Raw genomic sequence first — 60,948 nt, forward strand, 5'->3', positions numbered from 1 at the left:
AAGACCAAGTGCCAGTTCTTGAAATTGAGTTGGGTCAAAAAGAGTGAAACTCCCAAATGCAATATAAATAACTGAACATGGTTGTTGTTGATCAAGCCATGTTAAGCAAGTGGGGTCCTCTTGCCAGAAGTGGCCTGCTTGGTCACCAAGTCGGTTGCTTGCCAGAAAGGGGCCAATCGGAAACACTTGTGGGTACAAGTTGAATGCGGCAGGCTCGAGCTCTATAGCTGAGTTGCAAATAAACCAATCTGTCATAGTATAAGCTTCTTCGGCTTCTTTTGACACTTGGAACATCGCTTCCACAGTATCCACGTCCATGAAGCACGCCCATACAAGGTTCTTGGGTTTTATAGGTGGCATGTTTTCCGATAGTTGAATTATCACATCACTTAGAGGCAAGCCTGCAATAAAACATTTAGAAAAGAATAGATAAATTTCTCTATACTTTTACTTGATGAAATTGGATTGGTACAACATGGGTAGTCTAATTAAGGTAGAAGGAAGTTTTTCCTGATCAGGTTATCCGGTAAGGACGAATAAATTAACTCAGATGTACGTGGCCAAATCAGGTTATCCTGTGACCAGTTCCGTCCATTTCTGACGATTTCCCTAGCCACACAATGATTTGCTACTAGTGAAGGTATGAACATGAGACCTTTGTAAGGATATCAGGTTGCCAACTACTAGGTAATTTTGTGATGGTTTAGGTTAGAACCAGTGATTTCTAGTAAGGCTCCCCAAGTAAGATTGGGTTGTCAAGCAAACGATGTGTTATCCATTTCTTTTAAATTTTGTATAAACGTTTACTCTAATAACTCTGTTTACCTTGAGAATAATATTATTATAATGTGTAAATGTTTAAATAAGATTGTTTATGAATCCATACGCATTTTAGTAGAATTTTGGCAACTTTCAATCCCTTGTCACTAAACTTCTAACTTGACTGTTGTGAGCTAAACATGCACAAATCATACTATTCACAAGAAATCGGGAAAAAAAACTCACCTTTATATGAAATAATATACAGACAACCTAAGAAGAAACGGAGTATCACCCAGTTTTTCATAAGCATAAGAAGCAAAAATTAGAAGAATAAACAAGAGATAACGCGCATCCCAAAAAAGATGTAGTAGTAAATAAGGATTGGTGTGGAAAATAAAAGAGGCCGGCCCCTCTTCATCATATTAAAGGAGCGTGGATTTGTATGAGGCTCGTACTATATATATATATATATATATATGGAGATGATCTAGTGAGAATTTTTTTAGTGTGAGAACTCTAGGAACTCAAAAATACACTGAAATTCGAGCAAAAAACACTGAAATTCGAGCAAAAAACACTGAAATTCGAGCAAAAAAAGTGGCGGGCGAGCAAAAACAAGGGGAGTCAAGCTAAAATACACGCGGACGAACAAAAAAACACGGGTAGTCGAGCAAAAAATTGGCGGCCGAACAAAAAAAAGCGTTCGAATTTGGAATTTTTGTTCGGTTCTACAAAAAATGGTTCGGTTCTACAAAATTGTAGAACCAAATTTGTCCGAATTACTGAAAATTGTTCGGCCATGTTATTTTTTTGTTCGAAATTCCCCTTTTTTGCTCGACTATCCCCTTTTTTGCTCATCCGTGTCCCTTTTTGCTCCAATTTCAGTGTATTTTGGGGTATTTTGGAGTTCTCGGGGTTCTCACATAAAAAAAGTTCTCATTTGATCCCTCTCCAGTTTTGGAATATGTATGTATAACAATATGGCTCATTTCAGTATATATGTATGTATAACTCACCTTTGTGGTTTATTATTCCATCATCAATCAGTTTTGGAATGCTTAGCATGGAGGCCAATGTAGCAACTGATGCAGGCCAGAAGGTTGCTGTTCTGATTCCCATCTTTTTTCCGACTTTAATGGCCCATCCCATCACACCGTCAACAATAACACATGTGATTTTATCATTTCCATCTTCATTGTTAATCGTCTTCATAAGTGTCTCCAGCTTGCTTGGCATGGTTTTTAATATTGACCAGGTCAACTTACAAATGTCAGCCCTGTCCTCCCATGTTTCAAGTCCATCCGGAAGACAGACCATCTGCATTAGCTTCCCAAAACCATCTTTTTCTAACCATGTACTCGTAATTTGCTTGTGGGTGTCCTCCGTGTTTACGAAAGTAACTTTGACTCCTTGTTTGACTAAGCATTGAGCAAGCTCCATCATAGGAATTACATGGCCTTGTGCAGGACATGGTATGACTACCACATGAGGTTTTGTCATGATTCTTTTAATTATTGTTTTCTGTGAGTTATATACGTTCTATAATCGATCGTGGGTTACTTTTATAGACAACAATTACGTCGTACTTTTTTTTTCGCCATTATTTGATTTCCTCCTATATGTTGTTGCCTTGTTGGAGTTTTTTTTTTTTTTTTGAAAGGCAAGCTTGCATCAGTCCGGACCGAAGCCTAGTCATCATTTGCACACACACACGCGCTTTCGGGCAGGAAACCCGAACCACACTCTGAGGATCCGACCCTTAAACCATCCCGAGGGGCAACCGACCCTTAAACCATCCCGAGGGGCAGGCGGGCCGGACCTTAGTCCCGGAGCGGGTCGGTAAAACCTTCCCTTTGGGCCACCTTCAAGGAATATATTTCAATTCCTAGAGCGGGTGACGAGGTTCGAAACCGAGACCTCTAGCCCTGCGAGTACACAGGTGTAACCGCGGTACCGCTGGACCGAAGATCCGTTGGTCTTGTTGGAGTTAACTTGACCTCAAACTAGGTAATCATTTTATTTAATCTGTTTTAAGTTTCTTGATTCCATGTTTTCTATAGAGATAAGCAACTTATGGACATCAAGCACCTAGAAAATATAGTCACGTTTCTACTTTAATGACTCGAAGGCTCCAAGATTGGCAGCATTAGAAAGTGGTCCATGAAGGGCTACAAAGGTCCATCAAGACCATCACACACTGACATTAAGTAGGGTTATGCTAACAACTGTTGTTTTTTTTTTCTGAGTAAATTCATTTGATGCTAAATCAAATTTCAAAAAAATATAGCATGGTTTACAATTTATATCGAGTGCTAGATCCCATTTCACAATCTTAACAGGTTCATCTCTTTGTAGTTCCTATCAGGTTTTGTATTGAACCTCTCTAAATCAAACTTGGATAAAACATATGACGCAACTGTCTTCGGATTCAAAAATGTATGTATAGTCTTCAGTTTTACTCGTGTACATTCAATATTTATCTGTCTTCGGTTTTACTCATGTATATCTATTTGTCTTTCTTTAAGATGAAACAATTAAAGTTTTCTCACCCGGTAAGGGTGAGCATCTGTACTCATATGCAGTAGCGGAATCAGGAATTCTTTTCACCGTGGGCGAATTTTTTTTAAAAACGTTCACATTCACTTCAACTTTTTTGGGCAAAATATGGAGGCTTTTGAGCAAAATATGAAGGCTTTTGAGCAAATTATGGAGGCTTTGAGGGCAAAATATGGAGACTTTGGTGGCAAAATTTAAGGCCTGAAAATTTCAAATTCACTGAGGCGCGGGCGCCCCACTTTACCCCACTTTTTTTCCGCCCCTGCTAATATGTACACTGCCTAATAGATATCCCGTGCTGCTAGTGAGATATGAACTTGAGGCCTCTTATGAGTACATCATAATGACAATCACTGGGACATCTTTTAATACTGAAAAATAAATCCATATTTATGAAAGAAAACAATGAAATTAATGTCGATCCTAAAATGTAGAAACAAGGTGAGAACAATAGAACACACTATCTTACATCAATGCGATTTGGGAAGGTTTCTGGGGGATTTTTCCTGACCTTTAATGGTACTGCCAACATCGTCGCGAATTGGGTTTCCTCCTAACATGTGTGTGAGTGACAAATGAGAGCATCCAATGTTAATATCGTCGTTCAAAAAAAAACATAAATGTAATACGAATAGGGGTGGCAAAATGAGCGGGTCACTTGTTTGGCTAACGAGTCATAATATGTTGAGGAGTCATAATATGTTGAGGTGTCAAACTGAGTGAATTCTAGAGAAGGTCAGAATGGGTTGGGTAAGTTTGGGTTAATCTTTTTTGTACTTTGGAAATGTACATCTTCTTTAGAGATCACATATATATTATATTGCAGATAGTTTTTGCAGGAACAGAAGAAAAAAATAACGTTTAAAATAGTGAAATTGTCTACAATAAAAAGTTTTTGGTTACCAATTTGAGGTTGAACAATTGAACAAGATATTCAAGCTATGTGGCACTCCACCCAATGAGTACTGAAAAAAGTTGTGGACTTGCGGCTTCCTCTTGCAGTAACGTTTAGACCACAATATGCTTATCAAAGTACTCCACAAGAAAGATGTTAGGAATAATGTAAAAGAATAGTGGCCATACAGAAAATGACAATCGAATTGTAATAGAACGATATAAATGAAACAAAAGCCAATATGGCTACTTGCAACAAAATGTAACTCACGTATAATTTTTTATTCAATATCAAAAAACTGAAACTCAATTAAAAGCATACATCACTTCACTTCACTATATACATTAAAAGAGAGTCTCGATTAGCTAATAAATATTTTTAAAACCCTCTTAATCACCGTTAAATTAAAAAATGACGATACACTACCTCTTGATGCAACGATTCTTAATTATCCACTAAAAAATTAGCTAATAAATCAGTTTCACATAAACCATATCTCTAAAATACCCTTCAAACTTCTAATTCATTAAAAAAAAAAAAAAATAACGGGACAGATATGAGATCCCTAATCCCTTAATAAACAACCAGAATTAACAACGTAATCTGTAAATACCCTTTTTTATCCTTTTCATTGTTCGCTAGATTCACAAACATTAGGGTTTCGATCGCGATCTGATTTCGTTGGTTATGTTAGTGTGAAAAATTAGGGTATCGTGTGATTAATTAGGGTTTGAAGCAATACAATTTTATCTGTCGATTTGATTAATTAATGATTGATTTGTTAGTTAGTTATGATTAAAAAAACACTTATCTAAAAAGTAAAGTGTGGTAATATGAAAGTTGTGTGTGTTTAGACTCTCAATTGCGTTCTTTATTGCTTACAGTCAAGAAAGAGTGTTTGTTGTTCAAGTGTTCGAGCTCCACAGATTGATAAAGGTAACTTTAGTTAACTAACTATTTGGTATTTATAGTCTTTAACTATTAAATATGTTTTAACAATTAATTATGTTGAATGTTAGGTGTAATGGAAATTAGGTTTTCTTTAGCATTGTGATTCTGTGATTCTTTTTGTAAATTTTTAGTTGGCCTAGAGACTTGGATTCAGAACTGCACTAATCCTTTCGACTGTTCTAACACTTATAGCTCTATTGGTATCATAAATCATTCTTATGGAAGCGTATGTTATATTAGACTAATGAATACAACTTTATCTATGTAGGAAGCACATGTTGATCCATTTAGCCGATAAGGCAAACCAACCATTGGAACCCATGAGTTCCCACTTGGTGGGCTGCTTGGGCCGGGGTAAGTTATAAAAAACATCAGCTTCTAAGTGTTCATAATCCTACTTAATATGTGTTATTTACTCTAGCATGAACATTTTATGCGAGTATTTAAGTCGTTAAATAATCACTATACCTTCTAAGATAGATGTTCAAATATTGTTGTGCATAATTCGATTGGAGGAACACCCAAATTTGCAATGAGATCACATCAATGAGCCAAGCATGTAAGTTTAGTTTATATCGCGGGTATACTTTTAGTACAAATCTAAAAAGTACGTATATTTGGAGGAATTGAGGTCTGATATGCAATGTTAATGTGCAGCCATGCACGGGACAATTATAGGTTCTGTTCTACGTTTTTGCATGCCTTGTCCTGATTATATCTATAACTAATTCAGAACTTTATGCTGCCACTGCTGATGTTGTATCCTTAACTGATCAAATTGGGTTAAGCAACATGCATGATTAACTTATTAACATTTGATGGTTTTCTTATGGATTTTGTCATCCGTTTGCAGTTGTGATGGGAAATGTTTTAGGTCATTTCATGCAAATAGAGATATTAAGGAGGCATGGTCGTCCAAGTGTGAAACTCTTTGCATGACCTCTCAAGCATTAAAGGTTTGTTTGTTTGCGTTTTTGACGGTGCCCATGTACAAATGTTTTTTATGCTTCATGATTCCATTTTTGCATTGGTTATATACAGGCGCAAGAACAATTTAAATGTGTGAATTGTCAGTATAATCTACATTAATGCTTTGTTTGTGGTGAACTCGGGTCTTCTGATAAATATTCGACTACAGAGGTATGTAGCACTTTGAGGCAACTGATCACTAGCAAAATAGTGTGCTCAGGTTGAGAGTTTTTATTTGTTTTTATATTTAGTTGTTAACACCTTTCTTTCAGTAGTTGACTAATTTGGTCTCCGTGTTAAATAGGTTATTTTATGTTTCTCATTTTTATATTAATATCTTTTTCTGTATGAAAATTAATTAAAAGTGGAGTTGTGGTTTTCAAAAAAATGAGAGATCACTGTTGGTAGCAACTTGGGCGGGTCAGTCAATTGGTTAAATTGTCAGACAGGGGTTGAATTAAATCATTATTATTTGTACATGTTATAATGGCTTTGCTGTATATTTTTTAATTTTTCTATAAAATAACTAATGCACGTGTTTAAGACTAAAATAGCATTTTTTTTTTAAATATATAATCATACTTTGAAACCTATAAATAAGAACGATTTTGGAGGTTATTGCACAAAAAATACACATTGGCTATTTTTCAACCCATTTAAACCATTTTTTTCCTTTTCGCTAAATCTTTTCCATGTAGTTTGACCATGACAGATAATATCTTATTTCATAAGTAAATGGGTCAATATATTGAGTTCAGATAAATCTGTGTGCATGTTTTTCGTTGTACATCTGCAACTTGTGGCCACTTTTATCATCCGTAATGTGTCTCAGCTCTACTTCAGAAGAATGATAACATTGAGCAACAGGCTTTAAAAGAAATGATCGTTGCAGGTGATCCGTTCATATGCCATGCACACAAAGATCGCTACCATATGTACTTCAGAAAAATAAGATTAATATCGAGTGAGCCGATGGCTCACATATCAAATAACTGATAAGAACAAATACTACACTTGATCTTAGCCAAAAGGCCGAGAAAGGTATGCTTTTCTTCATAGCAGGCAGCAGGCCTTGGTTTTTATAGGCAGTCTCCTCTTACTTTTTTTCTTTTGTTAAGTGATGTGGGATAAATTTGAGTTAACTATTTCTGCTGACTTCATATTTCTGCATGTGGAGTAGTTTCGAGACTTTGAATAGAGTTGTTTCAAGAATTTGACGTTCATTCAGATCCTCAAAACAGCCAAAATCATTTTTTTTTTTTTTATCATTCTGAAAATTTGTCAATAGTTAAAATCTTGAATTTTCTTTCAAATATTAATCGTAAGTAGAATAAGTTTGCCTTTTTTGTTTCAGATGAAAGTCAGGCTGCAACCAAGATGTTTGATTGCAAGCTTGTACGGAGTGTAAATTATGATCAGTTCTAATCCATACGTTAAGACACATAGGAGGCCCGGTTCATTATCTGCACATTTTAATAGTTTGGGTCAGAGCGCACAAACGCCCCATTCCGGGCGTTTGTAGTGTAGGCGGCAATGAGGGAAGAAACGCTGCGTTAACCATGGTCTAAAGGTGACCCCAAAGGATTGGCTCCGGAAAACAATCCATCAACAAAATTCTAGCAATAATTATGTATATCCCTGTCAGTAGTCTAATTCAATGAATATCCATATTCCTGTAGGTGTTTGGATCTCTTTCAACAAGTCAAGATATCGATTTCTATCTACCAAAGTATGATTTTCGTTAATGTTTATGAAATTCATACGTGTCTTTGATAATTTCAATTATTGGAGTATCTCTTACTCTGTTGATTATGGCAACCTGATGATTCTAAAAATGGATGTTTTTCTAACAAGGTGGCAATCTTGACCCATTTATGTTAATTACATATTATTCAAGTCCTGTGCAATGTTAATATAGAATTTGTTAGCTTTTGTGCATTTTGTGAAACAAGTCAATCTAGACTAAAAAACAACTACATCTGTTTAATGGTTGCAGGTCCCTAGAAGAAAATCTGATGGAGCTAGACATTCAATTTCAATTACAGTAAGTAGTTATACATATAGATAACTTTTATCATTTTTATGTTAAATAACTATGTTCTGTTAGAGATAGTTTATTCCTTTCAAATAAAAATCACACAATACCAGACTGTTGATATACTTTGCACCCAATTTTTCCAAAAAATATCAGTCAAATTATATTTAATGGTGTATGCTAATTATACGGGATTTTTGAACTAAAAATGGATGATTTTTTGTCAAACTGGTATGCAAGAAGCTCATACTACCAGCCTCAAACAAACCTGCATAAGAAGCTGATTGATTGATGAGGAAGTTTAGGGTTTGGGGTTTAGGTTTAGGGTTTAGATTTTAGAGTTTAGGTGTAGGGTTTTGGGTTTAGATTTAGGGTTTAGGGTTTAGATTTAGGGTTTAGGTTTAGGTTTAGATTCTAGGGTTTAGGGTTTATATTTTAGGGCTTAAGGTTTAGGGTTAGGGTTTAGAGTTTTTAGGGTTTAGATTAGGGTTTAGTGTTTAGATTAAGGGTGTAGGGTTTAGAGTTTTGGGTTTAGATTTAGGGTTTAGGGTTTATATTTAGGGTTTAGATTTTAGGGTTTAGAGTTTATATTTATGGTTTAGGGTAGGGTTTAGATTCTAGGGTGTAGTGTTTTGAGTTTAGATTTAGGGTTATTCTAGGGTAGGGTTTTGGGTTTAGATTTAGGGTTAGGTTTAGGATTTAGATTCTAGGGTTTAAGGTTTATATTTTAGGGTTTAGGTTTAGGTTTAGGGTTAGGGTTTAGGTTTAGGTTAGGGTATAGGGTTTAGAGTTTAGGTTTAGATTTAAAGTTTAGGGTTTAGGTTAGAGTGTAGGATTTAGATTCTATGGTGTAGGATTTTGGGTTTAGATTTAGGGTTTATAGTTTAGGTTTAGGGTTTAGGGTTTAGAGTTTAGGTTTAGATTAGGGTTTGGGGTTTATGTTAGGGTTTAACATTTGGATTTTAGGGTTTAGAGTTTAGGTTTAGGGTTTAATGTTTAGATTCTAGGGCTTAGATTTTAGGGCTTAGGGTTTAAGGTTAGGGTTTAGATTTAGTTTTTAAGTCAAAGGATTTAGAAGAGTTTAGGGTTTAAGGTGTAGGGTTTAGATTTTAGGGTGTAAGGTTTAGATTTTATGTTTTAAATTATATTGTTTAGGGTTTAGGTTAGGGTTACCTAATATTATCATATGTGATTTGTGATCTGTACATTGGTTTTACTAATTCAATCTGTAATTTGTATATTATGATGTACTTTTATTATAATTATTTATGAGTTTAGTTGGTTTGACTTGGTTACATTCTTTGCCGTGATTCGCTGATGTACGCTCATCATCGTGTATGTGTATCTGCAGGATCAAGGACATCATCTCAAGAAGCCAACAAGTCTCCATTACAGTTTAAGGTGAAAAAGAGTCTGAAAATTAAATCAAAGAAAGCAATCAAGCGAATTACCCCTTGGACATGTATATATTCGTCTAAGAGAGTGGAGAAACATGTCAACGTATCACAAGTTGCACAAAGTGTATTTCGTAATGCTTTATTATGAAATTCGTAAATTACCATCGGAATAATAATAAAAAATTATTAGTCTTATTCGTCATATGAATTAGTTATAAACATGTTAAAGATATAGTGTTTTAAATCATCCTAATATAACATATTTACTCGACTCGCCTATTTTGTCATCTCTGTTATCATTCTTCTAATATTTATTGTCTTGTGAAATAGCCAGTAATTTTAGTTTGGAGATCTCAATTACAGATTATACATGGAAATAGATTTATCTAGGGAACTGATCAATGGGCAATATTGGACTACCTTCAAGAGTTTGATCGGCTACGAATAGAATTAGAATACGATGTAGTGCTTCAAGGGTGGAGATAAGGGAACATCGAATTCTCACCACTTATAAGTACTCCATATTTAATTGCAACTGCTACTCGGGTGTAGTGACCTGAACTTTTCCATGTTTATATATATTAATTGAGATTGATATTTACATGATTAAATGTTTCCAACATGTTAAGCAATCAAACTTGTTAAGACTTGATTAATTGAAATATGTTTCATATAGACAATTGACCACCCAAGTTGACCGGTGATTCACGAACGTTAAAACTTGTAAAAACTATATGATGACATATATATGGATATATATATAGTTAACATGATACTATGATAAGTAAACATATCATTAAGTATATTAACAATGAACTACATATGTAAAAACAAGACTACTAACTTAATGATTTTTAAACGAGACATATATGTAACGATTATCGTTGTAAAGACATTTAATGTATATATATCATATTAAGAGATATTCATACATGATAATATAATGATAATATAATAATTTAAAATCTCATTTGATATTATAAACATTGGGTTAACAACATTTAACAAGATCGTTAACCTAAAGGTTTCAAAACAACACTTACATGTAACGACTAACGATGACTTAACGACTCAGTTAAAATGTATATACATGTAGTGTTTTAATATGTATTTATACACTTTTGAAAGACTTCAATACACTTATCAAAATACTTCTACTTAACAAAAATGCTTACAATTACATCCTCGTTCAGTTTCATCAACAATTCTACTCGTATGCACCCGTATTCGTACTCGTACAATACACAGCTTTTAGATGTATGGTCATCTAGACGTCGTTCTTTCGACTGAAATGACTACCTTTACAAAAACGACTTGTAACTTATTTTTCCGACTATAAACCTATACTTTTTCTATTTAGATTCATAAAATAGAGTTCAATATGAAACCATAGCAATTTGATTCACTCAAAACGGATTTAAAATGAAGAAGTTATGGGTAAAACAAGATTGGATAATTTTTCTCATTTTAGCTACGTGAAAATTGGTAACAAATCTATTCCAACCATAACTTAATCAACTTGTATTGTATATTATGTAATCTTGAGATACCATAGACACGTATACAATGTTTCGACCTATCATGTCGACACATCTATATATATTTCGGAACAACCATAGACACTCTATATGTGAATGTTGGAGTTAGCTATACAGGGTTGAGGTTGATTCCAAAATATATATAGTTTGAGTTGTGATCAATACTGAGATACGTATACACTGGGTCGTGGATCGATTCAAGATAATATTTATCGATTTATTTCTGTACATCTAACTGTGGACAACTAGTTGTAGGTTACTAACGAGGACAGCTGACTTAATAAACTTAAAACATCAAAATATATTAAAAGTGTTGTAAATATATTTTGAACATACTTTGATATATATGTATATATTGTTATAGGTTCGTGAATCAACCAGTGGCCAAGTCTTACTTCCCGACGAAGTAAAAATCTGTGAAAGTGAGTTATAGTCCCACTTTTAAAATCTAATATTTTTGGGATGAGAATACATGCAGGTTTTATAAATGATTTACAAAATAGATACAAGTACGTGAAACTACATTCTATGGTTGAATTATTGAAATCGAATATGCCCCTTTTTATTAAGTCTGGTAATCTAAGAATTAGGGAACAGACACCCTAATTGACGCGAATCCTAAAGATAGATCTATTGGGCCTAACAAACCCCATCCAAAGTACCGGATGCTTTAGTACTTCGAAATTTATATCATATCCGAAGGGTGTCCCGGAATGATGGGGATATTCTTATATATGCATCTTGTTAATGTCGGTTACCAGGTGTTCACCATATGAATGATTTTTATCTCTATGTATGGGATGTGTATTGAAATATGAAATCTTGTGGTCTATTGTTACATTTTGATATATATAGGTTAAACCTATAACTCACCAACATTTTTGTTGACGTTTTAAGCATGTTTATTCTCAGGTGATTATTAAGAGCTTCTGCTGTCGCATACTTAAATAAGGACGAGATTTGGAGTCCATGCTTGTATGATATTGTGTAAAAACTGCATTCAAGAAACTTATTTTGTTGTAACATATTTGTATTGTAAACCATTATGTAATGGTCGTGTGTAAACAGGATATTTTAGATTATCATTATTTGATAATCTACGTAAAGCTTTTTTTAACCTTTATTGATGAAATAAAGGTTATGGTTTGTTTTAAAATGAATGCAGTCTTTGAAAAACGTCTCATATAGAGGTCAAAACCTCGCAACGAAATCAATTAATATGGAACGTTTTTAATCAATAAGAACGGGACATTTCAGTTGGTATCCGAGCGTTGGTCTTAGAGAACCAAAATTTTGCATTAGTGTGTCTTATCGAGTTTGTTAGGATGCATTAGTGAGTCTGGACTTCAACCGCGTTTACTTGAAAAATGATTGCTTAACAAATTTTGTTGAAAACTATATATTTTTAACATGTGAATATTATGTGATATATTAATCTCTTAACGCGTTTGATATTATGTGATAGATGTCTACCTCTAGAACAAGTCTCATTGACTCACCTAATAATAATGAAGAGTCAAATATAAATTGGAATGATTCGTGGACTGATTCACAAGTTCCCGAAGAGGAACCGGAAGAAGAGTCGGAACCGGAAGAAGAATCGGAACCGGAAGAAGAATCGGAACCGGATGAAGAAATAGAACCGGTGGGGGAAATAATAAAACGGTTAAGTAAAATAAAATCCTCAACCAACCGACCAAGGTTAATTATGGTCAATGGTGTTTCCGCCAAGGAAGCAAAATATTGGGAGGATTACCAATTCTCCGATGAATCGGATTCCGACGAGAATTCCGATGATGTTATAGAAATTACCCCAACTGAATTTAAAAAGGCAAAAGAAAATAATAAGGGAAAGGGCATAAAAATAGAGAAATCTAATTCCAACCCCGATGAACTTTATATGTATCGTCAACCCCCGAAGTCCTTAAGTTGTAACAATGACCCGGGAACCTCTAAACCACCAGGTTTTTCTAAACCAATGTGGAAAACGACTGCTCGTATTAGGGGAACATCATATATCCCTAGAAACTTGGAAAAACGAACCAAAACCGAAGAAGAAGAAACAAGCGAGTCGGAATAAGATAGTTGTATTCGTGTGGTGTAATATATGTAATATAGTGTGCTTATGCTTTATGATATATGTAAAAATTGCTTGTATTAATAAGTATTTTTTTTATGAATCTAACTCTTGTTCTATTTTACAGTATAAAAACACAAAATGGATAGACAACCCAATATTTTAAGAGACCTACCCGGAGACATGATTGATGAAATCTTGTCTAGAGTCGGTCAGAATTCTTCGGCACAACTATTTAAGGCGAGATCAGTTTGTAAGACATTCGAAGAACGTTCCAAGAATGCCTTGATTTATAAAAGGCTTTCGTTCGAAAGATGGGGGATATCACATTGGGAAATCCATAAGTTACGATGTGTTTACTTTGACGCATATATTGCGGGGAACCCAAATGCTATTTTACGCAATGGGTTAAGAAATTATTTTGACTCAATATATCCGAATATTGGACTTCGTGATTTAGAAAAAGCGGCTAACATGCAACATAAAGAAGCATGTTATGCTTACGGATTAGTAATGTTCGCTTCTCACCAAAGTGAGAACAAGAACATCGGGCTACAACTATTAAACAAAACGTTCCCACAAGTGACGGAGTCGGTAATTGGGGTAAGAAATGAGGTTTTTAGATTGTTACGGGACTGTTGGACATTACGTAACCCTCGTCCCTTTGACGACGTTACAACACGCTGTCTTATCAACGGCCATAACGGTTATGTTCCACAAGACCAAGGATGGGAAGTAATCCTAGTAAAACCAGAATGCATGACTTGTTTCTGGACGTATGAATTACGTGTCTTTATTGCCTTTGCTGAACGACTTGTGTACTAGCTAGAATTATCTTCACAACCATCTTGTATCAAATTTATTGTGTGCTATATTTCATGCTATATGTAAAATAAGCGGTATTGTAAGTTTGTAAAATATTGTGTAAAAGTTTGAACGCGAAATATTATTATAATCAGTTTTTCATATAGAATTGTAGTAGTTGAATTGTATATTAGCTACTAAGTATGAACTTAACGGGTAGGTACTACCCGAATTTAAACTTATAAAATGCTAATATGAAGAAAAAGCTTTTATAAATGAGTTCATATTATGCTACGAAATACTATTAACTACTCTTAATATTCTGTATGATTAACTTGTTCCATTTGACTATTTTGAAGGAAATGGCACCGACTACTCGACACACCGTGAATATGAATGAAGAGGAATTCCGTACTTTTCTAGCTTCAAACATAGCCGCAGTACAGGCTGCGCTACATACCAACAATAACCTTGGATCTAGCAGTACAGGAAATCGTGTAGGATGCACCTACAAAGAATTCACTGCCTGCAAACCTTTGGAATTTGATGGAACCGAAGGACCGATCGGATTGAAACGGTGGACCGAGAAGGTCGAATCGGTGTTTGCCATAAGTAAGTGTACTGAAGAGGACAAAGTGAAGTACGCTACGCATACCTTCACAGGTTCTGCGTTAACATGGTGGAATACCTATCTAGAGCAAGTGGGACAAGACGATGCGTACGCACTACCATGGTCAGCATTCAAGCACTTGATGAACGAGAAGTACCGTCCCAGAACCGAGGTCAATAAGCTCAAGACAGAACTTAGAGGGTTACGAACCCAAGGATTTTATATTACCAAGTACGAAAGACGATTCACAGAATTGTGCCTATTGTGTCCGGGAGCATTCGAAGATGAGGAAGAGAAGATCGACGCGTTTGTGAAAGGATTACCGGAAAGAATCCAAGAAGATATAAGTTCACACGAGCCCGCTTCCATACAACAGGCATGTAGAATGGCTCACAAACTAGTGAACCAAATTGAAGAAAGAATTAAAGAACAGACTGCTGAAGAGGCCAATGTGAAGCAAGTCAAAAGAAAGTGAACAACAACAGCAATTACAACAATAATCGCAACAATTATCCCAACAATCGCAACATCAATCGCAACTACAACAAACGGCCCAACAACAACAACAACAACAACAACAACAACAACAGCAATTACAACAATCATCCCAACAACAATAATAACCGCAACAACAACAACAATCAGAAGCAACTATGCCAAAGGTGTGAAAAGTATCACTCGGGGTTCTGCACCAAATTTTGCAACAAGTGTAAAAGAAATGGTCATAGCGCGGCGAAGTGTGAGGTCTACGGACCAGGGGCTAATAGAACGAAAGGAACAAATGGTGTCGGAACGAGTAATGGCGGAGCAAGTAGTGTCGGAGCAAGTTATGCCAATGTAGTTTGTTATAAATGTGGAAAACCGGGCCACATTATTAGAAATTGCCCGAACCAGGAGAACACGAATGGACAAGGCCGCGGAAGAGTTTTCAATTTTAATGCGGCAGAGGCACAGGAAGACTCGGAGCTTGTTACGGGTACGTTTCTTATTGACAATAAATCTGCTTACGTTTTATTTGATTCGGTGCGGATAGAAGCTATATGAGTAGAGATTTTTGTGCTAAATTAAGTTGTCCATTGACGCCTTTGGATAGTAAATTTTTACTCGAATTAGCAAATGGTAAATTAATTTCAGCAGATAATATATGTCGGAATCGAGAAATTAAACTGGTTAGCGAAACATTTAAGATTGATTTGATACCAGTAGAGTTAGGGAGTTTTGATGTGATAATTGGTATGGACTGGTTGAAAGAAGTGAAAGCAGAGATCGTTTGTTACAAAAATGCAATTCGCATTATACGAGAAAAAGGAAAACCCTTAATGGTGTACGGAGAAAAGGGCAACACGAAGCTACATCTTATTAGTAATTTGAAGGCACAAAAACTAATAAGAAAAGGTTGCTATGCTGTTCTAGCACACGTCGAGAAAGTACAAACTGAAGAAAAGAGCATCAATGATGTTCCCATTGCAAAAGAATTTCCCGATGTATTTCCGAAAGAATTACCGGGATTACCCCCACATCGATCCGTTGAATTTCAAATAGATCTTGTACCAGGAGCTGCACCAATAGCTCGTGCTCCTTACAGACTCGCACCCAACGAGATGAAAGAACTGCAAAGCCAATTACAAGAACTTTTAGAGCGTGGTTTCATTCGACCAAGCACATCACCGTGGGGAGCTCCTGTTTTGTTTGTCAAGAAGAAAGATGGTACATTCAGGTTGTGTATCGACTACCGAGAGTTGAACAAACTTACCATCAAGAACCGCTACCCACTACCGAGAATCGACGACTTATTTGATCAACTACAAGGCTCGTCTGTTTATTCAAAGATTGACTTACGTTCCGGGTATCATCAAATGCGGGTGAAAGAAGATGATATTCCAAAGACTGCTTTCAGAACACGTTACGGTCATTACGAGTTTATGGTCATGCCGTTTGGTTTAACTAATGCACCAGCTGTGTTCATGGACCTTATGAATCGAGTGTGTGGACCATACCTTGACAAGTTTGTCATTGTTTTCATTGATGACATACTTATTTACTCAAAGAATGACCAACAACACGGTGAACATTTGAGAAAGGTGTTAGAAGTATTGAGGAAGGAAGAATTGTACGCTAAGTTTTCAAAGTATGCATTTTGGTTGGAAGAAGTTCAATTCCTCGGTCACATAGTGAACAAAGAAGGTATTAAGGTGGATCCGGCAAAGATAGAAACTGTTGAAAAGTGGGAAACCCCGAAAACTCCGAAACACATACGCCAGTTTTTAGGACTAGCTGGTTACTACAGAAGGTTCATCCAAGACTTTTCCAGAATAGCAAAACCCTTGACTGCATTAACGCATAAAGGGAAGAAATTTGAATGGAATGATGAACAAGAGAAAGCGTTTCAGTTATTGAAGAAAAAGCTAACTACGGCACCTATATTGTCATTGCCTGAAGGGAATGATGATTTTGTGATTTATTGTGACGCATCAAAGCAAGGTCTCGGTTGTGTATTAATGCAACGAACGAAGGTGATTGCTTATGCGTCTAGACAATTGAAGATTCACGAACAAAATTATACGACGCATGATTTGGAATTAGGCGCGGTTGTTTTTGCATTAAAGACTTGGAGGCACTACTTATATGGGGTCAAAAGTATTATATATACCGACCACAAAAGTCTTCAACACATATTTAATCAGAAACAACTGAATATGAGGCAGCGTAGGTGGATTGAATTGTTGAATGATTACGACTTTGAGATTCGTTACCACCCAGGGAAAGCAAATGTGGTAGCCGACGCCTTGAGCAGAAAGGACAGAGAACCCATTCGAGTAAAATCTATGAATATAATGATTCACACTAACCTTACTACTCAAATAAAGGAGGCGCAACAAGGAGTTTTAAAAGAGGGAAATTTAAAGGATGAAATACCCAAAGGATCGGAGAAGCATCTTAATATTCGTGAAGACGGAACCCGGTATAGGGCTGAAAGGATTTGGGTACCAAAATTTGGAGATATGAGAGAAATGATACTTAGAGAAGCTCATAAAACCAGATACTCAATACATCCTGGAACGGGGAAGATGTACAAGGATCTCAAGAAACATTTTTGGTGGCTGGGTATGAAAGCCGATGTTACTAAATACGTAGGAGAATGTTTGACGTGTTCTAAGGTCAAAGCTGAGCATCAGAAACCATCAGGTCTACTTCAACAACCCAAAATCCCGGAATGGAAATGTGAAAAACATTACCATGGATTTCATTACTAAATTGCCAAGGACTGCAAGTGGTTTTGATACTATTTGGGTAATAGTTGATCGTCTCACCAAATCAGCACACTTCCTGCCAATAAGAGAAGATGACAAGATGGAGAAGTTAGCACGACTATATTTGAAGGAAGTCGTCTCTAGACATGGAATACCAATCTCTATTATCTCTGATAGGGATGGCAGATTTATTTCAAGATTCTGGCAGACATTACAGCAAGCATTAGGAACTCGTCTAGACATGAGTACTGCCTATCATCCACAAACTGATGGGCAGAGCGAAAGGACGATACAAACGCTTGAAGACATGCTACGAGCATGTGTTATTGATTTCGGAAACAGTTGGGATCGACATCTACCGTTAGCAGAATTTTCCTACAACAACAGCTACCATTCAAGCATTGAGATGGCGCCGTTTGAAGCACTTTATGGTAGAAAGTGCAGGTCTCCGATTTGTTGGAGTGAAGTGGGGGATAGACAGATTACGGGTCCGGAGATTATACAAGAAACTACCGAGAAGATCATCCAAATTCAACAACGGTTGAAAACCGCCCAAAGTCGACAAAAGAGCTACGCTGACATTAAAAGAAAAGATATAGAATTTGAAATTGGAGAGATGGTCATGCTTAAAGTTGCACCTTGGAAAGGCGTTGTTCGATTTGGTAAACGAGGGAAATTAAATCCAAGGTATATTGGACCATTCAAGATTATTGATCGTGTCGGACCAGTAGCTTACCGACTTGAGTTACCTCAACAACTCGCGGTTGTACATAACACTTTCCACGTCTCGAATTTGAAGAAATGTTTTGCTAAAGAAGATCTCACTATTCCGTTAGATGAAATCCAAATCAACGAAAAACTTCAATTCATCGAAGAACCTGTCGAAATAATGGATCGTGAGGTTAAAAGACTTAAGCAAAACAAGATACCAATTGTTAAGGTTCGATGGAATGCTCGTAGAGGACCCGAGTTCACCTGGGAGCGTGAAGATCAGATGAAGAAGAAATACCCGCATCTATTTCCAGAAGATTCGTCAACACCTTCAACAGCTTAAAATTTCGGGACGAAATTTATTTAACGGGTAGGTACTGTAGTGACCTGAACTTTTCCATGTATATATATATTAATTGAGATTGATATTTACATGATTAAATGTTTCCAACATGTTAAGCAATCAAACTTGTTAAGACTTGATTAATTGAAATATGTTTCATATAGACAATTGACCACCCAAGTTGACCGGTGATTCACGAACGTTAAAACTTGTAAAAACTATATGATGACATATATATGGATATATATATAGTTAACATGATACTATGATAAGTAAACATATCATTAAGTATATTAACAATGAACTACATATGTAAAAACAAGACTACTAACTTAATGATTTTTAAACGAGACATATATGTAACGATTATCGTTGTAAAGACATTTAATGTATATATATATCATATTAAGAGATATTCATACATGATAATATAATGATAATATAATAATTTAAAATCTCATTTGATATTATAAACATTGGGTTAACAACATTTAACAAGATCGTTAACCTAAAGGTTTCAAAACAACACTTACATGTAACGACTAACGATGACTTAACGACTCAGTTAAAATGTATATACATGTAGTGTTTTAATATGTATTTATACACTTTTGAAAGACTTCAATACACTTATCAAAATACTTCTACATAACAAAAATGCTTACAATTACATCCTCGTTCAGTTTCATCAACAATTCTACTCGTATGCACCCGTATTCGTACTCGTACAATACACAGCTTTTAGATGTATGTACTATTGGTATATACACTCCAATGATCAGCTCTTAGCAGCCCATGTGAGTCACCTAACACATGTGGGAACCATCATTTGGCAACTAGCATGAAATATCTCATAAAATTACAAAAATATGAGTAATCATTCATGACTTATTTACATGAAAACAAAATTACATATCCTTTATATCTAATCCATACACCAACGACCAAAAACACCTACAAACACTTTCATTCTTCAATTTTCTTCATCTAATTGATCTCTCTCAAGTTCTATCTTCAAGTTCTAAGTGTTCTTCATATATTCTACAAGTTCTAATTACATAAAATCAAGAATACTTTCAAGTTTGCTAGCTCACTTCCAATCTTGTAAGGTGATCATTCAACCTCAAGAAATCTTTGTTTCTTACAGTAGGTTATCATTCTAATACAAGGTAATAATCATATTCAAACTTTGGTTCAATTTCTATAACTATAACAATCTTATTTCAAGTGATGATCTTACTTGAACTTGTTTTCGTGTCATGATTCTGCTTCAAGAACTTCGAGCCATCCAAGGATCCGTTGAAGCTAGATCCATTTTTCTCTTTTCCAGTAGGTTTATCCAAGGAACTTAAGGTAGTAATGATGTTCATAACATCATTCGATTCATACATATAAAGCTATCTTATTCGAAGGTTTAAACTTGTAATCACTAGAACATAGTTTAGTTAATTCTAAACTTGTTCGCAAACAAAAGTTAATCCTTCTAACTTGACTTTTAAAATCAACTAAACACATGTTCTATATCTGTATGATATGCTAACTTAATGATTTAAAACCTGGAAACACGAAAAATACCGTAAAACCGGATTTACGCCGTCGTAGTAACACCGCGGGCTGTTTTGGGTTAGTTAATTAAAAACTATGATAAACTTTGATTTAAAAGTTGTTATTCTGAGAAAATGATTTTTATTATGAACATGAAACTATATCCAAAAATTATGGTTAAACTCAAAGTGGAAGTATGTTTTCTAAAATGGTCATCTAGACGTCGTTCTTTCGACTGAAATGACTACCTTTACAAAAACGACTTGTAACTTATTTTTCCGACTATAAACCTATACTTTTTCTATTTAGATTCATAAAATAGAGTTCAATATGAAACCATAGCAATTAGATTCACTCAAAACGGATTTAAAATGAAGAAGTTATGGGTAAAACAAGATTGGATAATTTTTCTCATTTTAGCTACGTGAAAATTGGTAACAAATCTATTCCAACCATAACTTAATCAACTTGTATTGTATATTATGTAATCTTGAGATACCATAGACACGTATACAATGTTTCGACCTATCATGTCGACACATCTATATATATTTCGGAACAACCATAGACACTCTATATGTGAATGTTGGAGTTAGCTATACAGGGTTGAGGTTGATTCCAAAATATATATAGTTTGAGTTGTGATCAATACTGAGATACGTATACACTGGGTCGTGGATCGATTCAAGATAATATTTATCGATTTATTTCTGTACATCTAACTGTGGACAACTAGTTGTAGGTTACTAACGAGGACAGCTGACTTAATAAACTTAAAACATCAAAATATATTAAAAGTGTTGTAAATATATTTTGAACATACTTTGATATATATGTATATATTGTTATAGGTTCGTGAATCAACCAGTGGCCAAGTCTTACTTCCCGACGAAGTAAAAATCTGTGAAAGTGAGTTATAGTCCCACTTTTAAAATCTAATATTTTTGGGATGAGAATACATGCAGGTTTATAAATGATTTACAAAATAGACACAAGTACGTGAAACTACATTCTATGGTTGAATTATTGAAATCGAATATGCCCCTTTTTATTAAGTCTGGTAATCTAAGAATTAGGGAACAGACACCCTAATTGACGCGAATCCTAAAGATAGATCTATTGGGCCTAACAAACCCCATCCAAAGTACCGGATGCTTTAGTACTTCGAAATTTATATCATATCCGAAGGGTGTCCCGGAATGATGGGGATATTCTTATATATGCATCTTGTTAATGTCGGTTACCAGGTGTTCACCATATGAATGATTTTTATCTCTATGTATGGGATGTGTATTGAAATATGAAATCTTGTGGTCTATTGTTACAATTTGATATATATAGGTTAAACCTATAACTCACCAACATTTTTGTTGACGTTTTAAGCATGTTTATTCTCAGGTGATTATTAAGAGCTTCCGCTGTCGCATACTTAAATAAGGACGAGATTTGGAGTCCATGCTTGTATGATATTGTGTAAAAACTGCATTCAAGAAACTTATTTTGTTGTAACATATTTGTATTGTAAATCATTATGTAATGGTCGTGTGTAAACAGGATATTTTAGATTATCATTATTTGATAATCTACGTAAAGCTTTTTTTAACCTTTATTGATGAAATAAAGGTTATGGTTTGTTTTAAAATGAATGCAGTCTTTGAAAAACGTCTCATATAGAGGTCAAAACCTCGCAACGAAATCAATTAATATGGAACGTTTTTAATCAATAAGAACGGGACATTTCATCGGGTACCCTTTTTAGCATAACAGGAGAAAAGCAAATGACACCAGCATATATATATATATATATATATATATATATATATATATATATATATATATATATATATATATATATATTAGATTCAAACAAATCATGTTTGATCATCAGATCAACAAGTATGTGAGGAAACTCTTTCAAGAAAAGAAAATAAGTGTGGGTAACACTAATATTATAACTGAATCAATTTATTATAAACGTAACAAATACTATACAAGATACAGTGATTCATACAAGTCAATGGTGAATCATCCCTCAAAAATCTCCTTGAATTTGTGGGTCTATATAATAGGTCAATTCTTGTGACGCTCATGCTAATGAAATAGTTATATATGTATCTATTTAGTATTTCCATCCATGATAAAAAAAATCGTTTAATTTCAGCTTCGTATGTACTTTTACTCATAAACATTTCTTATTACAACCCTTTGATGGTTAGATATGTGCAACGTATTATGAGGTCTATTTATCTTATTGAATATATCACAATCCTTTGTGGTTTTTCTAATATTGTTTGCTTTCTAATCAACATAACAAATACTCTATAAAATTCTATCATTTCATAAAACCCGCGAAATCGCGGGTCTTTAACTAGTAATTTATATATACTATAGTTAAAGAGATAAGTTGGTAACTAACTAAAGAGATAAGTACCACTACAAACACATCGACAGTGGCGGAACTAGGATTTTTTTCACCGGGGGAAAAAAAATTAAAAATCGTAACAATTTTTTTATTGAGGTAAAAAAAAAATGAAATCTTTAGGTAAATTTTGAAGGTTTTTGGGCAAAAGTTGAAGGTTTTTTTTTTTGGAAAACCCGTGGTGATCACCCTCCCAACAAAGAGATTGATGCAAAGTTGCTTGAAGCACAGCACCACAAAGAACAGTTACTTTATATAATTCGTAATAATACCCAAGGTTGCAAAATTCGCTATTCGGGGATTAATCGGTTAGGACTTTGGAAGGATTAATCGACAATTCGGGGATTAATCGGAGATTAATCGGATTGTACTGTACACATACAAATATCAAATTTTAAAAATTATATGCGTAACTATCGAAAAAAATCATAAATATAAAGATAATTATTAACATAATATAAAATTATTCATTTTACTTCAAAACTATAGAATTCTTGTTAAAAATCATGTTAAAATGTTAACCATTTTTTACTTTGACTGACTTTGATTACCAAATTTGATTTTGATCCATCAATTGACGTTGACCGTTTAATTAAACGAAAATCGGAACGGATTGCTCTTAAAAGTGATTAATCGATGATTAATCGGCGAGTAATCGGGTTTTTACAACACTGATAATACCCATACCCCACAAAAAATTAAAATAAAAACTTTTTGTATTTTACTTGTTTCAGAAAAAGGGTGGTAGAGTTTGAACATCAGGAGGTTTATGAAACCCAAGAAAAGTGTACAGACTCGTTACCGAAAGCCGGACCAATATATCCATATACACCATTAATTTTAATTCAAATTGGGAGGTGATACGTACACCAACATTTGACCGATAAATATGTTTTGAAATGTTGTACAACACAATACTTTTAAATCGCGTTTGGTGTATGACTAAATATTGGTGAGGTACGAATCATCACTCATTCAAATGCATCATATGACACAGTATCAGATCGTTTACAAACTGATAACGTGTGGACAATGCCCACACAAGCTATGTCATCAATTAGAAGCTTTGACCAAAGGCCTGAAAGTATGTGAGGAGCCCTTCAACCAAGAGGTTGGGGTTCAAGCCTCGTATAAATGTAACTTTGACTTGATGTTTGACTAAGCATTGAGCAAACTCCAACATAGGAATTACATGACCTTGTGCAAGGATATGGTATGACTATCACATGAGGTTTCGCTATGATATATTAATGATCCTTGTTGTAAGTTTTGATACTTTATATAATTGATTGTGGGTTACTTTTATAAACACAAATGGCCTTTTACTACTTATTCATCACATGGTTTATGCATGTTCCGTACACTCCTAGACTAGGACAAACTAGTAATAATTCAGACTGATATGAGTGGAAGAACTTCATAAAAGACATACTACACATTGTCGTACAATAATATTGTGATATCTTTAGCGATAAGAAACTTATGGACATCAAGCAACTAGCACGTACAAATAGTCACCTTTCATACTTTAAAGCTGATCTGTTACGTAGTATGTGCAACCCCATGGGTTGCCAAGGAGGCAAAAACCCACGCCCAATTTTCATATTATGGGGCGTGGGTGGGAAAGCCACGAAAGGAGCAACAGCCCGTGAACGGTTTTTGGTTGGTGATATGCTTTGAACACACCTAAATTTATTGTAATATGAATACGAATTCGTCCATACGGAACAGCGTTTAAGATTCAAACAACTAATAATTATTCTAAGAATTGGGGGTTTTTGTTTTGAATTTAAGTGAGCTAAAAACAGTAACAAAAGTAAAACAACGAATCAACCAGATAAGGGAAGTAGTGTCCACTTTAATGCTCAACAAATGACTAGGATTTGTCTTTTATTAAAAACCGCTTACAATAGAAACTCGATAAATTAATACTCGATTATTTAATAAACTCTCTAAGATAATATTTTTTTGCCGGTTTCGACTCGGGGATAGGATGCTAAATTAATAATTCGCTAAAATTATAAGATAATACAATTTTGATAATTTCTTTAAACCTCATATAAAATATAAATTAATAATTCCTTATACAGTATATAGCATATTACAGTACATGAATGATTTATGAAGGTTTCTTGAAAAATGACTCAATTGCCTTTTGTTTTTTGTTGAAATCAATTTCCCCTTGAATCTCGTCTCTAATTTTTCTTAGCATGGTAAGAACTTCTGGTGTGTTGTTTTCTCATAACTCAACAAGAAATTATTCAATGTGATTGCCGCTTTAATAGCTTTGTTTTTTGCCGATTTATGTCGCTTAACATCACCTCTTTCGAGGGCAAGTGAGAGATACTCTAAAGACCGCTTAACTGTATTCGATATTGACACTTGACTCACCTGCAAACCATAGTTACTATGAACCCATTCTTGCAATTGCTTTTGAGTGAGACTTGGATTATCCTTGTTGTGCTTGCATAATGCTCTTCGAATCTCGTCTGTCATTATTATTTTTTTCACACCTTTAAGATGGGAAGCCATGCTGTGTGTATGATTTGTTTGTATTAACCTATTTTGATCTTGTATTTATATAAAAAATATTTTTAATGTCCATAAAGTGATACATTGAACACAAGAAGCATAATAAGGTGGGAGATTGAATGCTTCTTTCAAATTGGGTCGTTCATTTGATATACATGCATTGTATACAATAATTAAGTGGAAGGTTGAAAGGTGTTTGTAAACTAAGTATTCTACTATAAATTAATAAAATATTAATTGATATATAAATTATTAATTATTAATTTATCGATTAAATAATAACTCTTTTATAATAAATTTTGGTGATCCCAAGTGTATTATTTTATAGATTTTTTACTGTATTAAAGGTCTAGGTAATTAGTTCATATCGGTCTCACGAAATTAATGAACCAAAAGCATAATGGATTCAATTTACTCACATAAATTATCATTCAGAGGTCTAAATTACCATGTAAAATTAATATAAACTTTCTCTTGGTTAAACTCACGTATAACCTAGGCTAATGGAATCACTCGGAAAAGCCTACACGATTGTGTTGTCACAATATCAATTTAATCACCAATTGCACTCACATACAATTGTCTAGACCTAAAAGATGAAGTACAAGCATATGAATATTGATAAACTCACATAAATCAAATTCAATAACTTGTATAATTAAATAGACGATATATAGACAAGCACAACAATGGATCTTTCAAGGAAGCACAATTAATTAAACATAAAAACCTTAATAAATCAAGAGCTAGAACAATCCATAATTATAAGTCTTACATCAAGTGGATACAATTAAGGTTTAGCCTAGCATAGCAAAAGAAAGAACAAAATAACAATTGGAACAAGTAGTTTTCATCATAAAATTACTAAAACAATGAAAAACTAGAGTACAATGTTTATTTAATGATCCAATCTTCAACCTTGATGTTATGATCTTCAAAATTGGTGAAGAACGGCTCTAAAACCTCCAAAAACGACCCTTCTAGCCTCTAGATTTGTCCCTCAAAACTGCATAATCTAATTTGGGGTAAAAACTCGTCTATTTATTGTAGACAGCAAAAATCAGCAAACTGACCCCGAATCGCGGCCGCAATGGGGGAATCGCGACCGCGATTCAGACACACCATCGCGACAGCAACCAGCATATCGCGACCGCGATTGAACCATTCTCGAAAACTCCATGTTTTGTTGATACATCGCCACCGGTATACCCTTTGTATCGACCGCGATCCAAACTTCTTCAAAAATACTCATGTTCTGCCCATATATCGCGGCCACAATCACTATTATTGCGACCACGATTCACCCAGATTCAGCAATTCCTTGTTTTTTCGTGTTTTATCTTGTCTCGAGTCTATTTGGAGCTAATACTTTGCTGTAATCATCTAAAACTTTAAACCAAAGACTTCTCGAGATAAAATCATCATTTTCTCTATAATACCCGCGAAAATCTTCAAAGCTTCGTGAATTTATAACAATAAGGAAACGATATCGCGACATAAAATGTGTATAATTGGATCGATATCAGTTGGTCCATGATTTTATATATATATATTAATTGTTTCTAACAAAATTATTTTTATCTCCTATTTATTCGACTCTCAATCATATTTTATCACATCAACACCACACTTTCTACCAAACTCCAACCCATACCACTATTACTTAACATTTACAACCCACACCGTCATATCGTCAAAGAAAATCCAACCCACGCCCATATCACATATTAGTTGCCAATTTATTCGACTGCAAACTACATATTTGTTGTTTCCAAAGGGTTTGGTGTAAGCTAGATCACATTTCATAATCTTAACAGGTCCATCTCTTAGTAGTTCCAATCAGGTTTCATTTTGATTTTTAAACTTCTCTAAGACTAAAACTATAAAACTAACAAGATTCAATTATTATTGTATAAATTATGTAGGCAATTATGTGTTAATGGGTAAAGAATCTGTAACCGGATTAATAATAGAATCGTGTGAACACTTTCTTAATAGAGTATTTCGACCCACTTGGCCACGGGTTACACGAAATCACTATTAGGATAAGACTAGTATGAACAATCTTTCTTGACCAAAAGAATATTTGTTCCTTGCAATTGTAGATTGTAAAATCTGGAAGTTTGAATATTGAAAGTGTGCTTAGAATAATCAAATTATGTATCAATATCTATAACCCTTCATATGGAAATGACTCCATATATTTATAATAGGTCAAAAGGTGCAATAAAGTGTTAGCAACCTTTCAAAATGGGTCATATTGATATGACACAACCCTTGTTAATTAATCCCTTGAAATGGTGTTAAAATGGGCTTGAAAATATGTTAAAATCGTGCCTTAACTTCCAGGAATGAAGTACAACTTTTGGTGAACCGAAGCAACTTTTCAGTCAAAAGTTACCACCCTTTTAGTGCAGCCCGTATGTGGCACGGTGTGCCACTTCACTTCTGCCATTTTCAGTCACAATGTGGCACGACGTGCCACATTCTGGCACGGCGTGCCACATTCTGGCACGACGTGCCACCCCTATTTTTGGTCAGGTTCGCACAGTTTAAGCCTTTCAAACACTACCAAGCTCATTTCCGATTTCCGCAATCTATCTCACCCTTTACGAACGTGTACTCCACACTTCACCGAATCCGTTTTGAGTATCGATAGATCACTTCCACTTTCAACCTAGAAAATCCAATTAACTAAAATGATATGTTGGATTTTACTAAAATCACCAACAATTTTTTCACTGTAGCAATTCACTGGATTTTACTGTAGCAATTCACTGTAGCAAAGTCAATTTTTTTACTGTAGTAATTCACTGTAGCAATTCACTGTAGCAAATAGTGATTTTCAAAAACACTGTAGCATTTTGGGTACTGTAGCAATTTGAAAATGTTACTATCGTTTACTAAATAACTTGAAATTATATATATGTATATATCTTTTTAATATACATAAATCAGTTTTTAAATACACATTGGAAGTTATTTATAAATAAATTTTAATAATAAATATTTCAACTTATCATATATATTCAAATAAATATTTAAACCAATAAGTTTAATGTACGGTATCAAATAATTAATACATTTTTACCTTTTCAAGTTATAGTATATATGTATCTATTTACATATAATTGTTCGCGAATCGTCGAAAACAACCGAAGGGTATTTAAATATATAAAAGTAGTTCAAAAATTTTGAGATTCAGTTTTACAGACTTTGCTTATCGTGTCGGAAATGTTAATCATACAAAGATTAAGTTTAAATTTGGTCAGAAATTTTCGGGTCATCACATGTAATCACATACATCATACCACCAATGTCCAAAGCTACCCGATAATTAGAAACAATTAAGCAACATCTAATCCTTGTTTCATAACAAAATATATTCGTTTCACTAACTAGTACCATCTTGATAAATCATCAAATGGTTAATGGACATCCCTCACCAATAAATAAAGATTTCATAGTTAAGAAAACCAGATACTTTACAATCATGAAAGATTGTCTTGCGACTTTTCCAACAAGTTATCACCACCCGTTAATTGACATAACAGTTGTTACCAATTAACATATTGCATCATCAACAATCACAATTATTCACAACCATAGGGGGTTCTTCATGCCAATATTCAAAGAATATATAAAGAACCGTGAGAGTTTTCATGTCAATTTCCAAAGAATATATTAATAACATTTTTTTTATTGACATCACACATCCATTCATGATCACACAAAGTTCAATGCCCTTTGTATAGATGCAAATACACTTTTAGTTTAATCCTTGGACAGTTATTTATTCATTCAACCAAATGTTCGTTATGTTCCATGGCATATCAGTTACATGCCATCAATTATCCTTGAACTAACAAAACAATACTAACCATTTTATGAAACACCGATGAAAACCAGAAGGCATCCTTCTTCTCAAATAAGAATGAGAAACAAAATACATCCTTCTTCACAAATTTTTCATTCATTCTACGAAAGTGGATTAAATCCACTACATTATACAAAATGGATTAATATTGTATTTACATTCACAAATCATTTGTGAATTAATAATTAATTCTTAGTCAACGATAGTGACAGACACAATAAATGATACACATACAATTCAATCCATGCGCAATGTTTTGATTAGCAATAGGATTGAATTCGTGTTCTAGATTATATGTGAAAGATCAGAGTGTATATGTATCGATATATATGTATATATGCACTGTATATAAATATAAATATAGAAAGATGATGAACACAAGATGAATCTGAATCTGTTTTAATCAATACATTGTGCCAAGATTACAAGGTTAGGGTTACATGAGGTTTGAGAGCATTTGTGAGGTATGTGTGACAATAGGTGAAGGACTAGGTGTAAAGTGAGGGGAAAAGCTTTTTGTTTCAGCTAGCTAAGAGGTATTTATATGACCTCATTACAACAACAAATAACATGTATAAAAATAAACCTAACACGCATTCATGGAAATGATAGTTTTTGTAACGTAATGCACACCGTTACAAACGGCAGAGTTGAATACATTTTATATTCAAATCATAACCACAGTCAATAACTCACATACAGAAATATGATCACAGCTATTCATCCATTCCCAATATGTATACATTTATTAAGTCGATGGCAACGATTCATAAGCGTCATGACTTTAATTCATGGCAATTTAACGATTCATAGCTTGAATCATGACTTTAATTATGATCATCGATGACTTTACTTATTATGATTATAATTGAAGACAACATTTATGATCATAAACAATTTATAATATGAATTCATGATCATAACATGAATTTATGTGCCATCAACATCAATCCAGGTTATTCAAGAATTACCCAACCAACAGAATGAATATCCGCATACATCTTGGTATATGATACCACATGCGAATCTGTCCACACAAGCAATCTACCAATTCATATTCTTATGTCTTAATGTATTTCATAGCATTCTTAATAATATACACCGTAACAGGCTAGAATATAGAAGATGAATGGGAAATGCGTATCTGTTAATATGAAACCAAGAATATCCTCCATATCTTCAAACTTCACATCAAATGGAAGTCATCTTCTTCACTGATTCACCCCGGTCTTAATTCCCAAATATTCTATTAATTTGTAGGAAATTATGTGTTAGTGGCTAAAGAATCAGTAACCGGATTAATACTAGAATCGCGTGAACACTTTCTTAATAGAGTATTTTGACCCAATTGGTCACGGGTTACACGAAATCACTATTAGGATAAGACTAGTATGAACAATCTTTCTTGACCAAAAGAATATTTGTTCCTTGCAATTGTAGATTGTAAAATCTGGAAGTTTGAATGTTGAAAGTGTGCTTCGAATAATCAAATTCTGTAGCAAAATCTCTAACCCTTCATATGGAAATGACTCCATATATTTATAATGGGTCGAAAGGTGCAATAAAGTGTTGCATCCTTTTAAAATGGTCATATTGATATGACACAACCCTTGGTAATTAACCCCTTGAAATGGTGTTCAAATGGGCTTGAAAAAATGTTAAAACCGTGCCTTAACTTCCAGGAATGAAGTACAACTTTTGGTGAACCGAAGCAACTTTTCAATCAAAAGTTTCCACCCTTTTAGTGCAGCTCGTATGTGGCACGGCGTGCCACTTCATTTCTGCCATTTTCAGTCACCATGTGGCACGGCGTGCCACTTTCTAGCATGGCGTGCGACCCCTGTTTTTGGTCAGGTTCGCACAGTTTAAGCCTTTGAAACATTACCAAGCTCATTTCCGATTTCCGCAATCTATCTCACCCTTTACGAACGTGTACTCCACACTTCACCGAATCCGTTTAGAGTATCGATAGATCACTTCCACTTTCAACCTAGCAAATCCAATTAACTAAAATGATATGTTGGATTTCACTAAAATCATCAACAAATTATATAAAGCAAGATGCCAAAAAAATGACATGTAATAAGTTGAATAAGCAACACTAGTTAGATATGAATAAAAGAAGTGCAGCCCAACATATGGAAACAAAAGGAAATAATACATCTAAGCAGCAGAGTCTAGGGAAGCTTCTATTTCCTTGTTCTTTATTTATAACAAGTAAAACATAATAAGAAAGAATGCACGCTCACATATGATCAGGTTGATCCTTAGCATCTGTATTTTTTCCTTGTATCCACTCAATAAATCTGTTAAGATTATTGTGTGAGCGCCCGCCTTTTGTCACACTAGTAGTAACCTTTTCTTTAATATCCAAAGCCTTATCTCTAAACGTTTTATCACCGAGTAGCTGCTCTATTTTGCTTTTTATTTCTTTTTGAGTTATGATACCGGCTTCCTTTTTATTAAATCCTAGCCCAGTCTTCCAGATGTCACAAATGTAACTCTCGTTGAGAAATTGATCACCGAAATATGGCCAGCACAGGAATGGGAGTCCGTTTGTTACACCCTCCAAAGTAGAGTTCCAACCACAATGACTCACAAAACAAGTTACAGAAGGATGAGCCAACACCTTTTGTTGCGGTGCCCAATTCACGATTCTGCCACGAGAACCCACTCGGTCCATGTAACCATCAGTGTAAACAAGTGCAGTCTCTTTGGTCATACCAGGCCGCACCACCCACAAGAAGGGTCTGTTGGTAAGTTCAAGACCGAGTGCTAGTTCTTGAAACTGAGTTGGGTCAAAAAGAGTGAAACTCCCAAACGCGATATAAATGACTGAACATGCTGGTTGTTGATCTAGCCATGTTAAGCAAGTGGAGTCCTCTTGCCAAAAGTGGCCCGCTTGGTCACCAAGTCGGTTGCTTGCCAGCAAGGGTCCGATAGACAACAGTTGCGGGAACAAGTTGAATGCTGCAGGCTCGAGCTCTGTAGCAGAGTTGCAAATAAACCATTCTGTCAAAGTAGAAGCTTCTTCGATTGCTTTTGACGATTGGAACACCGCTTCCACCATATCCACGTCCTTAAAGCACAGCCATCCAAGGTTCTCTGGTTTTATTGGTGGCATTGATTCTGATAGTTGAATTATCTGATCACTTAGAGGCAAGCCTGCAATAAAACAGTAAAAAATAATTAGATAAATATCTTTATATTTTTATCTGATGAAATTAGATTGGTACAACATGGCTAGTCTAATAAATGTAGACTAGTTATACACGATGAGGACGAACAAACTATCTCAGATGTACGTGGTCAAACCAGGTTTGTGATTGTTGAACCTATATCTTTTAAAAGGATAACACAAACGCCAACTAGTACGTAATTTGTGATTGTTCATGTTAGAACCAGTGAGTTTAGTATGGGTCGCCAACTAAGATTGGATTGTCCAACAAACGACGTGTTATCCGTTTTTTTTTTTAACTTTTGTGTAATTTTTTAATCTCGTAACAGTGTTTACCATGAAAATAATTTATAATAATGTGTAAATGTTTAGATAAGATTGTTGATGAGTTCATATACATATATAATAATGTGTAAATGTTTAGATAAGATTGTTGATGAGTTCATATACATATATATAAAACTCACCTTTGTGGTTTATTATCCCATCATCAATCAGTTTCTGAATGCTTAGGACGGAAGCCAAAGTAGCAGCTGAGGCAGTCCAGAAGATTGCTGTTCTGATTCCCAACTTGTTTCCAACTTTAACGCCCCATACCATGGTAGCATCAGCAATAACACATGTGATTTTATCATTTCCATCTTCATTGTTAGTCGCCTCTATAAGTGTTTCAAGCTTGCTTGGCATGGTTTTTAACATTGACCGGGTCAACTTACAAATGTCAGCCCTGTCCTCCCATGGTTCAAGCCCATCAGGAATACAGACCATCTGCATTAGCTCCCCAAACCCATCTTTTTCTAGCCAATTACTTGTAATCAGCTTGTGGCTGACCTCTGTGTTAATGAATGTAACTTTGACTCCTTGTTTGACTAAACATTGAGCAAGCTCCATCATAGGAATTACATGGCCTTGTCCAGGAGGTGGTAGGAGTAGAACATGAGGTCTTGCCATGATTTACTAATTAATGAAAGCTTTTTGTGAGTTTTGATACTTCCTAAAATTGAATGTGGGTTAATTACTTTATAAACACAAATGGCCTAGCTTGTACATCACATACCTGCACTAGAACTAACTATTACTGTAATTATTAAGACAAATATAAAATTATCAATTAGAAAGCTCAGTACTATAAAAATTGTGATATCTATAGAGATAAGAAACTTATGGACATCAAGCAACTAGCAAATATAATCAAGTTTCAAGCTTAAATGACTTGAAAGCTACAGGCTTGGCAGCATTAGAAGGTGGTTCCTAGGTCCAAAGGGTAAAATATATGACAACTGTCTTCGGATTCACATGCGTATCAGTGTATGTATAGTCTTCCATTTTACTCGTGTATATTTATTTGTGTCCTACACTCATTTTTATAGTTATTTAATGAAGATTGTTCAAGTGTAGAGTTATATTGAAGATTTTATGAAGGTTCAAAGAAATTTGGAGTTGAAAGCAAAATGCACGAAAAGATATTAAAAAGCATAAAAGAATCAGCATTTTTGTGCTGTTGGCGTAATTTACGCTGAATTAAATTTTGTTGACAGTCAAGTTTGTGGTGTAAAATTACGCCAGAAATTAAGGTGTTGGCGTATTTACTGTAACAACCCAACCCGTTAACCAACCAATAACGCGGAATAAAAAAATTATTTTGCTGGTACAGCACATGGCGCGGCGCGCCACCATTCTGCGCGGCGCGCAGAATAGCCTGGACAGGCTGCTGTCCCAAAAAGTCCCAAATGCGAAAATGTTTGATCACTTCCCGACACATTTAGACCAAATGGTTTTCACAACATATTACAATAGTTAAAATTAACACATTCCATTAATAAAAAGGGTCTTATGACACCGGGCCCACGTATGCCCAAATAAACCCTTTAAGTACAAAGTACGAACTTCGACCATATGACTTTTAATACAAAATAAAGCCGAGCATGGCGATTGGGGATACGCTACCCAATCCTAAACGATCCAAAAGCACATCCTCTAAAGCAAACTACGCAAGTCCACTAGTCCCCACGCTTACCCGATCCATCGTCTCCATGCAATCTATAAAAATGTAAACAACGAGAGGGTAAGCTAACGCTTAGTGAATGTAAAGATACTATACACATACATATGCATAAAATGGCTACGCATCACCAAGCATCAAAATAGCACATACCGTCTCCGCATGGTAAACAAACTACAAAGAGCACATTACACAAAGTAGCTATAGCTACACGCTACGTAATCGCCTAGCTAACATCACACAATTAGCTACAACACAACAATAAGTATATACGCGTATATAACAAATATAATCAAACAATAACGATAAGGTTAACCCCTTAACCCAAACCACATGAAGGTTGACCGAACTACCCGAGCCTTAGTGAATTCGCACTACCCGAGATTCACTTCCTTCACCACTTCTACAACCGAGGTTGGCCGAACTACCCGAGCCTTAGTGAATTCGCACAACCCGAAATTCACCACCTCATCACCAAGATGACCGAAACAACCCGAGTCATCATGAATCCACACTAACCGAGATTCATTTCCTCAACAACAAATGCTTGCAACCCATCTCCAAAAGAGTTATCCAAAACGCTAGCCAATTCACAATACCAAGGGTAAAGACCCACAACGCATAAGCGTATCACATGACCCAAAGCACAAGGTCCATTCTTCCACACGAACATAGAGTAAACCCGAACAAGGGTCACCCTACACGTACGCACCCATCTTACACATACACATGTGCATAGTAAATTTACACTCACTTTAAACGCCTCGATGAATGCAACCGAATAATCCGCAACACGCCAATGGAACGTACCTATTCCATTAACAACAATTACAACAACACAATTAGGGTGGATTTACAAATCAACCCAAATCGACAACTAGTGCAATTTTCACCCAAATGCACTTCCAAGTACAAACCGCGCCCAAAATTAACCAATAATCACTAACACAAGTGAGAATGGTCCTAATACGCCAATTAAACCCAATCATAGGTGTTAAACACCTATCTTGCCCATAAAGACACTTAAACCCTAATTTTGACCCAAAGGAGTCAACATCGCGCCATTAGCGAGTTTTGACACCAAAACATATTTAACTCGGTTTTATACTTCAACTTAATCCATTTTAAGTTTATAAACCTTATTAAATCGACAATTGGGTTATAATCATCACCAAACCCTAATCTTTGACTCTAGTCAAAGTTAGTCAACCAAACATACCCAAAAGAGTTTCAACACTACTAGAATCGCTAATACTAGTGATTACACACTACATGCAAGCCTTAAACATGGTTAAATCATTAACCAACCCTAAACCCACCAACATCAACAATAACTAGTTACAATTACCCATTTCACCTCCTAAATGGGTTTTATAACTAACTAGTTCAAAACCCTAAACTTGAATATCAAATTACAAAGATGAAGTTCGGAGTTTGAACTTACCAATACCGCCAAAATGATGCCGTTGACGAGTAGAACAACTTTAATACCCGAGGTTTGACCCAAAACACCCTTCTTCTTCTCCAATTGGAGCTCTCTCTCTCTCTCTAAAACTCTCCTCTCACTCTAGGGTTTGAAGATGAGAGTGTTTGATGAGTGAAAATGAGCTCCAATGGAGTTCTAGATCAGTTTTGGTGACCCTAAACCGACCCTAAATGAAAAGACCAAAGTACCCCTCATTTAAGCCTTTTAAAAAGGCTGAAAATTGCATCAGACGGGTTCGGCGCGTCGCGCCAAAAGGTAGAGCGCCGCTCCAACCTACAGGTCAGTTTTCAGAAACTTGTTTTGGCCATAACTTTTTGACCGTAGCTCCGTTTTCGATGAATCAAATATCGTTGGAAACGTAATAAGATTTCCTTTCCAATGGTAAGGCTTTGAAACATCAACACAAACTTTATTTGGGGTTGAAAAGATACGTACACACCTTGTCACTTCAGACAACGTCCAGTTTCCTTCGGCGTTCGAGCAAGCAACACGTACACTTCATACGCGCATCGTACACCATAAATACATTATGTACAATAAATATTTGGGTCTTACAACTCTCCCCCACTTAAACTCGATCACGTCCTCGTGATCTTCTCCACTTAACCAATCCGGAACTACTCAACGACCCTCAATCCTAAGTTCCAATCCGAACTTTCTTAGGCAATCCTTCCCAATGAATCGCCTTTAACAACTAAATCGTCACCCGCGATTTTAACAAAACCACCATCCGAGCACTAAAACCTGATCTTTTCCCCATATCGGGAAAAACTCAACCAATCTCGTACCGAGATATCAATTCTTTAGCGTACCTTTACCAAGGACAACACTAAAAGTGACCAAGTCTCAACCTAAAGTCAACAATCCAAACGTTGAGGATCGAACCACATGAATCCTTACGGATTACACTTACCACTAAAAATCCTTTGTAGTGCGCAACACAACCAATACGCCACTATCCTAACATCATAAGCAACAGCTAAAACTAAAAGCGCCCAAAACGACTATGGCAACGCTAATCCTAAGGTGTACAAAATCGACTATTGTCACACCCGTAACAACATGTGAGCGAAACACGGTTATCGCATCACTAATCACACAACACGGTCCTCACGATCCCACCATCGGTGTATAAAAAAAACGATAGATCACACCACACGGTCCTTACGACCCCACCATCGGTGTATAAAACAACCGATAGATCACACAACACAACATGGCCGAAACAACCCGAGCCTAAACACATATGGAGGATGGTCGAAACAACTCGAACCTTAGTGATTTCGCACAACCCGAAATTCACCAACCCAATCCATATATCCCACAACGAAATGACCGCACAACCCGAGTCATCGTGAATACGCGCAAACCGATATTCACTACCTCTGCCACATAGTATAACCGAGGATGGCCGTACAACCCGAGCCTTAGTGAATCCGAACTACCCGACATTCACTACCTCAAACTATGAGTCCAACCAACAGGGACAATCGTACTACCCGAAATATTGTGAATACGAACAACCCGATATTCACGTCCCACAACACAACTCATGAATGGTACTCCCATTCTGATAAAGTTATACCATACCGATATAACACTAAACCCATGATGAAGTCAGCGGACCCTGAAGGTCATGCTCCACCAATCAACAATACCGTGATGAAGTCAGTGGACCCCGAAGGTCATGCTCCACCAATCAACGATCCCATGATGAAGTCAGCGGACCCTGAAGGTCATGCTTCATCAATCACCAATACAATAATGAAGTCAGCGGACCCCGAAGGTCATGCTTCATCAATCAACGCCCTTTTAGCCTCGAACGACGAGTAGCGTAACATCGCGCTCTGCTACGCCATAGTGAATCCTAACGGATACCACTAACCATCCACACAATCGAGCAAGAACCACCTATATCGAACATAGGCACAAAACAATAATTCTCCAAAAGAGAACCCGACTCACACACATCCCTTAACCGAGGGATATCACCTTGCTTACCAACCACGTCCATTATCTCTCAACGAGGTTTACCATCTTACCACCTCGATGATAATTTACAAATCCAAAATCATAAGTACAATTTAACCATATTTGTACTCTACCACAAATCGACCAAAAACTAGGTCTCGACAAGATTTTCGGATCTACCAAAACATCATCCGAAATCTCACACTAAAACTTCCTCGGGCGGAAGTGTAACTCCCCCACTTGGAACTACGTTCCATAACCGCATCTCTTACACCCGCACAATGCTACCAAAGGTAGACTTTACCAATAATTGGGTTCACACGGCCCATCACCACATCTTGCTCCAACCTTGAGCACACGAAGGATTTTAACCAATTCCTTAAACTCTTCGAACGAAAAGTGTACCACAAATTACCCAAACTATACTCTCGCAATCATCCACTTGCTTTAGTTTGTCAAACTTCACCTAGTCACTCATGTACCTAAGGGTTTCACTTCGGTACCCTAAGTACAAAGTAACCGCAACATAATCGGAGTCGAACGCCACGCTAGTAGGTATAAAATAGGCACCTAATGTCGCGTCACGTAGACTCCTTTACCAATATATATCGAGATCCAACACTCGATCTCTCGGGTTTCATCTCACCCGACGAACCTCATGGTTCATCAACTTTAACACGAGAGCGACACGCTCTAACATCCGAACACCGAAGCCCATACACATGGCTTGGTAGAAACAATTCCCAATACTAAGGAATGCTTGGTTGCACCAAGTCTTACGCCCTTCGCCCGACAATCAAAACGTCACCATAGGGTACTTCCATTAGGAACGTCACCCATAACAACAATATGCACAACACAAGGCATTTAACAACTCAAACTCATTGGCACAAAATAAATAATTAAAGGACGTATCAATTAAAACGAAACGTACCTCAACGTCTCCTTGCGGCATTCGCCGCCGCCAACTCGGGACAATCCGGCTTGCGATGTCCCTCTTTATGACAATAGTAGCACATTCCGTCATTATTTCTCGGCATTGTGCATTCCCATAACTTGTGGCCCCTAACACCACAATTGAAACATCTAGGCGCATGAGAACTCGTCGAACCTTTCTCCACGTTACCCATACTCGCACTCGCGCCCTTAGTTTTCTTACTTGGAGCACCATAAGAAACAACCCTTCTCTCACTTGAAGGTTCACCAACCTTCGATCGCGAATAAGACTCGAAACCTCTAGCCAAGGCGAATAACTCCGCAAACGATTTCGCTTGACCCCGGCTAATCTTATTCTTCAAGTCATCATTCAAGGTCCGATAGAAATCCCCCATCAACAAACGATCATTCCCCAAATATTCCGGGCAAAAACGAGCCTTCGCCATAAAGGTCGTCTTGAGAGTATTCAAATCCATAGATCCTTGTCACAAATTTTGCAACTCATTACGCAACTCCCACAAATCGACTGAAGTCCGGAACTCCTCGAAGAATTCCTCCTTAAATTCGTCCCACGATAAGGTCATAAACGTTTCGCCACCGACAAGATCAATCTTACCATCCAACCAATCCCTTGCCCTACCCCGCAACAAACTAGTAGCGAGTCTTGTCCTCTTCTCGGGAGGGCATTCAATAGTACGAAAACACCCTTCGACATCCGAAATCCAAGTTGTGCTTATCAAAGGATCCGGTTTCCCGTCATACATCGGGGGTTTAGTCCTCATGAAGCTCTTAAGACAACGCTCCATTTCACTACTACCCCGAAATTCGGAATACTTCCTATCCATTTCTTCTCGTAACGCACCCACTTGCTCCGCAACGGCGGCCGCAACTCTAGCGTTAAATTCCACATCATTCGTCTCGATCCCGTTTCCCGTCGCCATTCTAAGGAATGCAAAGCGATTAGATCACGAACGTATAAATCACACACACAACACCGCCCCATCTTGCTAAACACTCGTCGTACATCACTTGCTAGACACGATTTGCACCCGTAATAAGGTTTGAAAGTCCTTATTACGCATACACGCCATATCAGTTCGTTAGTACAACGACCGTCTCGCTCGATGATATATGCAAACGCAAACATAAACAAAATACAACGCAATCACATATTAATAATATCCACATATTAATATAAACGTTAGTCCAACTATAAACAAGGCACTAACTATAACCCATTTCGACCCGTAATCCTACAAGTCCCACAACAATTAAGCATACACAAAAGTCTAAGTCTAGGCACCTATCTCAAGTCACCTAAATCCCTTAGACCATGCTCTGATACCACTTGTAACAACCCAACCCGTTAACCAACCAATAACGCGGAATAAAAAAAATATTTTGTTGGTACAGCACATGGCGCGGCGCGCCACCTTTCTGCGCGGCGCGCAGAATAGCCTGGACAGGCTGCTGTCCCAAAAAGTCCCAAATGCGAAAATGTTTGATCACTTCCCGACACATTTAGACCAAATGGTTTTCACAACATATTACAATAGTTAAAATTGACACGTTCCATTAATAAAAAGGGTCTTATGACACCGGGCCCATATATGCCCAAATTAACCCTTTAAGTACAAAGTACAAACTTCGACCATATGACTTTTAATACAAAATAAAGCCGAGCATGGCGATTGGGGATACGCTACCCAATCCTAAACGATCCAAAAGCACATCCTCTAAAGCAAACTACGCAAGTCCACTAGTCCCCACGCTTACCCGATCCATCGTCTCCATGCAATCTATAAAAATGTAAACAACGAGAGGGTAAGCTAACGCTTAGTGAATGTAAAGATACTATACACATACATATGCATAAAATGGCTACGCATCACCAAGCATCAAAATAGCACATACCGTCTCCGCATGGTAAACAAACTACAAAGAGCACATTACACAAAGTAGCTATAGCTACACGCTACGTAATCGCCAAGCTAACATCACACAATTAGCTACAACACAACAATAAGTATATACGCGTATATAACAAATATAATCAAACAATAACGATAAGGTTAACCCCTTAACCCAAACCACATGAAGGTTGGCCGAACTACCCGAGCCTTAGTGAGTTCGCACTACCCGAGATTCACTTCCTTCACCACTTCTACAACCGAGGTTGGCCGAACTACCCGAGCCTTAGTGAATTCGCACAACCCGAAATTCACCACCTCATCACCAAGATGACCGAAACAACCCGAGTCATCATGAATCCACACTAACCGAGATTCATTTCCTCAACAACAAATGCTAGCAACCCATCTCCAAAAGGGTTATCCAAAACGCTAGCCAATTCACAATACCAAGGGTAAAGACCCACAACGCATAAGCGTATCACATGACCCAAAGCACAAGGTCCATTCTTCCACACGAACATAGAGTAAACCCGAACAAGGGTCACCCTACACGCACGCACCCATCTTACACATACACATGTGCATAGTAAATTTACACTCACTTTAAACGCCTCGATGAATGCAACCGAATAATCCGCAACACGCCAATGGAACGTACCTATTCCATTAACAACAATTACAACAACACAATTAGGGTGGATTTACAAATCAACCCAAATCGACAACTAGTGCAATTTTCACCCAAATGCACTTCCAAGTACAAACCGCGCCCAAAATTAACCAATAATCACTAACACAAGTGAGAATGGTCCTAATATGCCAATTAAACCCAATCATAGGTGTTAAACACCTATCTTGCCCATAAAGACACTTAAACCCTAATTTTGACCCAAAGGAGTCAACATCGCGCCATTAGCGAGTTTTGACACCAAAACATATTTAACTCGGTTTTATACTTCAACTTAATCCATTTTAAGTTTATAAACCTTATTAAATCGACAATTGGGTTATAATCATCACCAAACCCTAATCTTTGACTCTAGTCAAAGTTAGTCAACCAAACATACACAAAAGAGTTTCAACACTACTAGAATCGCTAATACTAGTGATTATACACTACATACAAGCCTTAAACATGGTTAAATCATTAACCAACCCTAAACCCACCAACATCAACAATAACTAGTTACAATTACCCATTTCACCTCCTAAATGGGTTTTATAACTAACTAGTTCAAAACCCTAAACTTGAATATCAAATTACAAAGATGAAGTTCGGAGTTTGAACTTACCAATACCGCCAAAATGATGCCGTTGACGAGTAGAACAACTTTAATACCCGAGGTTTGACCCAAAACACCCTTCTTCTTCTCTAATTGGAGCTCTCTCTCTCTCTCTAAAACTCTCCTCTCACTCTAGGGTTTGAAGATGAGAGTGTTTGATGAGTGAAAATGAGCTCCAATGGAGTTCTAGATCAGTTTTGGTGACCCTAAACCGACCCTAAATGAAAAGACCAAAGTACCCCTCATTTAAGCCTTTTAAAAAGGCTGAAAATTGCAACAGACGGGTTTGGCGCGCCGCGCCAATAGGTGGAGCGCCGCTCCAACCTACAGGTCAGTTTTCAGAAACTTGTGTTGGCCATAACTTTTTTATCGTAGCTCCGTTTTCGATGAATCAAATATCGTTGGAAACGTAATAAGATTTCCTTTCCAATGGTAAGGCTTTGAAACATCAACACAAACTTTATTTGGGGTTAAAAAGATACGTACACACCTTGTCACTTCAGACAACGTCCAGTTTCCTTCGGCGTTCGAGCAAGCAACACGTACACTTTATACACGCATCGTACACCATAAATACATTATGTACAATAAATATTTGGGTCTTACATTTACGTGGCGCAAAATTACGCTAGCCTTGGCGCAAGTTACGCCGGGGTCGATTCATCTTATTTTTGGACTCCGAATTTTGAGAGATTTTTGCTTTGGGAAGAATTTATTCATTCTGTATATAATGTAAACCTCTAGGCTATGGCTACGAATTTGATACCTCATATTCCAATTGTTAGGGCTACAAACACCAATCCTAACATCAAAATTATTCAAGTTCCAAAGATCAAAGTCAAGTTCTTTAAGATTCATCAACAAATCACCACGTTTATCATCACCAACATGCGTGGCTAGTTTTCTCTACTTTATTTCTTCCATAAACAATTAATGTATTCTTAATTCATTCATGTATTTATGTGGTTTATGACTTTTATAATGCTTATGTCTTTGAATTATGAATTTTGTAAACCTTTTAAGTTAATGATTAATGCAAGTTTGTTAATTTTGATTGTTGCAAGACAAATTATTGTAATTTAACATATTGTGCTTAATCCAACTTAGTGATAATTTACATTTGGGATAAAGATAACGTGTTCAAGTTTAATAATTTTGTGCTCAAGATAATTGTTTTAACGAATTCAAGAAATCTTGTCTATCAGATTTAATTGATAACTTGATAAGCATAATACATGATTGAATGAACGTATGCATAATTGGGATTGGAAGAGATAAAGGCCTTTAAACCATCGTTTACAACTCTTAGTTTTAATTTGCTTGCTTATGGTTTTTGCTTTTAACCATTAAAGTTTACATCTTTCTTAGTATTAATTGTCTTAATTAGTTAATACACTTAGATAATCAAACTCAGAATCTTGAAATTGCTTGCTTTTGACCACAAACTTCCCGTGGAACGAATCCTACTTACCCTACCTAGTCTAAAGTATTTAGTTCTATTTTGAAGGGTACTTCGATGCCCATCAAATTTTGGTGCCGCTGCCGGGGAAGTTGCGCTTTAATTGCAAGCTCTTATTAATTGCTTTCTTTTAAATAAAAAACCTAAAAATTAAAATACCAATAAAAGCCCAAAAATATTTTTCTTTTTGCATTTTATTTTGTTCAGTGTTACGTTTGGTATTTTAATTTTTGTGATCACAGGTATGCAAACTCGGAAGTCGGGAAGGAATCACCATTGCATTACAACCCGGAAATCAAGAAATCGGCAAAAGCAAACCGAAAAGCTACTAAGGCTTTAAAGAGTTCAACAGTGACTCAAACGACATTGGAAATACCAACACAAATGGAACCCAACTGTCACATTAACAATGGGAGATGCGGACACACATGAGGTGGACTCGTACTACCAACCGGGTGAATGTTAGGATCATTCACCTATTGTTTATCCAGATCCGAATGGGGGAAACAACCGGAGATTTGAGGTTTTCCCTCAATTGATTGCGATTTTGCCAACCTACCGAGATTTGACATCGGAAGAGCCATATCAGCATATAGCATATAACGGAATTCAATGAAATTTGTGCTACCAATCAGGTACATGGTTTTACAGATGAAGATGTACGCCTACATTTATTTCCTTATTCTTTTAAAGATAAAGCAAAATATTAGTTTTTGTCTCTACCCGCCCGGAGTATTACTACTTGGGCGATGATGAAAAAGCAATCCCTTAAGGAATTCTACCCCATAATTAAAACTTCGGATATGCGTATGAAAATAAAATCTTCTAGGAATTTGCCCGGTGAACTTTTTCATGAAGCATACAAACGTTTGACAGAATTACTTAGATCTTGTCCTCACCACGAAATACCGAAATGGAAACTTGTTATATGATAGTCTTGATTCTCAAAATCGACAAATTCCTATTAACGGCTAGTGGTGGAGCATTTTTGACCCGTAATCGTGATGAGGAGTGGGCATTTTTTGAGCAATTAAGCAAGGGTTTTAAAACCCAAGCTTCGGTTGAGCAGAAAAATCCAAATTCGGCTCGAGTTAACCACATGGCTAGCTCGGGTGGATCGTCTAGGAATGTGGATGTCGTGTTATAAAAACTTAGGTTGCTTTATTTTAACAACCCGAACTAGGGTGGTAGTTATAATTTTGTGCAGGTTCAGGATGTGTGTGAACGTTGTGGAGATGCTTCTCATTTTACACATGGATGTAGGAATGTGATACCAATGATGGAAGAGAATGTGAATGAAATCCAGGGACTGAAGTATGATTCATTCTCCGACACATATAACCCGGGTTGGAGAATCACCAAAATTCTGGATGTAACAACAACAACGCGCTCAATGCTAACCAATTCTAAAACAACCAACAAAGAGCACAAAACACTTACCCACATCATTACCAAAATCAAAACACCAACAATACCCAAATCAAAACCGCACATACCAAAATCAAAACCAATTACAAAACAACCAACCAATGAATCAACCCTCAAACATGGATGCAGAGGTTGGATGCATTTATGATGGAGATAAGAAAGATAGTTGAATTGAAAAATAAGTCAATCGGGGCTTTAACAAAGGAGATTGGTAATGTTGCTGAAAATAAGGCATCAAGGGAGCCGGAGACAATTCCAAGCTATAAAGTTCTTAATCCAAATCATAAGGACAAAGCCCAAGGCCATGGTGTGAGTATGGTAGGAACATTCAGAAGTGGCAAAACCTAAGACAAAAAAGTTGACCCACCAGATCATGCGTCAGCCAGGTATGATTCAAAGGAACCCTCTATTGTTCTTGAAGATGATGATAAAGTGGTTAGTGATATTCTTGAGGTACCGATTAATATGGGGGTTGGGAATAAAAATGACAAACCGGAAAGTGACAAAGTGAGGGAGAAGGACACGGAGATTAATACTGTTCTATTTCCCAAAGTCTTGGAATCCCCAAATCAATTTCCTTATAGAAGAAGGGACCACACTCGGATGATTTGAGGGAAACATTCAAACAAATTAAAATCAACCTTCCACTAATTGATGCTATTAAGCAAATTCCAGCTTATGCCAAGTTTTTAAAGGATTTATGCACTCAAAAACAAAAACTAAGAGCATCATTACCCAAAAAAGTGGAGTTGACCGAACACATTAGTGCGTTTATTTCCGGGTCACTCCCACCTAAGTTTAAAGACCCAGTACCCCGTTAAGTTCTGTGAGCGTAGGCAATGTGAATGTTAAGAAGGCCTTGTTAGATTTAGGTGTGAGCAACAATATCTTACCCTTTTGCCTAGTTGATCGTTATGAGTTATGAGTAATGAAAAGAACGGACATAATCATCCAACTTGCAAACCAATCAATTAACACACCTAGGAAGATGTTGGAGGATGTGATAGTTATAGTCGAGGATTTCGATTACCCAGTTGATTTTATTGTGATGTATGTAGAGACAAGGAATAGAGATTCCCAACCCACTATTATTCTTGGACAACCGTTTTTGGTCACTTTTAATGACAATATTAATTGTAGAACGGGAGAAAAGGACATGTCATTTGGTAATCGTAAAATGAGGATTAAAATTTTTAATTCTATACGTACGTCAAGTCTCCAAGAGTGATTTCAAGTAGATGTGATAGATGAATAGGTAGAGAAATATGTCTCACGATTGTTGACCGAGGATGTAGTTGAGATGTTTTATGTAGGAGGTGAGGATAAGATGGACTTAGAAGATGTGATTGAAATTGAAAAAGGCTATAGTTAGTATCATGGACTCTAGGTTACCCCCTTGGACTCATAAATATGAGCCATTGCCTAAGACCATAGATTCTAATACTAGGCCATCTTTAGTGTCCTCGCCGACCTTTGAAATATGCATTTTTGGGAACTAACGGTAATTTTCCATTTATAATTGCTTCAAACTTGACAGGTTTGCAGGAAAAGGCTTTAATGGAGGTGTTGAATAATTATAAGGCTGCGGTTGGATGGACCATTGCGGATCTTAAGGGTATTAGTCCTTCTATCTGCATGCATCGGATTGTTACTAACTCGGAAGTTTCCGAGAGACTCAACGAAAGCTAAACCCAAACATGCAAGAAGTTGTGAAAAATGAAGTGTTGAAATGGTTGGATGCCGGGATCATCTTCCCAATTTCGAATAGCCAATTGGTGAGCCCTACTCAAATGGTTCCGAAGAAATCCGGCATCACAATAATGGAAACCGACGATGGTGAGAAGATCACGACCCATCCCGTGACAGGTTAGCGGGTATGCATCTATTGTCATAAGTTAAATTTCGCTACTTCAATAGACCATTTTCCTTTACCCTTTATTGACCAAATTGTTGTGAAATTGTCGGGTCAAAAATTTTATTGCTTTTTGGATGGGTATTCCGGGTACGACCAAATACCCATCCACCCTAGTGACCAAGAAAATACAACTTTTACATGTCCATTCGGTACAGTGGCGAATCTATGATTAAAACTCAATGGGGTCCCGAAATTTTTTGCTATTATAAATTATATTTGAAGGGTATTTTAGTGTTCGTTTACCTTCAAAAATCTATAAATCCTGAATATATATGGGGTCATATACTTAAATTTAGTGGTGTCCTACACAGTTTGAAGAGTAGATTATTAAAAAAAAAAAAAATTCAAACATGTGGGGTCATAGGACCCCATACCCTTTCATGTAGATTCGCCTCTGATTTGGTATATATGCGTTTTGGCGAATGCCATTTGGTTTATGTAACGCTTCCGCCACTTTTCAGCGTTGCATGATGAGTATTTTTCAGGAAATGGTGGGTGAGTTAATGGAAATTTTTTATGGATGACTTTTCAACTTTTGGTCAATCATTTGAGTCATGTCTCGGAATGTTGGAAAGAGTTTTAAAAAGGTGTAGCGAGACTAATCTTGTCTTAAGTTGGGAGAAGAATATGAATATTGATATTGATATTGATATTGATATATTACAAACAAATGACACGTAATAAGTCGAATAAGCAACACTAGTAGATATGAATATTGATATTGATAATGATATTACATATGAAACAATAAAAGAAGTGCAGGCCAACATATGGAAACAAAGGAAATAATACATCTCTAAAAGTCTAGGGAAGCTTTTATGTCCTTATTCTTTATTTATAATAACAAGTAACATAATGTAAAATTTATGCTGAGATATGATCAGGTTGATTCTTAGCATGCATCTGTATTTTTTCCTTGTATCCACTCAATAAATCTGCTAAGATTATTGTGTGAACGTCCACCTTTTGTCACACTACTGGTAACCTTTTCTTTAATATCTAAAGCCTTATCTTTAAATGTTTTATCACCTAGAAGCTGCTCTACTTTGCTTTTTATTTCTCCTCGAGTGATTATACCAGCTTCATCTTTATTAAATCCTAGCCCTGTTTTCCAGATGTCACAAATGTAAGTCTCATCGAGAAATTGATCAGCGAAATATGGCCAACAGAAAAACGGGAGTCCGTTTGTTACACCCTCCAAAGTAGAGTTCCAACCACAATGACTCACAAAACAAGTGACAGAAGGATGAGCTAACACCTTCTGCTGTAGTGCCCAACTCACGATTCTACCACGAGACCCCACTCTGTCCAAGTAACCGTTAGGGTAAGCAGGTGTAGTCTCTTCGGTCATACCAGGACGCACCACCCACAAAAAGGGTCTGTTGCTAAGTTCAAGACCAAGTGCCAGTTCTTGAAACTGAGTTTGGTCAAAAATAGTGAAACTCCCAAACGCGATATAAATGACTGAACGTGCTGGTTGTTGATCAAGCCATGTTAAGCAAGTGGAGTCCTCTTGCCAAAAGTGGCCGGCTTGGTCACCAAGTCGGTTGCTTGCCAGAAAGGGGCCAATCGGCACTAGTTGCGGGTACAAGCTGAATGCTGCAGGCTCGGGCTCTGTAGCAGAGTTGCAAATAAACCATTATGTTGTAGTAGAAACTTCTTTGATTGATTTTGTTCCTTGAAACACCACTTCCACATTATCAACGTCCTTAAAGCACACCCATCCAAGGTTCTCGGGTTTTATAGGTGGCATGTCCTCTGATAGTCGAATTACCTGATCACTTAGAGGCAAGCCTGCAATAAAACATTCATAAAAGAATGTATAAAAATCGTCATATTTTTATCTGATGAAATTAGATTTGTACAACATGGCTAGACTAATGAAGGTAGAGGAGTTATACGGTAAGGACGAATAAATCAACTCAAATGTTTTAGTGATGGGGTATGAAATCAGTGGCGGATCCAGAACATTGTATCACAGGTAGCACAGGTAGCGCAAAAAAATTTCATGACAAGCTTTGCGACTTGATATAAATTTAATCGAAAATTATAAGGCTAACCTTTAAAAATTCAAGAATTTTTATATGTAACCACACAAACATTTGAGTAAAATTTAAATAAAAAAGCTTTTTATGTTATTTTAATTTATTTGTATTTTCTTATTTGTTAATTAATAAGGATTATTTTGATTTAATTTAGCTTAATCTCACTTTTTAAATTGTTTCCATTTGACTTCATAATCAGGCTTAATCAAAATAAAAAAAGTATTGTGTACTTCGTAATAGTACTTGAAAAGGTACGGAGGGGTATGTGATTTAATACTCTGTGCAATTTAAATACAATCAAGGGGCATATGTGCAATTACATTAAAAGAACACAAGTGAGATTCCTTTCTTTTCACCTTCATCAAATTCACCTTCTAACTTAAACTTCCATTAAAATTCTTTATAAATAACATAAAACTCATATAAAATACTGTAAAGATCCAGAATCGTAGGGGTCATGTGACCTCATTTTCCGTCAATCTCTTCCTCAAAACAACAAACCTTCAACTCATTTTAAATCCGACGGTTGCACATTCAGATTCTTAAAGAAAAACACTGAAAATTTGTATTTCGTTGGCTAGATTGACTGGTAGCACGTGCTACCAGTCAATACAAGGTAGATCCGCCCCTTAATGAAATTTGATAATCCTGATTGTTTCTTGAAATGTGAAACACTAATTAAGTATTTTGACCCTTACAAGTCTTGGGTTCACGAAATCTCAATTGAGATAAGACAAGAAATTCAATTTTGATTGTAGGAAAGAACAATCAAATCAAAGTATTAGAGAGAACGTTTGTATTTTTGTATGTGTTGTTATAAAAGCAATATCCAAAAAACGAATTCATCATTCGGTTATATTTGGGAGTTGAATTGAAAGGTTGCAACCATTCATTTTGGCGGAAAAATACATATTGGTATTTTGGCGAGAAATATAGCTAGGAAGTACTCCACACTCCACACTCTCGAACCCGTTAATGAGCATAACTAGATAACCCTTGATTTCAAGTAAATCACAACTAACTAAAATAGTTGTAAGATAACATTAAAATCACTAACAAGATGTACGTGGCCAAAACTGGCCACCCTATTGAGGTTTGAACATGAGATCTTTTGTAATGATATCACAATACCAACTACAACGTAATTTTTTATGGTTCATGTTAGAACTAGAGAGTATGAGTCGCCAAGTAAGATTAGGTTATCCAACAAACTATGTGTATAGTTTTATCTGCTTTTTAACTTTTGTATATATATTTAATCTCGTGACTGTGTTTACCATGAGAATAATATTACAGTAATGTCCTAACCGCCGTTAAAAAAATACAATAATGTGTAAATGTAACTGCGAGGGGTAGCGGAGTGGCGTTCCCGACCTGCCAATAGGGTTAACTACCCGATATGTCCCACGATCGAAAGCATAAAGAGGTGTAAAGTTATTTGCAAAGCGAATTTCCCCTAGCACACCATGCTCGACTCCGGGAAGATCGCAAAGCGAGTTGTCGCCTCGAGATTAGTCAGCTTGCAAAGAAAGTTGGATCACTCGGGCCCAAAAGGGAACAAAAATAAAATAAAAAATAATGTGTAAATGTTAAGATAAGACTGTTCATGAGTTCATATGCATTTTAGTATGCTGCTAAACTTGTAACTAGACTCTTTTGTGATGAACTCACACAAATTATAACATTCAAAGTAGTTCGGAAAAGAATTCAGCTTCAAATGAAATACTCGTATATATAGTTGGATATAACTCACCTTTGTGGTTTATTATTCCATCATCAATCAGTTTCTGAGTGCTTAACATGGAGGCCAATGTAGCAGCTGAGGCTGGCCAAAAGCCTGCTGTTCTTATTCCCATCTTGTTTCCAACTTTAACGCCCCATCCCATTGAACCATCAGCAATAACACATGTGATTTTATCGTTTCCATCTTCAATGTTAATCGTCTCTATAAGTGTCTCAAGCTTTCTTGGCATAGTTTTTAATATTGACCGAGTCAACTTACAAATGTCAGCCCTATCCTCCCATGGTTCCAGCCCATCAGGAATGCAGACCATCTCCATTAGCTCCCCAAAACCATTTTTTTCTAACCTACTACTTGTAATGAGCTTGTGGATGACCTCTGTATTTATGAAAGTAACTTTGACTCCGTGTTTAACTAAGCATTGACCAAGCTCCATCATCGGAATTACATGGCCTTGTGCAGGACATGGTAGGAGTATCACATGAGGTCTTGTCATGATTTACTAATGATGCTTTTTGTGAGTTTTGATACTTTCCAAAATTGATTGTGGGTTACTTTTATAAACACAAATGGCCTTATACTTCTAGTCGTTATGCCAAACAAGTGGTAGAATGCCGGTATTCACACCCATTGCAACGGCAACTGAGTTGGTACCTAATTACCCTGATTTTAAAAGCAGGGTGTAAAGTTGACAAATGTACAAAACATCTATGCATACACTATCAAGCAGGTATACATAAAACATATATGCAGGATGAAGATTGCCAAATTTACCCATCGCCATTTATTTATTGATCCATTATAGTTCACGAGCATTTAATATACGCAAGTTATTTTTTATTATTTTAAATATGATTTAATTTCTTATATTAACATAAAAAAAATTCTTTACTCCGCATAAAGATGTAAACACTTGATGACTGTTTGATCATTAAAGCTATTTCCATTTTACCCAAATTGACCAAAAATACATACATTAGAGGTACAACTTTCAGCACATTAGCAAATGAACAAAACTATTAACAGAACCATTTGGCCATTCGGGCCCATATTAAAACTGTACCCGTTTTGATCCATACTGAAGTTGACATGGTTTTACCCATTACCCAACTCACCTGACCCATCTTACCACATCTAATAATATGTGTATAGAATGAAATAATATCTATAACATACCTGGGAAGAAAGGTAACCGTCCCAAATCAAAATAAAATAAAATAGTGCATTGAAAGAAAACAATGAAAAACTAATTATTAAATCCACTCAATTTATGTTGTCAATAGAACACCCTGTTTAACTGTCCATTTTGGATGTTATAGATCCAGAAATATACTATTGCAAAGGGTAATCAATACATACAACAACACATGAAATGAACATCTAAAACAAAGAGTATAACTGACATATGAATTTGATGGCAAAATACATACTGAGTAATGATTAAATACGGTTAGTTAGATGAAAATATAAGCTTTAATATACCTCTAAAGCTCAAACATTTCAGTTGTAAATAATAATCAAAATTAAAAATAATCGAATGTTTTGCAGATAATAATAATTAATAAATCAATTAATCCGTAGTAAATAGAATAAGGTGAAATGTAGGGAAATCATATCGCTTGATTTGCAGATCTAAAGCAAACAAGCGGCCATTGAATCCCAAACACGAACACGCAGTAGTATAATTAGTGTTACGTGTTTTAATATTTGATTTACGCCAATCGCACAAATTATTAAATAATTGTGCGTCACGATTTAGGAACCTTTTTCTCCGTGTAAATACCACGCCACCCCTTCGTTCACGGGATAAGCGCTCGGCCTATGGCGCTGCAATTTTTTTCCTCTTCCTCATCTCCTTCAGTTTAATACAGAAACCCTAATTTTAATTATACTAGTTTCGCCCTTCATCTCTTTTGATGTGGCATCATATAACCCTTTATCTTTCAGATTGTTGACAGAACAGTACCTATAGTTTAGCAACTTTTACTTTTTATATATTTTCACGTTTGGTAAATAGACACAATTTTAGATTCAGTAAATGTATTTGAAGAATCAAATGTGGTTGAATGAGAAATGTATAGTTGAAACTATGTATTTGAAAATAATAGAAATAGAAACATGATATTTTTACCTAGGTAATTTTTTTCAGATCTAGAGACATAAAATTGTAACAATCCTGTCAATGTGTGTAAATTTTACAGTGGTTATGAGGTAAAAACAAAAGTCAATGAGTCAAAGAATGTTTAAACTCCATCCACATTCATGGTCATTATAGTAGGTATTTGACCATGATTCAAAAAGTCAATCTTGTTCAATCTCAAGCAGCATAGTACTTTCTCTGGTAATTCTTCTTGCTTCTGCGCCTATAATTTTAAATATTACACAAGTTAAATTATTATTCTTTTCTTATTCTACTATGTTAATGTTTAATAAGATTTTATAATCCATATGATAAAAATAAAAATGGGCATACTGGAACTAAAGTAACACGCTTTCAATTCATTTCTAATTAATAATTATAGTGTAAAGTTTGTTACTAAGACCTTTCAGTTTTCAGAAAATGTTACAGAATGAATACAACTCTTAAAAACTATTATAAATGTTATTTTAACACATCAGGACTTGACAATTTTCTTAATCAGGTATACCCACAAAAAGATTAAATTTGAAAGCACGAAGATTTAAATATTGAACTTAAAATCTAGTCACCAAGATTTGAATTGAAATAAAACTTGGTGTATAAGTATACTTTGTTGTACCTGAATCGTGAGTCCCAAGTTTAATATTCCATTTTTAAGGCGGTCACGAAATGCTTCTAATCCCTTTCTTGCTATGTAACTAAACCGATGAATGTCAAGGTCCACTTCAAAGTAATTAGGACCCTGCATTTGTATATAGATAAAAGAATGTATATGTTTTTATATGACCCATTTGGATAGTTTGTCTTTATGATGAAAAAATAAAAAATAATAAAAAAAAATATTTAAAAACTGAAATGGTACCTGATAAAATTCGTGTTGAGGACGTGAAAGGACTGGTTTTTCGTTGTAAGCATGCAAAAGCTTCTTTTCGGCATTATTAGAAACAAGGTCATCGGGGTTCACTACACCAACCATTATCTTTAGCCTTTCTCTAAATGGCACAATCGAATCTTTTCTGAATCCGTGTACTTTTTCCATTTCATCGTCAACTAAACTCTAAACATCCAAAGCGAAAAGTTATTCAAAGTTTAACGTTAATAGAACGTTCAAGTATCTCCAGTGGCGAATCCAAAATAATAACCTAATGGGGTCCCGATTTTTTTCCCCAAAACTAATTATGTCTGAATTGTACTTTACTGGTTGTCTACCTCCTAAAACCATAAATTTTACAAATACATGAGGTCTCATAATTAAATTAGTGTTGTCGAATACAATTTAAAGCGTACATTGTATAAAAATCCTCGAAGTAGTGGGGTCACTGGACCCGCAACACTACCTTTAGAATAGCCTCTCCATACTCAAATAGTAAATTAGTAAATGAAGTATAAAGAAAACAATGATATCAAGATAGCAATATTAGGTACCTTGATCAACCCCTGAAATTGAGGAGAGATATCTTTCTCATATGTTTCGGAAAGTTTGAAATATAAAACGAGGCTCAAACTCTCTCCATCGTTATCACAAAGGAAAATAGAAGTAGGATATGTTGGCAACTGTAACAACCAAGTAAACAGTTGTAACAACTTTAAACTAATGAACACGATTAATGGTATAAAAAAAAAAAAAGAGGAAAAGGAAGCATTTAAACCTGAATATTGACAATGAAGAGAGACGGCAATTTTTCGTCTCCTTTTATAGAAGGAAGTTCAATGTGTTGAGCAATGTGGTTGACTTTTTTTGGGGAAACAAAGAGATCAACACCAAATGGAACATAAGGACTAAAATTTGGGGCAGGTGTTTTCTTCTTGTCTCTGCAAATTATAAGTTGAGTTTAGGTTTTCTATAAGTAGCATTCATTAAATGGTAAAGAGAAAAAAAAAATTAAATAGCATACTTAAAATACGACTCGCTTCGAAGAGTGAAACATGAGGGGTCAATAGCAGACCAACATCCAACACTCAACTTCTCATCTGTACAACATGGGATCAACAGTCCTGCTCGGGGACGATAGAACAACTTTCTTGAAGATTCTGCGTACACCAAAAGATCAACTATAAATATTACATCAAAGTTTTACCTTTTCCATAATTTCATAAAGTTTGCACATTTGTAGCTCCTTTTCAAATGTAATCCAGGTTAACATTTGATTACACATTATGTTGTCTATTTTAATACATATGTGCCAAATCCTATAACAGTAGAGATTTGAGTGTTACTCATAAAACATTGTTTTATAGAAATGCGTAAATAAAACGGGTTAACGAAGAAGGTTTTCCCTGTTTAGGCTACCAAAAGAGAAATTATCACTCAGATGTATTTTTGAACCTGAGACCTTTTGTAAGGATATCAGGATGTCAACCGTTAAGTCATCTTGCGACAACAATACTTACGGAATAATTCATTGGATTCCTCTCCATCAACCGAAGTTCTTTTTAATGAAAGCTTTATTACTGTTGATGTCCTTGTTTCAGTCTGTGTCCCTGCATAATGTCTTATTGATGTTCACATGAAAAACATTCTCTTAAGAATACAACCGGTCATAACATAACGATGAAATCCAAGTATGCTAGGAATTTAGTAATAGAACATAGAGTACATAATTATATCCAAACGTAACGCGCCACTAGAAACAGCATACCATTGCAGGACTTCAAGATTCTGGCTCGGGCTTTCTCAATAACAACATCTTCATTTATATCAAAATCATCATCTGAATCAGATTCTTCAAATATGCTGACCGAATCATACCATATTTCTTCTTGACAAATCACTGCAAGTAAGTTTTTTCTAATTTATAGCAAACATAATCTAACAAAGGATTTTTCTAACGACACCCCTTTGGGCTGTCGTTAAGAAGCACTAACGTGTTGTACAAAGGGGTTAATATTGACTTTTACATGAAGATTATTAAAAGGTACAAGTGTTTTTTGCACCTTATCGACAACACTAAAGGTTGTCGTTAAAAAAATCATTTAAGAAAAGGAGACAAATACCGTTATCGTCAATTTGACTCTGGTGCCATTCCATCTGAGTGACTTGAATTGTGGTATTAGACGCCATGCTTCGTGTACAAGTGGTTGTTGCATGAACGATTTCACTTGCACCAACACGGCTCCCTGCATCGCTTTTTTTCTTCCTTAGCTTGTCATGCGTACGGATCATTCTGGAACGAACACGTCGTGGTTTCTTTCCATCTACTGCTCCGAATTGGGAGGATGCACAAATACCCATTTTATTTTACTTCCCAGTAAATTTAATGAGTCCCTAATCAAACAACAAAATGAGATGATTAAAATCTTATAATAATAAGAAACAAAAACTACCTATACTTATAAATGCTGCATTCTGCAAGTTGCAACTTCTTATCATTTATAGGTTTTACAAGAGCTAAATAACTAGAATTCAACTATGGTGCCAAAAAAAACTAGAACTTGAATTACATAAACTGTAAACCTTGATGTAATAAACAAATAAAATAAAATAAAACTTCTACAACATCCTTAGATTTGTTTTCTTTTTGTCCCACAAGATGAGTACACTGCACATATGCAAAAAATAAAAAATAAATAAAAAAATAAAAATAAAATAAAAAAGTAAACAACTTTTCATAACCCAAACATAAAATAGTACTCATAATTAGTTGATCATAACTGCACCCTAATTATATTTAGGCCCCGTTTGACTAGGGAATTCAATGGGATTTTGGCGAAATTGGAATTGAATTTAGACACGACGTCTGTCTAAATTCGATTCCAATTCTGCCGGAATCTCATTGGATTCCGTGAGCCAAATGGAGCATTAGTTTCTTGAAAATTCGGTAATCACCAAGGACAACATAAAATAAAAAAAAATAAAAAAAAAAAAATAAAAAAAAAAGAGCAACTTAACAAGTGTTGTTTGATTAAAAAACTTGGTTGGTCATGAGATCATACCTTATCAAGCTGCAAAAAGTAATTTGCACAGCCTTTGATAGTTAATGCAGGAAGACTGCAAAAAACATTGATTACAAAGTGGAAAGCTCTGAATTCAAGTGAATTTGCTTATACAGAAACAACTATAGTTGCTTACTTCATTAGAAAAAAACTGAAGAAAACTAACTATTTTATTAAAAAAGACAAAACATGATTTTAATGTATGACACAGATGAAAAAAGAGCAAATGGTTTCTCTCAAAAGGGGAGAAAGAAAAAGAGGATTTCTAAAAGGATATTTTGATAATATCAAGAGTTTGCTTACTGTCTCATATAATAATTAATAATGAAACAAAATAATGCATATCAAAAGTTATTAACGCCCATAAATATGCTTAGTTTAGACTTTTAAACACAAACTACAACTAGAGTTAACCAAGAGAAACAGATTAGTTTTTTTTTTTTCTTTAAATAATGAACAATTTTTTTTAACTTAAACAGTTCTAGAAAGAGTTATTATTACTTTACATAGGTAATAAAAAATTTCAAAATGCACTAATCACATGACAATATATAATCATCATTTGAATACTTAAAGAAGTGTGTGCAAGTATATATTGAAACAAACCTGATAGTCAAAAAGGGTCCGGCTGGATATGATCCGGGTCGGGTTTTCCCTCCCTATTAATAACTGGTTTCTGATTGAAGTAACAGAGAAATGAATTTATAGATGAAGGTGATGAAATGATGATTCTGCGAACGTCATCATGGTGTTTTCTTGGACAAACGCCATCTTTTGCTTTTTCAACTGTTCTTTTCGATTTCTAGCCCTTCATTTTTTGGAATGTGACATAATAAGTCCCTCAGTATTTAGTGACAATGAAAGAAAGAGAGTGACAATCAAAGTTGCGTATAATTATAACTAGTTTTCGAACCCTCGTTTCGGTTCGGGGTTCGGTTTTCAATATATTTTATTGCGTTTAGTTTGTAAAATTATTTCGTGGCTAACGATGATGTCGTTGAAGTGCAACTCGAGTCGAACTAAAAGGTATAACCCGTGAAAGATTTAAATATTATTTTAAATTAACAATATATGTGCATCTCCGCGTTTCGCTATGAAATTGTCGACTTTTAAAAATTTAACGCAAAATCAACGTGTATGAAAAGTACCTCAAATATTTAGCATTTTTTAAAAAGCGTCCGTTTTGCGTATAGTTAGTGACATTGTGTTCCTAAAAGTATTTCGAGTTTAACGATAGTGTCGAAAAAATTTAACTCGTCGCGAGCGAGAAGATATGACCCGTTGAATATTTGGGTGGAGTTTATTTAAGATTTTTTATGAAAATGGTTATTTGACATTTTACCCTCCTGTTTGGGGGTCGATTTGAATTTGTGAAAAAAATGTGGGAGGCTTTGTTGGTGTAATGAAATTTAGTTAAAAGTAAAAAAAAAAAAAAAAGTGAAAGAACGAAAGTACCCCTAGTTACTATTTATAACTTTTGTCTATCAGATAATATAGTAATTAACATAGTGATATAAAAATTTAAAATATATGATTTGTTATAATTCAGTAGGCTTATAACTACCTTTAATGGTTATAAGAACAAAGAGAGAAAAGAGAGAAGAGAGAAGAAATATTGATATTGATATTTCAAGAGAAATGGTACACCTTAAATGGTTACCATACATGTCTATTTATAGTATAAAATATTACTATGCAAGAAATATAATAATAATAAAATTAACATCCAATCTAGATATTTTATAACACAATCTAGATATTTTATAACACTCCCCCTTGGATGACAATTTTATTAGAGAATAACTAGTACTGCCTCGTTAAAAACCTTGCTAAAGAAAACCCATTGGGATAAAACTTTAGCTAAGGGAAAAAGAGTGCAGCATAGAGTTGACTCCCCCTCAAGTAGGCAACGCCTGAGTTGTTACATCTTCTGAACATGCCTCATGCCAATATTATGAACGTGTGTTCTGAAAATAGCAGTTGGTAGTGCTTTGGTATAAAGATCATCAGAGTTTGTTGATTGAACGTATCTCATTTTAATCTGGTTGTCTTTTACGAGATCTTGAGTATATGAGAAGAATCTGAGGTTTTCATCTGAAACTGTATCATCTAAATCTTTTATGTACAAGTTTAGCCCCTGTGATTTGTCTACATTCTCCTTCATGGTTTGCTCAAACCCTTGTTTCAATTCCTATTCCCTTGTAGTCTTTTCTGAGCCTTACCAACATACCATTCTTTTCCATCAAACTTATGACCGTCCTCATCAACATTTATATTTTGTTCTGTCACTTTTGATACTCTTCTTTCATTTGTATTATGCAAGCTGCATTATCTTCATATATAGTTATTGGTGAAGATAGTTGTTAGTCTTTTATAGCGTTCTAGTCCACAAGAATCAATAATGATTTGTGTCATTGATCTCAACCAAACACATTTTCGAGTAGTTTCATATAATGCAATCACTTCGTCATGATTTGATAATGTTGCAACAAGTGTTTGTTTTAAGAACGCCATGATTTTGTGGTACCTCCATTTAGGAATACATATCGAGTTTGAGATTTATTTTTATGAGGATTTGATGAATGACCTGCATATACATAATCAACTAAATCTTGTTTTGAAGCGTTAGAATAAAATAATTTTAAATAAGCAGTTTCTCAAGGGTATCAAAATATGCGTTTGATCCCGCCCCATTGTCATTTGAGCTGAATCTTGCCAACAAATTAACTGCAAGAGAAATGTCAGGTCTTGTACAATCTATAAGATACATAAGAACCTCAATTATACTAAAATATGGAACTTCCGATCTGTTAAGATTTTCATGATCTTCGCAGGGATGAAATAGATCAGTGTCAATATTGAGTGATCTAACAACAATGAGTTTGTCTTTTAAAAAAATGTTTTAAAATCTTTTCGGTATAAGTTGTTTGATGTACAAGTAAACCATTAGGCATATGCTCAATTTGCAATCCAAGGTAATACTTGGTTTTTTCAAGATCTTTCATTTCAAAATAATTCTTTAGAAGTTGAATGATTTCATAGATCTCTTTATTTGTTCATATGATGTTAAGAACATTGACATAAACAACTACGATCACATATCCGAACATTGTTTTTATAAAACATACATGCAAAATAAGTTTATATGTATACCCTTTTTTTTATCAAGTAGTCATTTAATCAGTTATACCACATACGTTCCAATTGTATAGACCCATATAAAAATCTTTGTGATTTAATAGAATACATTCCCTTGGATTTTGCATTAGATGCTTATGATACCTTAAACCCTTCAGGTATATTCATGTATATCACTATCAAGTGATCCATACAGATAAGTAGTTACAACATCCATGAGATGCATTTAAGTAACTACCAGGTTGATTAAGTATCTAATAAGTAATTGTATCCATTACAGGAGGATAAGTTTTCCTCATAATTCATTTTCGGTCTTTGTGGGAAATTTTGAGTTACAAGTCTAGTTTTGCCTTGTAACTTCATTTGCACATTTCTTTTTCGGATAAAAATTCATTTGTATCCCATACGTTTCACATCTTTAAAAGTGATAACGATTAATCCGAAAACTTCTTTTATTGAGCGATTCTAATTCAGCTCGTATTTCTCCTTTCCATTGAGCTCAATCATGTCTATTTTGATATTCAGTGACAGATTTTGGTTCTAGATCATCATCTTTATTCATGATGTCATTGTAATATTATATGAAAATATCTCATCAAGATTTTTCATTTCATTTCGGTTCCATAATATTGCATAATTTATCGCAATTTATGTATTTACATTTATCAATATCCTCTGCAGAAGGAATATTAATTTGTGGTTCTTCTTGAACACTTTCTTTTACCTCATTATCAGCTGATTTTCTTTTTCGGGGATTTTTATCTTCGGAACCAATTGATCTTCCACGTTTGATGCGTGGCAAAGACTCAACAGTGACATTATTGCCAGCTTTTGGAATTTCAGTTCGAGCTGGAGCATTTATCGCTGGTATATATGATTTAGTCACCTTTTTTTATATCTGTAAATGCATAAAGTAATTAATTTGCAAGTTCTTGCATATGCATTATTTTTGAACTTTCGTTTCACATTCTTTTGTGTGAGTTCAATATACCTTAATTGATGTTCACATCATGAAACATCATTTTCTTTATTTTTTTATTTCTCCCCCTAATCTAGGGAACAATGTTTTATTAAAATGATAATCAGCAAAACGTGCTGTAAAAATATC

General features: G+C 35.4%; 3 protein-coding genes, 1 long non-coding RNA gene, 1 other non-coding gene and 1 pseudogene across 8 annotated transcripts in view; 1 reads left to right on the forward strand and 5 right to left on the reverse strand.

Annotated features, from left to right (window-relative positions):
- The window catches only part of LOC139857435 (UDP-glycosyltransferase 83A1-like), a 3,016-nt gene extending 619 nt beyond the window's left edge, over positions 1-2,397 (reverse strand). The window contains exons 1-2 of the mRNA XM_071846185.1: positions 1,779-2,397; positions 1-401 (exon numbers count right to left, since the gene is read on the reverse strand). The exon at positions 1-401 is cut by the window's left edge and continues 619 nt beyond it. Of these exons, the coding sequence (XP_071702286.1) occupies positions 1-401; positions 1,779-2,262 (885 nt within the window). The 5' untranslated portion in view covers positions 2,263-2,397. The remainder of the gene's footprint in view (positions 402-1,778) is intronic.
- Positions 2,398-4,777: 2,380 nt separating this feature from the next.
- LOC139856872 (uncharacterized) lies at positions 4,778-6,338 on the forward strand. Its single transcript, XR_011762206.1, has 4 exons — positions 4,778-5,149; positions 5,433-5,518; positions 6,018-6,120; positions 6,206-6,338. It is a non-coding gene; the product is annotated as an uncharacterized lncRNA (long non-coding RNA).
- A 648-nt stretch (positions 6,339-6,986) lies between these two features.
- On the reverse strand, positions 6,987-7,178 carry LOC139860795 (U2 spliceosomal RNA). Its single transcript, XR_011763412.1, has one exon. It is a non-coding gene; the product is annotated as a U2 spliceosomal RNA (small nuclear RNA).
- Positions 7,179-31,359: 24,181 nt separating this feature from the next.
- LOC139858133 (UDP-glycosyltransferase 83A1-like) lies at positions 31,360-33,606 on the reverse strand. The gene is made up of 2 exons (XM_071846985.1): positions 32,918-33,606; positions 31,360-32,437 (listed from the first exon to the last, which is right to left on the reverse strand). Exons 1-2 carry the CDS (start codon positions 33,399-33,401, stop codon positions 31,518-31,520), a joined length of 1,404 nt encoding a protein of 467 aa, XP_071703086.1. The 5' UTR covers positions 33,402-33,606; the 3' UTR covers positions 31,360-31,517.
- Positions 33,607-47,707: 14,101 nt separating this feature from the next.
- LOC139859142 (UDP-glycosyltransferase 83A1-like) lies at positions 47,708-52,447 on the reverse strand (annotated as a pseudogene).
- A 318-nt stretch (positions 52,448-52,765) lies between these two features.
- LOC139858371 (uncharacterized) lies at positions 52,766-57,362 on the reverse strand. Of its 4 annotated transcripts, XM_071847221.1 has the most exons (12): positions 57,309-57,362; positions 56,703-56,757; positions 56,224-56,308; positions 55,764-56,034; positions 55,409-55,540; positions 55,161-55,250; positions 54,665-54,800; positions 54,419-54,581; positions 54,195-54,323; positions 53,632-53,826; positions 53,389-53,511; positions 52,766-52,992 (listed from the first exon to the last, which is right to left on the reverse strand). In XM_071847221.1, exons 4-12 carry the CDS (start codon positions 55,999-56,001, stop codon positions 52,873-52,875), a joined length of 1,326 nt encoding a protein of 441 aa, XP_071703322.1. In that variant the 5' UTR covers positions 56,002-56,034; positions 56,224-56,308; positions 56,703-56,757; positions 57,309-57,362; the 3' UTR covers positions 52,766-52,872. The 4 variants fall into 4 exon arrangements, with proteins under 4 accessions (XP_071703322.1, XP_071703325.1, XP_071703323.1 ...); XM_071847224.1 differs by lacking the exon at positions 55,161-55,250; XM_071847222.1 differs by lacking the exon at positions 56,224-56,308 and having other exon boundaries at positions 57,309-57,336.
- Between the last annotated feature and the right edge of the window lie 3,586 nt (positions 57,363-60,948).

The sequence above is a fragment of the Rutidosis leptorrhynchoides genome, chromosome 7 (assembly GCF_046630445.1).
Source record: "Rutidosis leptorrhynchoides isolate AG116_Rl617_1_P2 chromosome 7, CSIRO_AGI_Rlap_v1, whole genome shotgun sequence".
NCBI lineage: Eukaryota > Viridiplantae > Streptophyta > Magnoliopsida > Asterales > Asteraceae > Rutidosis > Rutidosis leptorrhynchoides.

Coding starts and splice junctions, on each gene's coding strand:
- LOC139858133 (XM_071846985.1), bottom strand. CDS start 33,401: ATGGCAAGACCTCATGTTCTACTCCTACCACCTCCTGGACAAGGCCAT. Junction 32,438..32,917: donor TGGGATAATAAACCACAAAG/GTGAGTTTTATA, acceptor GTTTTATTGCAG/GCTTGCCTCTAAGTGATCAG.
- LOC139858371 (XM_071847221.1), bottom strand. CDS start 56,001: ATGGGTATTTGTGCATCCTCCCAATTCGGAGCAGTAGATGGAAAGAAA. Junction 55,541..55,763: donor GAGTCAAATTGACGATAACG/GTATTTGTCTCC, acceptor ACTTACTTGCAG/TGATTTGTCAAGAAGAAATA. Junction 54,801..55,160: donor GGAATCCAATGAATTATTCC/GTAAGTATTGTT, acceptor TGGTGTACGCAG/AATCTTCAAGAAAGTTGTTC.